Genomic DNA, 72,089 nt, shown 5'->3' with positions numbered 1-72,089 from the left:
TGGTGCAAAAGCATTACTGGCGACGAGCCCTTGAAACTAACACTCATGGCCAATGCCCTGGTGCAGCAAGTACCTCCTTGTTAGGTGTGCAACTGAAGTGCCTCAGAAATTTATGAAGCCATTGTAGGTGACTGAAGGCTGTCATCACTGTAGGTCAATCGCTGCTACAAAATTAAAGTATTTCTTCTATGCCTATAGCCTATCCCTTAGTTTTGATTTTGAATATCTGACCCCTCCCATGTTTTACTTTTTTTTGAGAAATCAAAGCCTAGAAGAGGGGAGCATTTTCCAATCCGAAATTGGATGGATTCTTATAATTAGGTTTTTAATAGCTGAAATGAACACGCATGTTTTAAAGCTTGTCATCGGCACAATGTCTGTCACACTGCAGCAGGGAGATAAGGGAGTGACAGGTTGGACAGGCTAATTAAGTTCCCATAAGCTACTTGCGCAGTATAAAAATCGCATAGCATTACGAGTCACAAACACCTCGGGCCACCATCGCCGGAGGCCTGGACGTCATCAGTCCCCCACCACCCCCTCCCCACCCGGCTACCCAAGTGTAAACCATCCGGTGGGAGCAGCAGCGCGCGGCGGTAATAGCGCACTCCGCATTCCTCTCATAAACACATAATCGGCAAATGTTTAACTTAATAGCTTTGTGATTTAAATCATGTTTCTAGCCTTTGCACCGCCCCTCCCCCTCCCAGGAATATGCAAGCTTCATCTCACTTCATTATGCATGAATTATAGGTAATTTCCCAAAAGCGTGAAGCGGCGGCCGCTGCGGGCAGAAACATTAATAGCGTTCGGATGAATCGATGGGTTTTGCTCCCGAGATGGTCGTTTCTACGCCGTCGGGTCCCCGTGACGTGCACGGTTTAGTGCCCGCGGCTCTCTGTCCTGTGTCGCCTTGTCTGTGAAGTCTCCTGTCTTTATCTGCACCTGAGTCCACGTGCACGTGAAAGTGCCATTAATAGGCAGTGCAGTTTCCTTTTAGTGCTCACAGATGTGCATACTTTGATTAAAATTAAATAAATGAAATATGTGTTTTTTTTAGTACATCACCTCAAAATTTGGGGTGGACAGAACTGGTGCGATTCAGTGTGCTGTAATCAGGAGAAATTACCTACGAATTATGTGAGATTACATTTGAGTTACATGGAAAGCGTAATTTTATGTTTAATGCTTTTTTTAGTGCAAAAATTCCCTGCTTGCTAAATGTGCTGTAGGATTTTACCCCAACTTACTACCAGCATTTATCACTGTTTTTGTTAGTGCAAAATGCACCCTTGTCATCCAAAATGTATGTGGGTGTGCATTTTGTGCACAGAATCAGTAGTAAATTCAACAGAACAAGATCAACGAAAATGAGAAGCTGTTCGCGTTTGCTAATTGTGCTATTGTGGTAGGACTTTTTCCCCCCAAATTACTGTTAATAATGCTTTTAGGAGTAATTGCGTAATTATCAGTTACTCCACTTCAAAGAGTAATGCAGATTTACCAAAATGACTCTGATTTCTCCAGCGTGATCGAAAATCTGTTCAGGCCTACTCAAAATCAGAAAGATTCAAAGGTCACGCGGAAAATGAATGCTTAGCTGTATTTATTTATTTGAGGAGTTTTATATAGCGCTAGCCAGACCCAAGTGTATCGCAGAGCTTCACAACAGTTTTTGAGCAAGATTCATACAATAAAGCAGTATTCTATAATTAGGTTCTGGAGTCCAAGTGTACTGAGGAGTATTGAGGTAGTACGTGAGTGCTGGGATAACCTCATAGAGTGCACTTTGTGTTATGATTGAGCCACTTCGGTACGTTCGGAAGTCCAGGTGTGCTGAGCAGCGTTGAGGTAGTACATGAGTCCTGAGATAACCTCATAGAGTGCACAATGTCTTGGGGTTGATACAAAAAAGCAGTGTTTTATATATAGGTTCGGAAGGCCAAGTGTGCTAAGAAGCATTGAGGTAGTCCGTGAGTCCTGAGATAACCTCATAGAGTGCACGTTGTGTTGGGGTTGAACCCCTTAGATAGGTTCGTAAGTCCAAGTGTGTTGAGCAGCATTGAGGTAGTACGTGAGTCGTGAGATAACCTCGTAGAGTGCACAATGTCTTGGCGTTGATACAAAAAAGCAGTGTTTTATATATAGGTTCGGAAGGCCAAGTGTACTAAGCAGCATTGAGGTAGTCCGTGAGTCCTGAGATAATCTCGTAGAGTGCACAAGGTCTTGGTGTTGATACAAAAAAGCAGTGTTCTATAAATAGGTTCGGAAGGCCAAGTGAGCTGAGCAGCATTGAGGTAGTCCGTGAGTCCTGAGATAACCTCATAGAGTGCACGTTGTGTTGGGGTTGAACCCCTTAGATAGGTTCGTAAGTCCAAGTGTGTTGAGCAGCATTGAGGTAGTACGTGAATCGTGAGATAACCTCGTAGAGTGCACAATGTCTTGGCGTTGATACAAAAAAGCAGTGTTTTATACATAGGTTCGGAAGGCCAAGTGTGCTAAGCAGCATTGAGGTAGTCCGTGAGTCCTGAGATAACCTATAAATAAATATTACCGGATCTATTTTTGACTGGATACAATATAAACAGATAGCTCAATAAATAAGAGTCAAGATTCGAGGTAGCTGAAGTATACAGGCTTTAATCAGGCATAAAGGGCAGGAACAGGACAGCCTGTACGGGAATGGGATGGCAGCTGCCGGGGGCAGGAATAAGGCTGGCAATTGGCAACTTTTAATAACAGTGCACAATATTTATAGTTAAACAAATACATTACATGCAATACAGTAGGCGTAGCAGTAGGCGTGGTTTGTAGCAGTCGCGAAAGATAAGGGCAAAATGATGTAACAAGAAGGCGTGTACAGGGCGTATACATAGACATGTGATGCAAACGTAACAGAATATGTCATAAACGGGGCGGAAACATGGAGGGGGCTACCTGAGCAGCTGGGACCTCTAACCTAGTGGTGCGCGCAAACTGGCAATGACGTGTTACCAGGGAGAACTGGGGGCTATGACTTCTGCGCTAGAAGAGGAGACTAAAGTCTGGTGTGTCAGAGCGACATGTACCTAAAGCCTATCTAGTATCTGGTGTTTAGAGAACATGTTGATAGAATCCAAAAGTTATCAGGGCAAAGGCTAACAGATACTAAGACTGGTGCATGCATAATTCTACATGTAGTTCGTGTGCGAGGAATATTCTATGATTATTAATACAGTATTTCTCTTACATGGAGACATAAAGGCTAGACCATGACGGAAACTATTGATGCGATTCAGTAGCTTAGGAATGCAGAGAAGGAGGGCTGGACTGATAACTAGAAACATAACATACTCTTGGCAGACTGGGAGGCAGAGCCAGGCCGAGCCGGGCACTGCGTGGCATGAAGTAAGTGAAGGGTCAGGGATGCAGGTGGGGGCTGTATCGCTCCTCGGAGAGGGTTCAGGAGACAGGAGCTGAATCTGAGTCCGGGCCCTTTTGAGGCCTAGAAACGGGGACAATTCAATGAATTAACGTGCACACTGTGAAACGTGGCAACGTAGCTTTACATAGGCCTGATATTCGTTGCTTTCACGAAGACTGGAAACTGGCATACTAGAGATGGACACAACTGTAATTGCGTCTTTAATCGATCAGAAGGGAATACATGCATATCGATCATGCACATATAACATAAGATGGGGAACACGTAGGCACATATAACATGGCAAAATTTACTTTTCCACATTCCCTCCTTGTGCCCTATGTTTCCATCAGGAAACATCAATATTCATGATACCATCTATCATTTCATATAGCATCATTTGCTCGTCTCGAATTGTCTTGGAACGGGATTTAGGACTAGGAATACAAGAGGTAGCACAAATGCCGCAAATCGCAGGGCCACATTGTATACAGAGGCAGCAACTGAATATGATCATTACTGCAATACCTAGGAATGACAATACTTTCCATCCCCAGGCAGATATGATACTCCAGAGCCAACCGGACCATGTCCAGGTGCCTGGATTCTGGTGTAACTGATGGGCAATTTTATGAAGTCTGGTTATAGCTGAATAAACAGACGGCGCGTTATTAGGAATGAAAATGCAGCAACTAGATCCGATGACTCTACATGCTCCTCCTCTATCGGCCAGTATGACGTCAAGAACGAGACGATTTTGGAGCACGACAAATCTCATAGCAGATTGCTCTTCGGTTAAGTTACCTAGAGCAGAAGTAGTCTCATTCACTACTGCTTCCAGGGTTCTGGTTAGTCTACGTATTAGCTTACTATTCTGGACAGGGCCTATAAAGAAGAAGAAACCTTTATTGAAGTCTTGATATTGTTCTAGAGTAGTTTCAGTTTGATCGACAATGGGGGACTCGATCTCCCTTCTAGGTCTGACGTGTACTAGATGTGTGTTTCTGTGATAATCAGATGGGGCTAGAAAAACTGGTGGCAGTAGAAAGGCAATATAACATGTTCCATCCCAATCGAGGGGCAGACGAACATATGCGGTCTGACCACAAACAAAATAAGAATGACGTGAAGCTTTGAAAATAGATTTCCCACTGTCACTATACTCGACAGTAGTAGTACAATCACTATGTCCTACATGTGCGGAACCATTCTTTCGGACACATAATTCGCCTTTGACTGGTAGTACTGAAATAGCAGGTAAATCTGGAGTAGTATCAGACTGAACATTCAGGACCATAAAATTCGAGGAATAATTACCCAAATCATATACTTCATTTTCTAGATCTGACCCTGTTCTATGGGGGAGACCTTGCTTGTCTGGAAAACATGTTCTATTCAGACGGGACATATCATTAGAGGATGACGTTAACGTGGACCATGCTCCACACGAACCATTATGTGAAAATGGATAAGGAAAGAGTGGCAGAACTCCCTTCGGTGTCTGGAAAGGGGGTAGTCGACCACACACCCAACAATTAGTGGCATTGCTGGTCTGGTGTGAATAATGTAACATCCTAATAAATGTATTATTTCGCATAGCAAGACGATAGGATAGCTCGTGAGGAGGCAGATCACTAAATGTGTGCTCTACTGTAGCATTAGAAAACTTATTTACATGAGAAATTGGAAAACATAAATGTAATGCATAACTTGTGCAGGTAATCATTAAACTTAAAAACAATAAGAAACTTAGAATGAGGATACATCGTATAGAGTTTTGACTAACTCTCTCACTATGGGGGTCTATCTCATACATGTCAGGGACCTGTCTAACCGTTTCACCCGAGAGGGACTTAGACAATTAAACTGGCTGACTTATTTTACTAGACCTCAACTTTGCTTTATACTCCTGCTGCGGAGTTTTCTCTAACAGAGGAACTTTCAGTTCCGAATCAATTTCAGAGTCTGGTTTCAGGCAGTCTTTAGAAATGTTCTTTGCAAATGTTTTTTCACGAACTCCATGGAACTTCTTTATATGGGACAGATGGACCCACCCCTTGCGGCCTTCCAACTTCACGGCCGTGCGGGTGGTCAGAAGGACAAGTCGCGGCTCCTTCCAATGAGGCTCCAGCGGACTTGAACGATCAAAGTTCCTGACGAGAACTAGGTCGCCTGGAATGACCTCATGCGGTTTCACTTCAGTATTGTCTGGAAATGCAGCGGCAACCTGTGAACGACAAGAGTGTAGGGCAGACATCAAGGAAGCTAGGTAATCTGTCAACATATTACTGGAAACATCTGTAATACTGCGGGGTCTAGGTGTACCCCACATGTTTGGGGGGCGGCCGAATACGACCTCATACGGGGACAGACCTGATCTGGAATGTGCAACCATTCGCATAAAAAATAATGCAACTGGCAGGGCAACTAGCCAGTCTACACCTTTCTCTTTACATGTTTTGGCAATACGGATTTTCAGGGTCTGATTATGTCTCTCTACGAGACCGGCTGCTTCAGGATGGCGCACACAATGGAACTTCCACTGGTACCCTAACAAAAGGGAAACATGTTTCATTAACTCGGATGAGAATGGCTGGCCGTTATCTGAATACACGACCCTAGGGAGTCCATAGCGGGGAAAGAATTCACGAACCAACTGCCTGGCAGTGGTCGCGGCTGTGTAATCTGGAACTGGATATGCTTCTGTCCACCTGGACAAAGCGCATACAACTACGAGGACATACTTGAAACCTCGACATCGCTCCATCTGAATATAATCCATCTGGAGGACTTCAAAAGGGTGGTCAGGAGGTTGGAATCCACCTTGTTCCACCGGGACACTTTTACCTGGATTGAACTGGCAACATATCATACAGGTACGGACTTTCTGCTTGGCTGCAGCTCGTAAATGCTTGTTGAACCAAAGGTTCTGAATACTGTCTAACATAGCTTTTTCTCCTAGATGTGCTGGACTATGTGCGGTATTGATAATGACTTGAACCATAGAGTCGGGGAGAAACCATGTGGCTTTTCCCTTCGTCACCCATCCCTGATCTGTCTGGACCCCTCCTTGTTCGGACCATTTCCTGATTTCTTCGGGAGTAGCGTGCAACTGTATGTCTATGACATCTTGTGTAGGGTCCTTAACTGTCATACAAGTAGTCGGATCTGAAGTGAGTGTCTGTGTCGTGTTAACTGGAATGTCTGGAGTCTGAGCTGTAAGCTTGGCTGTTCGATCTGCTAGATCGTTACCCTGGGAAATGATGTCAGTAACTTTCGTATGTGCCTTGCACTTCATGATAGCGATAGCTGTCGGTAAATGTATTGCATCTAACAGAGCTTGAATGAGGAGACCATGCTGAATCTTGGTTCCATGAGAAGTCATGAAACCTCTCTCCTGCCAGAGCACTCCGAAGTCGTGTACAACTCCGAATGCGTAACGTGAATCTGTATATATGTTTACTTTCAGGTGCTTGGCACGTATGCAGGCTTGGGTCAGAGCAACTAGCTCTGCTGCTTGAGCAGACAGGGTGTCAATACGATGCGTTTCAATAACTTCGGTTTCAGTAGTCACTGCATACGCGGCTACTAGATCTCCTGTACTAGTTCTCATACATGAACCATCCACATAAAGTGTCAGGTCAGGATTAGGTAATGCAATGTCTGTCAGGTCTTGTCTTGGCTTAGTCATAGTGTTAACAACTTCCACACAGGCATGTGTGGCAGGATTTGAAGTAACTGACGGTAACAGTGTAGCAGGATTTAGAATGTTGCAGCGTCTGATTTCTATGTGTGGCTGGAATAGTGTCAGTTCATAACCTGTTAAACGTGCAATTGTCAAGTGCTGAGTCTGTGTTCGGTTTAAAAGAACTTCCACGGAGTGTGGAACTTGTACTGTCAGGGAGTGTCCTAATACTATGGAATCACTTTGTCTGATAGCTAGAGCTGTTGCTGCAACTGACTTGAGGCACGCAGGCAGAGCCTGGGCTACTGGATCTAATGTGCTCGAAAAATAAGCACAGGGCTTGTACTGTCCCGCTTGATCTTGTGTGAGAACAGATAATGCAGTACCATCACGTTCTGTGACAAAAAGTGTAAAAGGCTTACTGTAGTTCGGTGTAGCTAGAACAGGTGCTTGGCATAAGGCTTTCTTTAATTCATTGAAAACAAGTGTATGTTCCTGGGTCCAAGGGAGGACAGTCGATACGGCTGCCTCCTGTGTCGTTAACTGTATCAGTGGCTTGGCTAGAAATGCATACTGAGGAATCCATTGTCTGCAATAAGAAGTGAGGCCAATAAAAGCTCGTACCTCCTTCTGTGTCTTGGGCTGTGGAAGACTCGCTATTAACTGGATACGGTCTGGTGTCAACTGCCTACCCCACTTGGACAGTAAGTGGCCTAAGTAGATCACTTGCTGGACACAGAACTGAAGCTTCGAAGGGGACACCTTGTGCCCCATCTCGGCTAGGAAATACAGGACTGTAAGTGACGCACGCTCGCAATCATGTTCAGAACGGGCTGTGATCAGTAGATCATCGACATACTGGAGCAGGGCAGTGTCAGTTGGCATGTGAATATTGTCTAGTTGTCTTTTAAGTGCTTGACTGTAAATACTAGGGCTTTCTGTGAATCCTTGAGGAGCTCGTGTAAATTTATAGCTCCTTCCATTTAGGCAAAAACCGAAAAGGTACTGGCTGTCTGGATGAATCGGGACACTGAAAAATGCATTCTTGAGGTCGATGACAGTGAAAAATGTAGCTTCAGAATCAATGGCTGTCAAGAGGGATGAAATATCTGGGACTACTGGATACTGGGGTATGATACATTTATTAAGCTCTCGAAGGTCAATCACTAATCGATATACTGGAGGTGCATTTGGATCAGTACGTTTCATGACTGGAATGATAGGAGAATTACATACATTGGAGTCAGTTTCTACAACCACTCCTTGAGCAATGAGCTCGTCAATAATTTTGGATAAGGCTGCTACAGCCTCAGGTGGCAATCTGTACTGTCTAATTCGTGGCAAGACTATACCTTGTTTGAGAGTCACACGATGGGGTGTGATTTGTATAAAACCTACATCAGTTGGACCTTGCGCCCATAAATGCTGCGGTACATTCAGTAGTCTTGGATCAAAATCACGTAATACATAGTGACCTTTGAAGTCTCTCAAAAACAATCGGACTCCTTCTGGGGAACAGCATATAACTGCTCCTAATTCTTTTAACGTCTTGATGCCTAACAAATTTTCGGGACATGATTTCGTAAGTAACAAAGCAGTAGTTCGGGACAATGGACCAACTTCTAGAGAAACTGGTTTTGAAATTTCGTTAACAATAGGCTTTCCTGAAAATCCAAGGGAAACATTTCTAGAGCCTGAGAGCGCAGCCCCTGGAACCTCGTCATGACTGATAGTAGTCCTACTTGCCCCTGTATCAATCAAAAACTTTCTGTCTTTCCCTAATACTTGACTGTGTACATAGGGACCCTCTTGATCTACAGGTATCTCGATGAGAGGCAAGCCTACCTCCCTCTCTAGGCTGTTTCATGAATACTGTTGATACTCAGGATACTCTGACTGAGCATACTGGTACATCTGCTGTGTAACATGCTGTGTTGCAGCGATAGGCTGCGGTGCTGGAACTGTCTGTTGTGCATTCTGTGGTGACTGAGAAGTCTGTAAAACTTGTTCTTGTCTAGGCGGACGTGGTCTTTCTTTAGTCTTACCAGTAGCTATGTTGTGTTTCAGAACTGCACACTCGTTTATAAAATGACCTGGCTGTTTACAATAATTGCAGGTCCTTTTAACGGGTGCTGCAGGATGACTGGCTTGATTCGGACCCCTCTTCTGACTGTCTTGTGGAACAGATTGTGCAACTAATACTTTCATTTTCGCGTCTTTCATACGTCTCCTTTCGTGTTCTTGCTCTTCCCTGATTCTATTCTGGTGATACTGGAGCATTTGAAGCATTTGTGACGGGGTATTAGCTTGCCACGTACTTTCGACTTTCAAAACTCGATTTTTAACTTGTGGACTTGAATTCTCGACTAGTTTAGTAACAAAAAGATGAGGGTATGACTCGCTACTTGTCTTCAAACCACTGTTGATAATAAAACATTTCTCAAATCTAGAATAAAAATCACTAGTGTCTTCATCCTGTTTCTGTTTGCATGCTGAAATTGCATCCCAATCTTCCTTTTTCGTGGCTAGTAACCTTGGCAAGGCCTGTATCAATAACTCAGGCAATTCTTTACATTTGTCCCCAAGACCGGTACCTGGTACTCGTATTTTATCTTCAGCTTCTAGAGCTGTCCAATCAATCTTTTTCTCTCCCACCTCCCATTCTTTTTCCTTGAGTTTCTCATATACCCCTGCGGGTAACAGGACCTTTAGCATTTTAATGATATCTGGATACGTGTATTCTCCCATACGGAGCATGTCTTTTAATTCTCGATGGAACCCTGCCGGATCTTTGTCGTGACAGGGAATTAATTTCTTCATCTCTAAGAGTTCCATCTTTGTGATAGGGGTGTAAATAAATACTCGTTGCATTTCACCACCCGCTGTCCTAACTGGGTGTACTTCTCGTAACGGATGCTGTCTATCCATGTAAAATGGTTTACTTTCTGGAGGTGAGACGTGAACAAAATGCGGATTCAAAAACGTTCAGTATTTGTGGCGCTGTTCTAGAATGACACTAATTAAATCGGTACCTAAACCTCTCCATCTACATTGGAGTAACTCGTTCAGAACATCGTGTAACGGACCTGGGTCAGAATGTTGTCCCTCATACAGTGTGATGAGGTGCTGGATCATATACATACCCACCAGTCGCTGCTCGGCTGGGGGCAATTTCTGAAACATTTGTGCCACTATTTTGTCTGGAAAAGTGGTAGAATCAGTAGTCCATCGAACTGCTGATCGGGCTAGTTCCTGTTCATGCATAGTACTAAGTTCACTATAACCGATTCGTGATTTCAGAATGTGATCGGTAGCTTGAAATACTTGCTCTAGAGAACCTTGTTCTGGTGCTGGAAGAGAGAACACTTTCTTGTGTTCTAGACGTGAATGTCGGTCGGGAAGTCTAGTTCTTCCTACATACGCTATTCTGGTGGGATTCTCGTCGTTTACCTCTTCAGTATCGGAGTCGTCTTCTTTCTCGGACACTTGTGCGGCTTTACGTTTCTCGTGTAACCTTATTATTTCCTTACGAATTTTCTTGTACATACTCTCTATACTACTTAGTGTCTTGTGTCTTCCCTCGGCTATATGATCACTCCATTTTGTCAGAACTCTCATTTCGGTCGGATCTTTAGTCGGATAATCTTGTTCCCTTATTAAACAATTAATTAGAAACTTTAAAAGCATGAGCTGGGTCTCAGCTTTCCTTTGAGACATGGCTTCGCCAATACTTTCTGGGTCTGTTCCTGTACGGATGAAACGATATATTCTGTCTAGATCTTCTTTCATATTCGGTAGGGTGTCCAAATACTCGGTCACCCGTCTTACACGCAATGAATATATGACCATATTATCATCGCCTGGGACTGGATCATAACGGCATTCGGTAAGAGCTCGCTTGATATCTGCAACGGACTGCTGTTTGGGCGTACGCTGTAACGCACTTTCATGTAACTCAAGTAGTGTCACACGTTTGTGTTGGGGCGGGGTACAAGGAGGATCTCCCCCCGCGACTCCTAAACTAGAATCATCAACAGGTACTGTACGGGCTGGCAGAGTGACTGATGTAGCGGGTACTTGTACTGTGGGCTGGACCGGGGGTACCGTAACAGGTGCTGTAACAGGTGCCCCGGTGGCTGGAGGAACAGGAATTACATTATTTACAGGAGCTGGCGGAACAGGATTTGCATATTCTGGGACTGTGTCGTCCAAGTAGGACGAGAGAAAAATATCAGCTGCGGTCGGTTTGTGACGTAGCTTAATCGGAACTAATGGCGGCGGAAAATTACATGGTGCCTCCGGGGTTGCTTTTGGCAAGCCCTCGGCAAGAAGAGGATACATACCCTTAATAAGGGCATTTCTCTGTCTGTCTGACTGTTCGGCTTTAACTCGTTCACCTATTTCGATTAATTCCCTTTCTTGGGCTCTTTCTGAGGATTCTCTACTTAATTCTGACTTTCTGATTTCTTTTTCGGTTCTTTTATGAGATTCTTTGCGCCATAACTCGATGGCATCTTTCTGGGACTGTCTGGCTTTCTTTTTCCATAATGCTTCTTCTACTCGCATGATGCACTCGGCATCCCACGTACCTGATACGGGCCATCTATGTTTCTCTTCTAATTCCTTGGTGTACTCCACCCATAAGTCTAGATATAATATGGCACTTATGCCATGCTTATGATACATAAAATGACCTGGACTGTCCCTAGGCGGGACAGGAACTGCTTCCTCGAGCAGACCTTTTCTAGTTCTTAACTGACGTAATTTCGAAAACAGAGGCATAACTTAAGCTGGAGTCTGGACACAATACAATACACGATAAACACAATAATAACTGAAACAAATCACTCATACCACGACATTGAAAAACACATGGAATAACATTTAAAATAACAGTTCGGACAGAATATTACCTGAAATACTGAAAACAGAACACATGAATTTCTCGAGAACAGAACTTACTAGAATGACTAGATGTACTGCTAAAACAGTACGAAACTTACCGGTCTCATAAAGAGACACGTCAGGACCCGCATCCACCTAGGTGGACACTTCGTGTTGGATCTGTGTACCCAAACCCACGGACCAGAGACAAATCAATTGACCCTGTCTAGATACTACCCCAGCAACGGTACTCACCGGGCAGCAAGAACGGAAGGCCTCGGACTGGACTGGACTGCTACGACGACGGACGGACGAACTTCGGACTTCAGTTACAGGTGGGCCTCCGGATACCTCGGACCTTGGACTCTCGGCTTGGGCTCTGGTCGGGACTCGCCGCGTTCCTCCACCGCCTCGTCTGGACGCTGGACCGCAACCTACGTCTCCTCCGTGGGCCTGAGGGATACTTGAAGCAGAAATATCTGCACGTGCACGGTATGGTTCTGTCACGGCTGCAGAGGATCAGGCGGCCTGCGTGGCTTCTCCGGCGCGTGGGGAAAGGGCAAGTCCCTATTCGGGCGCCATTATGTGGTAAATAAATATATATTACCGGATCTATTTTTGACTGGATACAATATAAACAGATAGCTCAATAAATAAGAGTCAAGATTCGAGGTAGCTGAAGTATACAGGCTTTAATCAGGCATAAAGGGCAGGAACAGGACAGCCTGTACGGGAATGGGATGGCAGCTGCCGGGGGCAGGAATAAGGCTGGCAATTGGCAACTTTTAATAACAGTGCACAATATTTATAGTTAAACAAATACATTACATGCAATACAGTAGGCGTAGCAGTAGGCGTGGTTTGTAGCAGTCGCGAAAGATAAGGGCAAAATGATGTAACAAGAAGGCGTGTACAGGGTGTATACATAGACATGTGATGCAAACGTAACAGAATATGTCATAAACGGGGCGGAAACATGGAGGGGGCTACCTGAGCAGCTGGGACCTCTAACCTAGTGGTGCGCGCAAACTGGCAATGACGTGTTACCAGGGAGAACTGGGGGCTATGACTTCTGCGCTAGAAGAGGAGACTAAAGTCTGGTGTGTCAGAGCGACATGTACCTAAAGCCTATCTAGTATCTGGTGTTTAGAGAACATGTTGATAGAATCCAAAAGTTATCAGGGCAAAGGCTAACAGATACTAAGACTGGTGCATGCATAATTCTACATGTAGTTCGTGTGCGAGGAATATTCTATGAATATTAATACAGTATTTCTCTTACATGGAGACATAAAGGCTAGACCATGACGGAAACTATTGATGCGATTCAGTAGCTTAGGAATGCAGAGAAGGAGGGCTGGACTGATAACTAGAAACATAACATACTCTTGGCAGACTGGGAGGCAGAGCCAGGCCGAGCCGGGCACTGCGTGGCATGAAGTAAGTGAAGGGTCAGGGATGCAGGTGGGGGCTGTATCGCTCCTCGGAGAGGGTTCAGGAGACAGGAGCTGAATCTGAGTCCGGGCCCTTTTGAGGCCTAGAAACGGGGACAATTCAATGAATTAACGTGCACACTGTGAAACGTGGCAACGTAGCTTTACATAGGCCTGATATTCGTTGCTTTCACGAAGACTGGAAACTGGCATACTAGAGATGGACACAACTGTAATTGTGTCTTTAATCGATCAGAAGGGAATACATGCATATCGATCATGCACATATAACATAAGATGGGGAACACGTAGGCACATATAACATGGCAAAATTTACTTTTCCACAGTAGAGTGCACAATGTCTTGGGGTTGATACAAAAAAGCAGTGTTCTATGAATAGGTTCGGAAGGCCAAGTGTGCTGAGCAGCATTGAGGTAGTCCGTGAGTCCTGAGATAAGCTCGTAGAGTGCCCAATGTCTTGGGGTTGATACAAAAAAGCAGTGTTTTATATATAGGTTCGGAAGGCCAAGTGTGCTAAGCAGCATTGAGGTAGTCCGTGAGTCCCAAGCTAACCTCATAGAGTGCACGTTGTCTTGGGGTTGAACCACTTGGAGGGAGGAGCAGTGGGGGGTCAATTAATTGTATATTACTAGGTATAAAAGAGCAGCTTATCGTACATCAATTACTTCGCCTCTTGGCACTGTGTGCTGACGTTGACCTGAAGTTGTGGTTCTTCCAACAGAGATTTCATTCCTGAATCACATTGGTGTGGGAAGGTGGCGTGGAGGATGAGCAGTTAAGTCAAATGAATTGTGTGACCTAACTTAACCTGTGCAAATGTCAAATTTGTAGGGACCCGCACGCTGATATAAGCTACCCTCTGCCTAATCCATGACGGCCAGGGCAGTGTTGTGTTGAGGCAAAGGATCTTGTGTCCTTCAAATTGACCTTGGGGGCTGCATGCTAGAGTGTTTCCAGGGCAATCTTTGTGGACCTTCTGTTTCTAATCTTGGGTAGACATCTAGGGGGAACACTGCAACCTAGGGTTGAAACAGATCTACCCTTCTCCTGCACTGGGTGTAACATCGCTTTTCTGTTTAATCTGATGTTTCCTGACCCAATGTTGCCTAGTTGTGAGAGTCTGGCGCTTTCCATGTCGCTTGTACCTTTGCTCCTGTCCACTCATGTTCCTATTCCAACGAGCGTCATCTCTGAGGACATCTTTCCCAAGTTCTTTTGTTTACTGGTTGTCTGTTGTTTGAGGGTCCTTCAGGGTCTCTTGCATTCTACTGCCAACTCAAGGCTGCATTACAAAAGGTGCAGCACTTGTACAAACAACACATACTGCAGTTTTCAATGCAGGAGATGCTTTTGAAAGCAAATATGGGAAGGGAGCCCTTTATGTCCTCTGTACATAATCCCATGGCAGTACAAGTTGGCGGGGATATGAGGTGGAAGGGAAGCAGACAGCTTCAACGCATGCCATCCGCCATGTTGCATACATTTAGAACTCCCCAGCATGTCTGTTTGGAGCAGGTACGAAGATCCCAAAGACATTGGGGACATGGCCGCTGAGGTGTGTGAGATATGACCCTCTTCTGGAGGATGCACACATATATGCACAGAGGTCCTGAGTGCAGTCAGAACTGCACTTAAAGTATTGTTGAACAGCTTGGGTCTTGTTCGCCTATATAAAACAAAAACAAAAAAATGGTCAATGCACCCCACAGCCCTTGAGGAATGCTGATGACCACATAAGAGCAGTGTGAAGGACATCCACCACCAGTGGGGCCTTCAGACAGCACTCTAAAAGGTCAAATGGGTAGTCACAGGAAGAGGGGATTCCACTGTCACTCATTCTCTGCCTGCTGCATGCTCTCTTGTGCATGCACTAATAGGGCTTGTTATGTCTGACAGAGGCAAAAGCACATTATTAGTGCTCACCTAGAGACAGCTTTAACTTTCTCTTGGCAAATGGACCTATTGTACCCAATATAGATATAGAGCGTGCTTTATGTTTTCCCCTCGCTCCTGATTCTGTGTCTTTCTTGGTTTCTGCTTCCTCAATAGGTTTTCTTTCTACTCAGGTGTTTGTCTCGACTAAGAAACATTTCGATTTGAATGTTTTGAATGGATTATTTGCATCCTTCCACTGCTTGGGTCTAAATTTACATTGTAGTAGACTATTTTCTCTCTCTCCCTCTCTCTCCATTTTTGCTCCCCTATCAAATTCTTTCACATCCCACTCTCTTTATTAAAGAAAATGCCACTCCACCTACCTTATGCTCCCCCAGGCCCTTTGAAATCCTTGTACAACCCACAACTGTATTGGTGGAGGACTTTCTTGAAAGGTTATTTACCATTTCAAGATGGCCACCCGTGAATCAGAATAAGAAAACCTGTACCACAATAGCAGGATGCATGCACGGTGGCCATCTTGGAATGATTTTTCTTTTTCTTGTTGAAAAATATTTCAAGATGGCCACTGCGCCTGCCACGGCACATAGGATGGAGTCGAATGAGTTATGGGATGATGCTGGGGTGGTTCATGGGGTGAATGTTGCATAAGGATTGGAAGTGGATTCAAGCGAGTCATGGTTCGAAGTTGGGCAAGAAAAGATGCTCAACAGAGGGTTTTTGCAGGGCGATAATTGCCCTTATGAGAAATGTTTTGAATGCATCCTCAGTTGAAGGAGTGCTACCAAATAAAGGAACCCACCTTGTAGTTTCCCTCTGAAATGACCCTCCCTTGACGCTTTGGACCAAGGAATTACTTCCCATCTCCAACCTCCCATTTGCATCCAAGTTGTTCAAGGAAGTGGCCATCAGTAGAAATCAGAGATAACTTAGAAACAATTAACGAGCTAGTCCCCCTTCGCGTGGGCCTGTGCTCTTCTAGCGGGATTTAGGGATTATCAAACAGCAGTCTGGGTGGGTTGACCTCCGGGTCAATGGGTCTATGTTTGTGGCAGTCCCTCATTGTGTGTGACGTCACTTGGAAGCTGGTATTGAGTGCCGCTCATCTAGAATTTTTAATATTGCTTCCACTGAACCTGCCCCAGCCTCACCTGCATTGAGTTAATGCTACCTCAAGAATGGATCGACTACCCGCCAGGCCTACATCTCGTCATCGACAAAGCACTGACCATGTTCCTTAACAGGCAATTTCCCTTGACGGCCTCCATTTTAAGCCGCGCGCGCGCGTGCCAGAACCCGCTTCACGCCACGCTGAGACGCAATCTCTGCTGTCACTTACAAATAGCAAATCTATGGGCATTACTGTTTGGGCTGCGTCCTGGTCGCTCGCGGAGGCATTACGCCGCTGACCTCAGCAGTAACGAGCGGCGCCTGGCGGCTTTAAGTGAAAGCAATATCCGCCTCTGGCTCCCAGTAATTGCCCCCATCACTCCTCGCGGCCAGGGAGGGGATGCACAGAGCTTTAGGGGGGTTGATAAAGGTAAGCAAATTGGCAGGAAAGGGCTCTTTGCTCGCCTAATCTGTGCACCTCACGTGCCGGTGAGTGGGTCTTGTCACTTAATCAGGTTTATTCTGACAGCTTCCACGCCTCATTTCTTTACCAGTCTGCCTCCCCTGACACCTGCCATTCAGATTTCCTCTCAGCCTTGGTTTCAGCTGATTAAATTGTCTTTTTACTGACAGCTCTTTTCTGTGGATTTAGCTGGTTTTATTTTACCTGTTGGGGGTGTTAAGGGAAGTGAGGCAGTGGTTTTTCTCTGGGTTCACAGATGTGCATTTACCCATGAGGGTGACTTTGACCCAGGACTAGGTTTTCAGCTAACAACACTAAGCATGCGTTAGTAGGATCAGATTGTCTAAAACAACCATTGGCAAAGCCAATAAGGCTTGCCTTTGGAACTTGTTGGCTTTGCCAATGCCTTTTGGTAAAACTGTATAGAAGTGGAAGGAAGCATTTTTGCAAAAGCTGTGCAGCATCTGTCAAAGAAAAAAAATGGCAGACGGAGCAACCACTGCTGGAAGCCACGTCGTTTTGCAGGTGCACACAGATGTTGCCACATATTCTTGTGCCAATGAAAGGACGCATGCGCTGTACTTTTTTTAATTTACTGTTCCAAGATGGATAGGTAAATTAGAAAAAATAAATTAAATTTATGTAGCGCAAAATAACTTCTTTATAAGGTAGAAGGGGTGACTGCAATTTTCAGGAGAGAGTCATGGTAAGCAACAGGGAGTGAGTGGGCTGCAGGAGAGTAGCTACCATTGTGCAGCAGGTGCAGTGGCATCGGGGCACACTGAGCACTGATAATTGTTGTATTTCACTACCCCCCACTTGCAGTAAAAGTGCCCTTTTCCTTGCTTGCACCCTGGCCAATAGCATGCTTGCTATGTCACTGTTGGGCTGGGGTAATAGAAAAATAAAGCCAGGTTGGGGGGGCGAAGGGGAGCAGTAGCATATGAGAGAGAGAAGCACACAAGTGAGAGCTAGCAGCATGCAAGAGAGTGAGAGAGCAACACATATCGCAGGGGCGAGTATTTGTTGAGGAGGGAGAAGCACACCAGGGAGAGAGCTGGAAAACACATGCACTCTCAGTGCTTACCGAAAAAGAAAAAGCGTAGTTCCCTAAAAGTGATCGCTGGAAGACTACAAGTCTGCCAATTAAAATGATGGCAAAGAGGGCATGCTTCAGGGGAGGGGCAAACACAAGATGGACAAGGAAAACATTGAACAAGAAGCCAGCAAATAAGACTGACAGTAAAGCCAGCCAATGGAAGGAGTGGGTGTTCTGTAAGTCATGTTCCCATTCACAAGTATGGACCTCAGCATGTAAAACTTTGTCCGAAAAAAACAGGATAACTGAACATAATGTTAATGACGTGAGACCTTCTCAAGCCCTTCAAGATGGATGAGCAGTTCATAGCAGCAGACGCAGGGGCCTAGACTCACCAAAGGATTGTGTTGCCTTTTGCCACGCCGGGTGTCGCAAGGGCAACACAATCCTATAGTGAGATAAAGTAAGCCACGGAAGGCCACCTTGCAGGGCTCTGCACTGCTTGGTAAACCTGGAGTGACACAAGGCAGTGCAATCCTCTAGTGATTGTTTTTATGTAGGAAGATGTCCCTTCCAGCACAAGAACAATCCTTCCTGCACCCCGGGTACCCTTGCACCATGGCGCAAGCGGACCTGCATTGGCGCTAGTAGTCACTGGTGCGGCAGAGCAAGGAGAAAGCAGGAATGTGCCTTACCTTAACTCTTTCCGTGCTCTTGACGAGCTGAAGAGGCACTGTTGAGCTTGTCATGACCGTTGGAACGTTCACACGCGGGGATAATTTCCCCGCTGTGCTGAGCGTTCCAAAACGGGTGTGCTCATGACGAGCAGAGCTCGTCATGAGCACAGCGCCGATGTGCAGCGTGACGAGCTGAGATCGTCACAAGCACGGCGGTGCCCTGCGTGGCCCTTCCCCCCGCACAGTGGGGGGAATCGCCCCGCAGCGAAGGGGTTAATAGATACAGCGCATTCCTGCCCTCTCCTTTTTACATGACGCAGCGCAGTGTTTTCTTTCTGCGTTGCGCTGCATCAAATGTTTATAAACCTGGCCCACGTTATTGAGTTAGAAGTCTCAGCTACATTTACACTGCTGCCCCCTCTTCTACGGCAGCGTGGGCACTTACTACCTACTGACAGGCTGTCAGCACTGTGTACAAACACGAAGAAAAACATCTGTTCGCTTGTCTCTGACGCCTGTGTACAGTTGTTTTGCTGCCACTTCATGGTTTTTTTCCCCTGTGATTTGTGATCTGTTTATTTGTTTTCTTTGCTGTCAAGCGTCTAGACGCGATTTGGTTTATTAGCAGCGCTGTACTCATACATTATGATATAATACACCAGCCTCCTTCAGTCTCCTCGCAGCCCCCAGATTCTGCCACTGCCTCTCAGTGCCTCTCTTAGAAACATGTTTCTGGCTTCTCAAGGTTTCCAGGAACTCGGCTAATTTTAGTGTTTCCTCGGCACACTGTCAACACATCATCGCCACCCTACCCTGCCGCCCACTCCCCCTCCTCCCACACCTGTGCGTGTTCATTTCGAGTCCTCCTGCGCGGTTTATCTTCCAGATGTGTGTCTGGGACGGGAGGTCGGCTATGTGTACATACTCGGCCGAGTCTGGCGAGACAGCAGAGCTATCCCTCACACGTGCACTTCAATACATGACTGACACTTTCCCAGCCCAGCCCGCCCCTCACAAGCATCAATCTGACTGGACATTCTGGGGCAGATTTAAAGGCCCTTGCACCACTTTTGCGTCACTTTTCCCATGTTAAAAATGACGCAAAAGTGGCACAAGGGCTTGTGAATCTGCCCCTCTTTTTATGGAACAGCCCAGGTATGACCTTGGTGGGAGGTCTCCCGCCCTGCTCCACACCTCCCATAAGCCCCCAGTAGCCTTTCCTGGTGTGCTTTAGCTTCCATCTCCACCATCACCTGTTCTTTTGAAGTTTTTTTTGTTGAGTCCTCACCCCCTCCTTGAGTCAAATGTTTTAGGTTGTCCTCTTGTTAAATGATTATTCTATTTTTTCAGATATCCTTTATCTGTCTCTAATCTTGTACCCCTATGAACACACACCCCCTTCACTGCCCAGGGGCGTCCGGCCTCCCAGGGTGAAGACCACTGAATCAGAACATTTTGGGCCTGATTCGTAATGGTAAATTTATACACCTGTATATTTACTCATGTGTGCATCTACTCCTGCACCTAGGTGTAAGATTTACACCCCGTCACTCCCTCTAATGAGGGGGTAGAGGCTCCTACAACAGAATCTCTGAAAGTAAAGTTACTACTAGAAACTGTTCCACTGTAGAGGTTAAAGTAGAAATTTAATACAGTATAACATTGTAAACATATATCCATTTTTCAATGTATAATATAAACATAAAATAATTTAAATATTTACTAGTAACCTAAAACTACTAAAATAAAATGTTACAATACATTAACTGCTAAAATTAAATGTGTTTTAAATAATAACATATCAATATTTTTTTTAAATAATAACAAAAGTTAAATATATTAATTTAATTTATAAATATGCCTTTTTAAATAATAATAAAACATGCTCACTTACACAAACTTTAATTTTAATTTTATTTATAGCAGACTTGGTTAAAAGCTATGTATTTAATACATTTGAATATGTTTCAACTTTTTTTAAACGGTTTAAAAGTTTAGTTTTTTTAAATTTTGTTTTTTAAACATAAAAAACAATACTTGCTTTTACTTTTATAATATGTATCTGTATAATTTAAGTGTTGAATTATTTTATTAATTTAACATCCGGTCATTTTTGAATGTACGACGTCCCTCCCAAACACCTTCTTAAACTTCCCTTAACTTAATTTTGAAATGTTGGAGTAATTATTCCACATTTTCCCATGACTCCCCCATGTCCGTACCAACATTTACTATAATGTGGTATACATATGTGTGAGGAGAAGTCCACTAGCAAGGCAGAGTGCTCTGCATAACAAAGATAAGAGAGGAGGATATGGAGATCTCTGGCCTTAATTTTGTGAATTGCATTTTGTAGTATGTGAATAGTACTACAGAAGCCCTTATTTAAGTAATATAAAATGCAGTTTGTAAACCAGGGCCGAGGAATTAAGGTCAGAGTTGGAACTTACGGCAACACTTACTAACCACAGAGGGGCATATTTACAAGCCCCTTGCACCGCTTTTGCGCCGCCATTTCGTCACTTTTGCGACGCAGCAGCGGCGCAAAAGATGCGCCAAGGTGCGAGGTATTTACAAAGTGACGCATCTGGGAGATGCGTCACGTTATAAAGCTCTGCGCCAGAAAGAGGCGCTCCGGTGCAGGAGCGCCTCCTGAAATTGGCCGAGTGAAATCTACAAGATTTCACTTAGTCATTTTGGTGCCCATGCTGCGTCAAAACCCTGCGCCTGCTTGAAGCAGGCGTAAGGATTGACGCAGCATTGGAAGAATAGGGCCCCCGAGCATTGCTGGAGCTGCGTCGTGCTTTCGACGCAACTCCAGCAATGCGACACTTTTACGGCACAGATGCGTGACGCATCTGTGCCGATTTTGCCCCATGGTGCGCCGCATTGTAAATGCAGCGCAACCATGTTGGCGTAGGCATAGCGCACAATAAGTGGCGCATCCCTGCTGATATGCAGGGATGCGCCACTTATTGTAAATATGCCCCAACGTATCTGCTGTTGGATTCTCCAACAACATCATGAGCCTGTTTAAAATAGGTGAGAGGGAACAGAGACAAAGTAAGCCAAAAAGAAAGGGTACCACATTAACCTGCAAGGATGTTTACCTCCCAGGAATCTGTGTGATGCACCAGAGGGCCCATGCAAATATGCAGGGACCTAGGATGTGAAACATGCTGCATTCCAGAAGTGCTGTACAAGGTATAGGGCAATCCTGTCAGTCTATGAGACTAGACAAAGAAGGTTTATTGGGCTACATACATACATACATACATATATTTTGATAATGTGGTAGGGTGTAAAATAAGCAGTTGAATCAATAAATGGTCATATGTTCTCTGTTTGTTGATCCAACACCATGTTTAATTAATAAACAAAAAGAACAAAAAGAGTCAAAGACATTCTGCAATATGCAGAACAAGTGTTGTACAGCTGCTTATCTTTCCACAGCGTACATACATGGATTGAGGAGTAAAAGCAACTTAGGTACAACAGCTAGACAGGATCCATTTTAGAAAAAGCATAACAAGTTAATGTCATTCATATTCTAGGAAGTGTGAAATGATTGAACTTTGATATTTTTGATTTTCTCTCCATGCACCTGGATCGACACCCCAGTCATATATATATATATATTTTTTTTTTATTTAAAAAAAAATTACAAAGTAATATGAATTTCTATGGAAAATATGCAAACATATAGCAAAACAATGAACTATAAGTTAAGAAGCGTTTTTCCATTCCGGGCTAAATCGAGTAATATTATATTGTACATTAAAACATGAGAGATATTTTTGTTCAGTTCAATTAATTTGATATTGAAATATATATAATCCTATTAAGGTCATAGGAAAACTAAAATATCATGGAAAGAAATCAGATTGATAAGCCTCTTTGTATATATTGTATAGTGTAATCTATTGAAAAGATACCATGATAAAATGGCTGACAACAAAATCCCTTCTGCAATCTGAAAGAAAACCTTTTTTTCTATGCTTACCAATAGAATGAAGTGTCTCCTTTGTCTATGTTGATGATTAAGTTTATTAAGTTGTTTATTGACAAAGCCACGCCGATATTGAAGGCGTTAAGCCGAAAAGCGTCTGTTCGGTGCTGTGGTCGTGTTGCTGACTTAAAATGTAAAAATCGAGACATCTCCTTTGTGCGCCTCGTTGTTTTGATCAGGACGAGATCGATGTTTGGGGAATACATACATATATATATGATCAAGGCCTTTCTGGGGCCGAAACGCGTCATGGCGGTGCGTGATACATCTATGGATTAAATAAATACCTTGCACATAGCAGATTGGGTCCGTTTGGTCTTTCTAGCACTTTGGAGGTTGCCACGAAGTTCCTGACACATATATATATATATATATATATATATATATATATATATATATATATATATATATATATATATATATATATGTGTATATATATCTACATGTTCAAAACTACAGAGTGTTAAAAACTTGCCACAAGTCCCTCACTGAGCTGGTGTCTCTCCTCCCACAGAAGCTTCACCACGACTGCCAAAGCATAGACAAACTAGGACCTTGTTTGGCACTGCTAATAATGGAACAATTCATGGAAATTGAAGACCGGTTGATATATCACCCACATCTGTTGAGGATCTTAGAGACTTTAGGTGTAAGAGTGAGTGTGTGGGTCTGTGAGTGGCTTTATGGGTTCACACACCCACTCAAAGACCCCCTCAGCAACTCACACACATGACCAAACAAAACTCAATGTACCATCAATATATGAATTACAAAAATACATGTATGTCATCTTCCATATTTTGGCCATTGAGTATTTTTGTTTACAGTTGAATGAGTGCTCAATCTGTGCATCATCTTTATATGCACAATTTAAGGGTCTGTAGATCCTGGCCTCTAGAGACACATAGATATTGAAGATAATCCCCGAAAGTGCCTATCCATGTGGCACCACACATATGTCGGTGGTGGTCTCCTACTCGAAAGAAGGTTGCCTGACTTAACCCCCTGGACGCTCATGATGAGCTCAGCTCGTCATGAGCTACGGTGCTTGTGTGCTCATGACGAGCTCAGCTCGCCATGACCGTTAGAACGCTCACACGCGGGGCTAATTCCCCTGCTGTGCGAGCGTTCTAAAGTAATGGGTGTGGTCATGACGAGCTCAGCTCATCATGAGCACACGACCACCGTGGCTCATGATGAGCTGAGCTCGTCATGAGCACCAGGGCGCTGACCGCGCCCTCCCTCCCCCCAGCACAGCGGGGAAATGAGCCCCGCATGCAAGGGGTTAATGTTTGTAGTATATGGGGAGGGACAATAACCATTTGAGTTGTTTGCCCTCATCTTCTATTTTTCCCCTATAGTGTACCAGAGGAACCACAAGGCCCACAGTTTCAAAACCTGTTAAGAGATTGAGTAGTAAGTGTAAGGCCTTTCTGTCAATAAATATGTTGCATGATACCCTTCCTGCAAACAGGCTCAACTTACAAAATAGGAATTCTTAATTCCAATTGGATGCTGAAATTTTCTGGGCCTGCCAAGGAGTGCACCTGGTGAATGCAAAACTCTTGAAGAATTCAATAAATACACTGGCTGGCGTTGAAGGGACCGCGAGCCAGGCATGCTTGTCGCCGGCTCAACAGTAGACACTCTAGTGTTACAGAAAAGGGGGGCTTGGCAGATAATGTCAGCTTCTATCTGCAGCTGAAGCAGGAGCTGCTGATCCCTGTCGTCAAAGAAGGTCCCGCTGCCCCCCCACCCCCATGGTTGGCTAGAAATTGAACTAATATCGCAGGAAGGACCTAGTCAGGAAGATGAAGGTAGAGCCCCGAAGCTGGAGGCCAGACATGGAATCTAAGAAAGACAACTTTGGGTTGATATTGCAAGCTGGTTTCTTCCTCTCTAGAATTGGAGATGTGAGTTGGTTCATTGAGGCAACACTGGCTACCAGGAGAGAGCACCCACAGGGACATGTTCACAACAGGCAGTATCAGACCCCCTGTTTCTCTCCAGACCCCTAATATCCGAGTGCCATATTGTACGCTGCTGACCTATTAGTCCAGGTAGGTCTTGTTGTCCAAGGACATTTTAAGAATGGAGCGGTGTGATCTTGAAAACATATGTAAAAGCACTAAGTTTTGTCCCAAAAACATATCCTAACTTAGAGCAAATGTAATTAACATAACACAACTGGTGTGTTTGTAGAGCACACTGTGGAGCACAGTTTCAGATCAAGGAATGCCTTGCCATTGACAGATGGCATATTTATATTGATATCCAATGCAATGTTAATCATTGTATCGACTAGCGAGGAAGACCAGAGGAGTGGACACAACTGGGTTCCTTCCTGTCGGTTTAAACAGAAATCCCAGAAGTGGATCCATTATTTCACTGAGCCGCTAAAAGATTCCGCGACTGCATCATCTACACAACATTGCGTGGTCTTTTCATTGCCTTGAAGATGGTATGGAACATTTTATCATTAAAGGTACATAATGAAATAGTTAAAGGTCCAGGTTAGTTAATTAAAAATAGAGAAAGGGTAACTTAATGAAATAGCTGAGAAAAGACTTGGGTATGAATGAGTTCCTGAGACACTGTAATGTCTCACAATGTAAGGGAAGTGATGTACTGACACATGATAAAGGACTATGCAACCCATCTGAAATGGCAATATATTCCCAGGGTCTTTCCTTCCTGCCCTACCATTGTAAAGATTTCATATCATTCTCTGCTGTGCCTGACAGAGGTGCTCATTAAAGCCTCCACCTTAAAAAACAAGAGAGCGAGAATTTGTGACCCGTTCGTCTTCCCAGTCAAAATACAAAGAAACAAAGTGAGAACGGATCATATATGTAATTATCATTCCATTACTTCCAGTCTTCTTCCTTCCGTCCTTTCTGTTATAGTCGAAGGGATTGGAACCCACAGTGTGTTTTAAAAGAACTCTCACTCACCTACCTAGTAGGTGAAATGTTTCATCATCGGGTTTTCCACCCTGGTTGCCGAGAGCCCCCAGGGTGTGCTGTGATGCCAGATTACTGTGGAGCTGTTTTTTTTCCGGTGTGATTCCATGACTGTGACGAAGTGATTCAATTGGCTTGGGGATCCCTGAGATCCTTAGTATCTTGCGGCATTCGACAGTTAACCAGCAATTACTGATTGTGAGACTCAAAGAGGCTGGAGTGTCCGGGACCACGCTTAAGTGGCTTGAGTCCTTCTTAGATAATAGATCATTTCAAGTATTTGAGGAGAATTCTATATCTGAGAGTATGCCTTTGAGATGCGGGGTGCCTCAGGGTTTTTCCCTGAGCCCCACGCTCTTTAATGTCTACATGTCCTCCCTCGCCGAAGTGGTTAAGCCCTTCGGCATTCAGATTGTCACCTATGTGGATGACACCCAGCTGATTGTATCCCTTAATCAATTTGACAAAGCAGGGACCAATCTGGCTAACTGTCTGGTCAAGGTTTCCACATGGATGGAGGGATCCTTTCTAAAACTCAATGGAGCAAAAACTGAGTGGATGTTTCTGGGCAAACTTATCATCCTGGATGCCAATGTTTTCTAGCCTAACTGTCTAGGGTAAATGCCTCCCCCGAAAGATCAGATAAAAAGTCTTGTTGTCTGGCTAGACCAGAGCCTCAACTTTAAAGAGCAAGCACGAAGGGTGGCAAGCACCTGTTACGGTATCCTGAAGATGCTCAGGAAAATAATCCCTCTGCTACTGTTTAGGGCAAGGAGACTGATGGTTCAAGCCCTGATTCTTTTTAGACTTGATTACGCTAATGTGCTGTTCCTAGGTGCTCCATGCGCAACTATCAAAAGATTACAAACTGTACAAAACTGTGCGGGACGCCTCCTTATGCAGGTCCACAGCCGGGAATCTGCGGGGCCGTTTATTGCCTCTCTCCACTGGATCCCAGTGGCTGAACGTATCCAGTTTAAGGCAATGTGCATGGTCCATAGATCCCTCTCAGCTACGTGCCTACCGATCCTGCGATCCATCATTCCCCCTTATCTTCCTAACAGATCCCTGCATTTGGAAAATAAGCGTCTGGCAGTTGTCCCCAGGATAAACAAAGCTCGGAGTGGGGGTCGCCGGTTCACATATATTGCCGCAAAATGCTGGAACCGGCTTCCCATTAACATTTGTCTGGAAGTCAACTATATGTCCTCTGGAAGCGCCCGAAGACCTCTCTGTTTCCATGGCTCCTGTTCTTAGTTCGGTGATGACTCTGTCTCTAGCCCTGATAGGCCTTCTGGTAGCCATGTGCTCTAGAAAAGCTTTTTCAATTCAATTCAATTTTCAATTCAATATTTTCTATAAATGTTTTTTTAAGGGTTCCCCAGTCAACATTATAAACAGTGATGGATATGTCTGGGATAGTTAGTTGGTCCCATATATCCTTATTATGTGGTCTTCATATGTGGTCTAGATGTTTCAGCCACTTTGGAAGCCCAAGAGAAGACCCTAGTTGCCACTTTGGTATTCTCCAAGACGGATTATGGAAATGCCCTTTTTCTCAATTCTCAGAAACTTGTGCTGTCTAAGCTACAGTCAGTACAGAACGCGGCTGCCAGAATTCTCTTACACATTCCTCGCCGCCAGTCTACCACTCTCGCCATTCGCCAGCTTCATTGGCTCAGAGTGGAGAGCCGAATTAAATTTAAGGCCCTCTGCATTGCCTATAAAGCAGTACATGGTGTTGGACCCAAGTTTCTGACCGAGGCTTTTTAGCTCTACATTCCCATAAGGTCACTGAGATCCGCCAACACTTGCCTCCTACCAGTACCGCGCACAAGGACGGTAACTTGGGGAGACAGACGTTTTCTGGTTGCCGCACCAAAACTCTGGAACCTTCTGCCATTAGGTATTAAAAACGCCCCTAACCTGATGAGTTTCCGGAGGCTCTTAAAGACTTGGCTGTTTAACCAGTGAATCCTGCAGTTGAGGTCCTGTTAGCTCACACCTGCGCCGAGACACCTTCGGGTATTTGTTTGCGCAGTAAAAATCTCATAAATAAATAAATAAATAAAGAGGGTCAACGTGACTTTCATCAGGACCAGGTATCTTGTGTTGAATTTGCACGCGTACTAAAGCATGCAAAGCAAGGATGTATGCAGTCAATACTTAAAAACTACCCACCTTTTCTCTATTGCAATACGTCTTGTATGGTTTACTGTGAAGAAAGAAGTTGAAAGAAAGAGAGGCAAGTATGTATTTAATAGGTAGACGTACTGATTCAGGGCTGCGATATGAGTTCTCTTGAAGCCCCTTTTAAACCGTCTTTCATTCAGAGAACAGCATTGAGACATTTTTAGTGGCAAAATGAAAGACTCTCAAAATTATCTTTAAAGCCCCATTTTCAAGGGTGATGCACACTTTCTTAAGGAGTTATTTGATTCACTCGCAATCATCACACTCACACATAGGGCCCAATTATGATGCGGTTAGGAAAGCATTCCCACTAGCGCCCGATTACGATGCGGTTAGGCTGGTCTCCTAACAGCATTTGCTCCTTCTGAAGGGTATCGGGAACGTGTCTTCCAGACCGAGGGCCAGGTTACGATGCGGTTGGGAACATAGGTTTCAATAGAAGTCAATGGGAGTCCAACCAAATCTTATCTGGAAGTATCCGGATGCATCATACTAGGTCGGTCGGACTCTCCCGATCAAGTCGGTCAGAAACCATTTCCAAACCGATTTGATTGGTAAGATTTCCTAACCGCATCGTAATCGTGCGCTAAACAGTTATTGATGGGGTTGATTTTTCAATTTTTAATTCCAAATTGTCAATATTGTGGCATTCTGGATCCCACTCTCACAACACTCAGTTTGTTCCACGGTTGATAGGTGGATGAATGTAAGGTGTGTTGCTTTGTTGTGTTTTATATTGGAAAACTAGCAAATGGTGGGCTGACCATGTGACTAGAGTAATCCTTTGAAAGGTAACTAGCTCTGGAATAGCAAAAATAACATCTAGAATATGTTGAGCACTGTGTGTGGGTTTGTGGACGCTCTGATGTAGGTTCAGTGTGTCTAGGACAGTGATGATTGTTTTTGGATGGGGCATATTGGGTTTGTCAAACCAAATGTTTAGGTCACCCGGAATGTATAGGTTGGAGTGTAGTGTTATCAGGTTTGAAACTGTGTCAAAATGTGTGTCTGGGAATGTTGCATTGCTAGATGGAGGTCTGTATAGGAGCAGGAAGTTACAGGAGGAAGATGGTGTAGAGTTGCATCTGGTGAAGAGGGCCTCACAACCTTGATGGAGACATTGTCAGCTTTAGTGATATTTAATGTTTGCTTGAATACAACGGCCAGGCCACCTCCTCTTTTGCTTATACGATTTTGTTTTATAGTTTGATAGCCTAGAGGAATGGCTTCAGTTGTGCTTTTCATACCTGTGTACATCATGCATCACATGGCAGACACAGGCAGGGAAAATGTGTGACTGCTGCTGTGCCAACAATAGGACATGGTGACCGTCACTGTGACCAGTGGCTCTCCTGGCAGACAGGTCAACAGGTCATAGATTTTTGGGGGGCAGGAGCACAGCCAGTGTAAACCTGGGACAACAGAATGGGCAAACAGCGAGTTTGGTGGGGGCGCTGAACTATGAACAAGGTCCAAGATCCCCTGGCTTCATGCTATGGATATACCATTAGAACATTGGAATGCTGGAATGCATTGAAAACAATGGAGTGCTCCGGGCTTATAATAGCTGGTATAAGCCCAGAGCTCCAACATTCCAATGACTTCAGGGAGCCTGAGGGGATTTGAATCCCCTTGCGCTCCCTGAAGGCTTTGTTTTATTTGTTAGAACATTCTACCCTCTAGTGGCAGAATGTTCTAATAGCTTTATAGCCCTTTGTAGCAGGGCTATACTGGCTATTAAAGTCCCGCTGCCTTGTTAAAGTCCCTCGCCTTCAGCTCGGGCCTTTAACGCTGAAGCAGGCCTTTAATAGCCAGTATAGCCTGCTACGGTGGGCTATAACGCTATAGTACATACCTGTACACATACAAAGCCAGTCTGTAAGATCATCCAGCCTACATGGGATGTGGAAGGAACGCCAGTGCACGACACTGCATGACCTTAATGCTTTGATGTCATCGCCTCTTACCGCACGTTGCTGGCCATGCCCTCAGGACCATGCCAGCCTGTGTGGCTGTGACTTCCATATTCCTAAACCCCTGAAGATGGAGTCTTTATACCCCTTGTGCTGTGCAGGCGCCGTGATTAAATTGCATGCATTATGCATACTGCTGCTAACACGTGATTATCAATAATAACTCTGCCATCCTGTGTTATTCTGATAGAAAATGCCTGCTCGAGCAGACGCATCATTGGTCCATTCACACGCTGTTTTCTTACATCCCCGAAGATTACCATTTTAAGAGCTTTCGGCAGGATGTCATCAGCCGGCTCCGTTTAACAGTGCATAAATCTAATTCCTTCCATGTACTCAATTTCCTCAGGATGCAGAATCAATTTGAATCTGCCAGGATTTTATTTCTGAGGTCTATTAATGTCTCCTGCCTGTTTTTTTCCCCCTTGTCCTCTCTCAACAATCTTGCATTTTTTTCATACCACTTCCAGCAACAAAGAAAATGATCATCTTCGAGCAGAAATAGTCAATTCTCTCTTTCCCCGGATCTAATTAGTCGTGAAGGAAGTTCAGCCCCTTCTAGCTAGAGGTGCTGGCATCTGGGAAACTCTTGAAACAGACATGAGCTAAAGTGTATTGCTGTTATTGACCGCCTGTGGCTGGGTCATGTTTCCGTTCTCACAAAACAGACTCCTTGTGCAATAAATCCTCTTCCTATTGACAAGGATTTGTTTTAAATTTCATACATAGGGCCATATGTATCAAGGCCAAATGGGTTGCCATTTTCGCAAAATGGTATGTATGAAAGAGTTTGGGTGCAAAATAAGGAATCGCAAAATTTGCCATTCCTTATTTTGCGATTGAATTTAAGGAATCCCAAATTTTGCGTTTCCTTAAATGCAATGTATTAAGCAAAAAAAATTCCAAAATGCCCTTAAGGAATCGCAAATTACCACCAACTTCTAGTTGGTGGTAAGTTGCGATTTCCTTGAAAAATGCACATTTCAGCATTTTTCAAAGTGCCATGTGACGCACATACATGCCCTTAGGGCATGTATGTGCACCACATGTGCACCCATGCTTATTTCAGGGGTGCAACAGGGTGTCCTTTGGACACCCTTGCACCCTTGAAATTATTCTCAATTTGCGATTAGCAAATTGCTAATCGCAAATTGAGAAAAAATTCCCATTCCTTCCTATGGGCCTCCTGGCCCATAGAAATGAATGGGAAAGTATTCCTTAATTACAAATTCGCAATTTGCGAATTCGCAATTAAGGAATATCAAGAAATCGCAAAAAATTAGCGTTTTTCTTGATACATACCATTTTGCGATTCTGAAATAGCGATTTCTTAAAAATCGCTATTACAGAATCGCAAATTGGTTCCTTGATACATATGGCCCATAGTCCTTAATACTGCTTTAGCCTGCTTCTACACGCATCTTTTTGCATAAACAAGACTCAACGCACAGCAGTATCAATTGATTTGCTGAAGATTAAATGGTTTGGTTAAATGGGAATGTACATCTAGAATTCTGGTCTTCCCAAGTGACAATCTCACCACTGGATTGGGATTTCTCTGACTTGCCATTGACATGACCGCATTTTCTGTTTTTAACTCTAGTTAGGCAGTGATCGAAGTATGGAAATAAATATATAGGAATTGTGATCTTAAGGTTTTAGCGGTACAGGGTGAGAGGATGTGGGGATGAATGTAAATGTAGTGCTTTTATATAGTGCACGAATCACCCCTGAAGGGGTCTCAAGGCGCTGTGCACATACCGCTGTGGAACCCTTCCTGGCCTTTCCCTGTGAAGTGCCCACTCCTGGCCACCCCCAAGGTGAAGCCAGGCATCCTAGCGCTGTTGGGGCGATTAAGCAAGCTATTGCCCAGAGTTGCAGGGTGGGACCCATGATTAGAATAGGCACCGAGGTGAGAATTATCAGGTCCGGGGAAATTGAGCCAAAGACCCGCTGAGGCGGGAATTGAACCCTGATCCGGGCCAGACCTCTGCATCAGGGTCTGCTGCTCTAACCATTGAGCCACACTTCTCCACTGGTCAGTGGCTTTCGTAGACCACTCTCTCAGCCTGCATACACCAATCCATGTCTCTCTTCCAGTCATTCGGGTGTGGTGCTAATCCAGCCCTCCACAGTCGTGCAATATTACGTTTAGCCACTATCAACCCCGGTGTCAGCCGGAGGCGGTCCATGGGGGTGAGATCGGTTTCGTCCCAGATATTTAGCAGGCATCATTCCGCTGATGGTACCATGTCACTCCCACAAACACTGTTGAGACAAGCAACCATAGCCTCACAATATCGCCGGAGTGCTGGCAGCCCCATGGCATTTGAAAAGATGCACCCTCCTGACCTCATTTCTTGGGGCACAGTGCTGTGTGTGCTTTACCAATTTTAACCGATGTTATACATGCACAGTAACATCTATGGAGGATTTTGAGCTGCACAAGGTGAGATCTTGAGCTTATAGCGATTAAAAGAGTTTGATTAAACTGGGTAATATTTAACACTCTTTATCCTAGAGAACATACATGCCGTAGCAGGTGTTATATAAGTGTAGTCCTTACTATTCTTATTAATTAATTGTGGTGTTGTGTAAGTAATATGAGCAACCCAGATGTTGCACACAGACTAGGGGTTGTGTTAACCCACACACCCATGTACAGATGAAAAGGCCCCAATATGAACAGATTTGAGACACCTGAAGCATGCACGAACCAGTAATGTTTTACATTTACCCTCCCTTGAAAGCTGAAACATGGAACCAGGCCTAAAAAACAAGGTGACATCTAATCAATATAGACAATACTAGGTGATGTCAGTGAGCCATAGATTGATGTCACAACCATTTGACACCCAGGGATGTAGCATAGGCCCCTGCAGCCACTGGGGTTCTGGGGACCCTCAACCCATCAATGGGCCCCAGCCCTTTAGGGAGCCCCCCCAACAGGCCAATGTCAATTAATATCTAAGATGTATAGAGACCCAGTGGCCCCCTGATCACATTCTGCAGGGGGGGGGGGGGCATCATTTTGCGTTTTGCCGCTGTGGACATCCTGCTCTATAACATTAATGGGTATATTTTCGGTATATTTTTCAGGCGAAGGTGAGGTACAAACTGTGATATGTATGTTAGATATGCACCTGGAGGTCTATACAATGATGTACATGGGTGCATAAGAGTAACATTTATAACAATGTACTTGTTTATCACTGCTAAGTAGTGAATGTTTGAAGTGCCACCGTTTAAATGAATAGTGTATTATAAGACTCCAATAACACCTGCAATTCAATACAACAAAATGTAAGGAATGGGATTATTGCTTTAAGAAGCTTTAAGCTTCCAAGCTATTAGCTGTTTGGAATATGAGTGTTGAGGAACCACATCCTATGCACTTGTTTGTTATACTTTATATATAAAGAGTATCATAGTCAGTGGTGGCTATTCCTAATGGGCTCAGGGGCTATGACCCCCTTGTTTTCTGGCCCATTTGTAATATTATACCAAGAATGAATAATAATATGTTATTCACTCAATATAATTAAAATGGTGACCTTCTTTGGTCCAGCAACAGTCTCTGTCCATGGCTGGTGCAGGGATGCGAAGGCGCTTGCATCAGTCTTCAGAGAGAGATCACCAGGGCTGGAGACGTTCCACCCCTGGCCTTGGGGCCCTGGCACACCTCTCTGCCTCCCAGTCTTCAGAGAGAGATCACCAGGGCTGGAGACGTTCCACCCCTGGCCTTGGGGCCCTGGCACACCTCTGTGCCTCCCAGTCTTCAGAGAGAGATCACCAGGGCTGGAGACGTTCCACCCCTGGCCTTGGGCCCTGGCACACCTCTCTGCCTCCCAGTCTTCAGAGAGAGATCACCAGGGCTGGGGACATTCCACCCCTGGCCTTGGGCCCTGGCACACCTCTGTGCCTCCCAGTCTTCAGAGAGAGATCACCAGGGCTGGGGACATTCCACCCCTGGCCTTGGGCCCTGGCACACCTCTGTGCCTCCCAGTCTTCAGAGAGAGATCACCAGGGCTGGGGACATTCCACCCCTGGCCTTGGGCCCTGGCACACCTCTGTGCCCCCCAGTCATCAGAGAGAGATCACCAGGGCTGGAGACATTCCACCCCTGGCCTTGGGCCCTGGCACACCTCTGTGCCTCCCAGTCTTCAGAGAGAGATCACCAGGGCTGGAGACATTCCACCCCTGGCCTTGGGCCCTGGCACACCTCTCTGCCTCCCAGTCTTCAGAGAGAGATCACCAGGGCTGGGGACATTCCACCCCTGGCCTTGGGCCCTGGCACACCTCTGTGCCTCCCAGTCTTCAGAGAGAGATCACCAGGGCTGGGGACATTCCACCCCTGGCCTTGGGCCCTGGCACACCTCTGTGCCCCCCAGTCTTCAGAGAGAGATCACCAGGGCTGGAGACGTTCCACCCCTGGCCTTGGGCCCTGGCACACCTCTGTGCCTCCCAGTCTTCAGAGAGAGATCACCAGGGCTGGAGACGTTCCACCCCTGGCCTTGGGCCCTGGCACACCTCTGGGCCCCCCAGTCTTCAGAGAGAGATCACCAGGGCTGGAGACGTTCCACCCCTGGCCTTGGGCCCTGGCACACCTCTGTGCCTCCCAGTCTTCAGAGAGAGATCACCAGGGCTGGAGACATTCCACCCCTGGCCTTGGGCCCGGGCACACCTCTGTGCCCCCCAGTCTTCAGAGAGAGATCACCAGGGCTGGAGACATTCCACCCCTGGCCTTGGGCCCTGGCACACCTCTGTGCCTCCCAGTCTTCAGAGAGAGATCACCAGGGCTGGAGACATTCCACCCCTGGCCTTGGGCCCTGGCACACCTCTCTGCCTCCCAGTCTTCAGAGAGAGATCACCAGGGCTGGGGACATTCCACCCCTGGCCTTGGGCCCTGGCACACCTCTGTGCCTCCCAGTCTTCAGAGAGAGATCACCAGGGCTGGGGACATTCCACCCCTGGCCTTGGGCCCTGGCACACCTCTGTGCCTCCCAGTCTTCAGAGAGAGATCACCAGGGCTGGGGACATTCCACCCCTGGCCTTGGGCCCTGGCACACCTCTGTGCCTCCCAGTCTTCAGAGAGAGATCACCAGGGCTGGGGACATTCCACCCCTGGCCTTGGGCCCTGGCACACCTCTGTGCCTCCCAGTCTTCAGAGAGAGATCACCAGGGCTGGGGACATTCCACCCCTGGCCTTTGGCCCTGGCACACCTCTGTGCCTCCCAGTCTTCAGAGAGAGATCACCAGGGCTGGAGACATTCCACCCCTGGCCTTGGGCCCTGGCACACCTCTGTGCCTCCCAGTCTTCAGAGAGAGATCACCAGGGCTGGGGACATTCCACCCCTGGCCTTGGGCCCTGGCACACCTCTGTGCCTCCCAGTCTTCAGAGAGAGATCACCAGGGCTGGAGACATTCCACCCCTGGCCTTGGGCCCTGGCACACCTCTCTGCCTCCCAGTCTTCAGAGAGAGATCACCAGGGCTGGGGACATTCCACCCCTGGCCTTGGGCCCTGGCACACCTCTGGGCCTCCCAGTCTTCAGAGAGAGATCACCAGGGCTGGGGACATTCCACCCCTGGCCTTGGGCCCTGGCACACCTCTGGGCCTCCCAGTCTTCAGAGAGAGATCACCAGGGCTGGGGACATTCCACCCCTGGCCTTGGGCCCTGGCACACCTCTCTGCCTCCCAGTCTTCAGAGAGAGATCACCAGGGCTGGAGACATTCCACCCCTGGCCTTGGGCCCTGGCACACCTCTCTGCCTCCCAGTCTTCAGAGAGAGATCACCAGGGCTGGAGACGTTCCACCCCTGGCCTTGGGGCCCTGGCACACCTCTGTGCCTCCCAGTCTTCAGAGAGAGATCACCAGGGCTGGAGACGTTCCACCCTTGGCCTTGGGCCCTGGCACACCTCTCTGCCTCCCAGTCTTCAGAGAGAGATCACCAGGGCTGGGGACATTCCACCCCTGGCCCTGGGCCCTGGCACACCTCTGTGCCTCCCAGTCTTCAGAGAGAGATCACCAGGGCTGGGGACATTCCACCCCTGGCCTTGGGCCCTGGCACACCTCTGTGCCTCCCAGTCTTCAGAGAGAGATCACCAGGGCTGGGGACATTCCACCCCTGGCCTTGGGCCCTGGCACACCTCTGTGCCCCCCAGTCATCAGAGAGAGATCACCAGGGCTGGAGACATTCCACCCCTGGCCTTGGGCCCTGGCACACCTCTGTGCCTCCCAGTCTTCAGAGAGAGATCACCAGGGCTGGAGACATTCCACCCCTGGCCTTGGGCCCTGGCACACCTCTCTGCCTCCCAGTCTTCAGAGAGAGATCACCAGGGCTGGGGACATTCCACCCCTGGCCTTGGGCCCTGGCACACCTCTGTGCCTCCCAGTCTTCAGAGAGAGATCACCAGGGCTGGGGACATTCCACCCCTGGCCTTGGGCCCTGGCACACCTCTGTGCCCCCCAGTCTTCAGAGAGAGATCACCAGGGCTGGAGACATTCCACCCCTGGCCTTGGGCCCTGGCACACCTCTGTGCCTCCCAGTCTTCAGAGAGAGATCACCAGGGCTGGAGACATTCCACCCCTGGCCTTGGGCCCTGGCACACATCTGGGCCTCCCAGTCTTCAGAGAGAGATCACCAGGGCTGGGGACATTCCACCCCTGGCCTTGGGGCCCTGGCACACCTCTGGGCCTCCCAGTCTTCAGAGAGAGATCACCAGGGCTGGAGACGTTCCACCCCTGGCCTTGGGCCCTGGCACACCTCTGTGCCTCCCAGTCTTCAGAGAGAGATCACCAGGGCTTGAGACGTTCCACCCCTGGCCTTGGGCCCTGGCACACCTCTGGGCCTCCCAGTCTTCAGAGAGAGATCACCAGGGCTGGGGACATTCCACCCCTGGCCTTGGGGCCCTGGCACACCTCTGTGCCTCCCAGTCTTCAGAGAGAGATCACCAGGGCTGGAGACATTCCACCCCTGGCCTTGGGCCCTGGCACACCTCTGTGCCTCCCAGTCTTCAGAGAGAGATCACCAGGGCTGGAGACATTCCACCCCTGGCCTTGGGCCCTGGCACACCTCTGGGCCTCCCAGTCTTCAGAGAGAGATCACCAGGGCTGGGGACATTCCACCCCTGGCCTTGGGCCCTGGCACACCTCTGTGCCTCCCAGTCTTCAGAGAGAGATCACCAGGGCTGGGGACATTCCACCCCTGGCCTTGGGCCCTGGCACACCTCTCTGCCTCCCAGTCTTCAGAGAGAGATCACCAGGGCTGGAGACATTCCACCCCTGGCCTTGCGCCCTGGCACACCTCTGGGCCTCCCAGTCTTCAGAGAGAGATCACCAGGGCTGGGGACATTCCACCCCTGGCCTTGGGCCCTGGCACACCTCTGTGCCCCCCAGTCTTCAGAGAGAGATCACCAGGGCTGGAGACATTCCACCCCTGGCCTTGGGCCCTGGCACACCTCTGTGCCTCCCAGTCTTCAGAGAGAGATCACCAGGGCTGGAGACATTCCACCCCTGGCCTTGGGCCCTGGCACACCTCTGGGCCTCCCATTCTTCAGAGAGAGATCACCAGGGCTGGGGACATTCCCCCCCTGGCCTTGGGGCCCTGGCACACCTCTGTGCCTCCCAGTCTTCAGAGAGAGATCACCAGGGCTGGAGACGTTCCACCCCTGGCCTTGGGCCCTGGCACACCTCTGGGCCTCCCACCTTTGTGACGTGCTAAGCATCACAGCTAAAGGTAGACAAGGGCGCTGCAGGTACGAGGTTTCAGTGTCATACCCCAGTGCCGGAAGCTGGAAGGAACAACAGTCCAAATAGGACCTACATCAATGTAAGTAAAAAATGTAATTAAACAAATAAAATGTTTACATCTTGTCTTGACAGTGAGTGTACCTGTGAGGGAGATTGCCAGTGAGTGTTACCATGAGGGGGAATGACTGAGTGTAACTGTGGAGAATGACAGTGAGTATTGCTGTGAGGGATAATGGCAGTGATTATAACTGTGAAGGAGAATGACACTGATTGTTACTGGTAGGGGGGTTGACAACAAGTGTAACTGTGGGGGAAAATGTCAGTAATTAATACTGTGAGGGTGAATGACTGAGTGTAATGTGAGGGAGAATGACAGTGAGCATTACGGTCAATGAAAAATGACTGTGAGTGTAACTGTGAGGTAGAACGACAGTGAGTGTAACTGTGAGGGAGAATGGTTGTGAGTGTAACTGTGAGGGAGAATGACTGTGAGTTTAACTGTGAGGGAGATTGACTGTGAGTGTAACTGTGAGGGAGAATGGCTATGAGTGTATCTGTGAGGGAGAATGACTGTGAGTTTAACTGTGAGGGTGATTGACTGTGAGTGTAACTGTGAGGGAGAATGACTGTGTGTGGAACTGTGAGGGAGAAAGACTGTGAGTGGAACTGTGAGGGAGAAAGACTGTGAGTGTTACAGAGATGGATAATGACAGTGAGAATAACTGTGAGGGAGAATTACAGTGGGTGTTACTATGAGGGAGAAAGACAGTTTGTGTAACTGGGAGGAGGAATTACAGTACGTATTACTATGAGGGAGGATGTTAGTGTGTGTAACTGTCAGGGAGAATGGCAGTGAGTGTAACTGTGAGGTAGAATGGCAGTGAGTGTACCTGTGAGGGAAAAATACAGGTTGTGTAACTGTGAGGGAGAATGACAGTAAGTGTACTATGGGGTAGAATGGCTGAGTGTATCTGTGAGGCAGAATGGCTGAGTGTAAGACGGAGTGAGTGACAGTCTGAGTGTGTTAGAATGAGACAGAGTGAGAATCTATGAGACTGATTTTGTCAAAGAGCGTCTGAATGAGTGGGACAGAGTAGGAATGAGTGAAAACAAATTAGACTAAGTGAGGCAGTGAAATTGAATGAATCAAAGTAAGAATGAGAATGAGTGAAAATGAGTGGAACTAAGTGGGACTGACAGAATGAGTGAGAGTGGGCGAGTCACAGACTGTGTGAGTCAGAAGATGAGTGAGACTGAGTGAGTCAGAGAAGGAGTGAGATTGAGCAACTCAGAGAATGAGCGACAAAGAGTGAGTAAAAATGAGTGGGACTAAGTGAGATTAGGAGAGTCAGAGTGAGATTGATTGTGTGAGAATGAATGAGCCGCAACTGTCCATTACATTATCAAGCTTTGGAGAGAGTGAGGAGAGATGCTTTATGAAAGGGGTTATAGAATGGATACAGTACAGTCCAGACCTTGGAAGCAAGTCAGGAGGTTTTTTTTGCAGAGTTTTATATAGCGCGAACTAGACCCGTACCGAATCAGGTAGCTTTACATATTTTCCAGTTACGTTACATGAGAACACACTTTCATTTTAGGCACGGGGAGATTAAGTGATTTGCCCAGAATCACAGGAGGTTTTGGTGTCTTTACCGAGACTCAAACCCAGATCCCCAGGTCCGAGGTCGAGCGCCCTAGCCGTTAGGCCAACTCCTCTCCCCGTTAGAATGTGTTAGAATGGTGGTTGGAAAATTTGGAAGCGTGGAATGGGAGAGCAATTTTGGTTGTGAGCCATCAAGACAGATGTGAGTTTGCACGGTTTGGTGCATATCTGAACAATCAAGACACTGATGGATGTTGATCAGGTTTGGAGGGAAACATGTATATGCATTGTTTGGAATTGACAACTGGGCAATATGCATTGAAGAGCTTCAGAAACAATTTGAAAGATGGTGCAGTGCACTGCTTCCTACATAAATCGGTTAGAGGGAATAAGGTCCAGTCGGCTGGTGGATCTAGTAAAGGATTTATTTTTTTGCGTGAATCAGAAAATTTCCTTAAGGGCAGAATATTTCCTGGGGGTTAGGGGTGTTATTTTATAGCAGACTGGAATTTGAGGTAATTGAAGGAGTACAGAAGTTGGAAGTTGGATCAGGCATATTTCACGAAAATAGACAGAAACAAGGGTCCAATGAAATTGGGTCTGTTTTCATGCAGGTTAACTGTTCAAGTGAGGAGTGATTGCAGTTGGTTCTCAGATCCATGGGTGACTGCTGTAGATATTTTTTAACAGAAGTGGTTAGGGTGAGAGATGTATCTGTTCCATCCTTTTGTGATGTTACAGAGGGTCATATTGACTGTGAGACAATAGAGGTAGTTCTAACGACTACTGTTTGGATATTTCAGGTGTGGTTTTCTGCAGTTTTGGAGTTGGTTTGTGAGATTCCCTTTAAGTATGGGCAAATTTTGCGGATCTGCGGTCCGCGAATTCGCGCGAAATTGCAAAAAAGTCCACGAATTCGTGGATTTTCCCGCGAACTCGCTAATTTTTTGGCGATTAACATCTACTCAACTGGAGTACTTTCTACTGGCTAATCAGTAAGTGCTACCTCGTTGGGTAAATGTATTGTGCTTTTCCTACACTGCATCTGCGTAAAGGGTCAGAAGATTTGTCTCCACTGACCATGTGTGCCTGTAACTTTGCCACCGCGCTGTCTATCATAGTTGGGAAAGGGCGGTAAGACGTTTGATACCGCTAGTGTGTGGTGCGGGGCTTCTATGCATGTCAACATGCCTCTTGTGTATAAAGGGTCAGAGAGCGAGCAGGGCAGCAGGTGCGGAGAAAGCAGGCTCCTGGTCACAGGAACTACACGGGGATTGCACTCGCAAAACTCATGGATTCAAAGGCCTCCCTCGAGTATTACAGCTAATTTTCGATGTCAGATATGGGGTTAAAGCACACTTGCCCAGCCTCGACCGTGCTCACTAATGTTTGGGCTGATTAAAACGTTACTGAATTTGAGCTTCATCTCGGGCACCTCGTTTATTTTTATCTGTAAGTACTTCCCGTTGAGGTTTAATTTTTGTGACAGGAGCCTCGTGCCAGAATGAATCCTACCCTGCATAGTTATCCACGAAGATGCCACCATTTTGTGCAATACCTCTACTCAACTGGAGTACTTTCTACTCATAATCAGTAAGTGCTACCTCGTTGGGTAAATGTATAGTGCTTTTCCAACACTGCAGCTGCGTAAAGGGCCAGATGATTTGTCTCCACTGACCATGTGTGCTTGTAACTTTGCCACCAAACCAAAAGGTGCCGAGGTCCCTTGAGTGAGCTGTCCATCATAGTTGGGAAAGGGCGGGAAGACGTTTGATACCGCTAGTGTGTGGTGCGGGGCTTCTATGCATGTCAACATGCCTCTTGTGAATAAAGGGTCAGAGAGCGAGCAGGGCAGCAGGTGAGGAGAAAGCAGCATCCTGGTCACAGGAACGGGGATTGTGCTCGAGAAACTCATGGAGTCAAAGACCTCCCTCGAGTATTACAGCTAATTTTTGATGGCAGATATGGGGTTAAAGCACACTTGCCCAGCCTCGACCGTACTCACTAATGTTTTGGGCTGATTAAAACGTTACTGAATTTGAGCTTCAACTCGGGCACCTGCTTTATTTATATCTGTAAGTGCTTCCTGTTGAGGTTTAATTTTTGTGACAGGAGCCTCGTGCCAGAATAAATCCTGCCCTGCATAGATAGCCACGAAGATGCCACCATTTTGTGCAATACATCAATTCAACTGGAGTACTTTTACTGGCTAATCATTAAGTGCTACCTCGTTGGGTAAATGTATAGTGCTTTTCCTTCACTGCAGCTGCGTAAAGGGCCAGAAGATTTGTCTCCACTGACCATGTGTGCCTGTAACTTTGCCACCGTGCCAAAAGGCGCCGAGGTCCCTTGAGTGAGCTGTCCATCATAGTTGGGCTTTCCCAATCTAGCCCCTGTTCCTGACACTGCTCAGAAAGCCTACTCCAAACAGTCATGTTATGAGTGATCTTGTGAACAGACTTTCTGCTCTGAGACGAGAGGCAATTCCAAGCCTGGGCCGCAAGTTAGGAAAACGATTAGCTTCTCCACTTCTTGCGTTTAACTCTCGGTACGCAGAACAACAATGACTCAGAAGAGCTGAAGGGACTGACCTAATGGAAATGGATTAGCCTGTTAGCAAGATCTATGCTGTAGAAAGCTCTATGTGTCAGGATTAACGTTTTTAAACTAAATCCTATCCCTGATCGGTAGGAAGTGATCCTCCATCAAATGAGAAGAGATCGATGCCTGCATGAGGACCATTAATAGAAAACTAGCAGCCTCATTCTCTACCACCTGCAACCTTTTCAGCAAACAGGTGAGCTATCTGATATATAAAGACTCAGAAAAGGGGGTGGTGATGAACAGAGCATCTGAATTAAGCAGAACACTCCTACCCAGTCAAAAGATCAGGGCTTGATCCATCACCGTTTTTTAGCTCACTGCACCATCCCAGTTCAGAACCTGGCTACATGCAAATTAGTCTGACCCTGGCCCAGTGCATCATGGGAACAGGGCAGACCAAACTACCAAGCCAATTCTTTACTGGAAAGGAAACAAGCTTCCGGGGACCGGTTTCTGGCATTGCAGCCGTCTTCGGTTTTCTGCACCTGCAATGGTAGTTTGTGAAGCATTAGTTCAGCCCAGTTGAGCAGGTTTCCAATGTTGTTTTAACTGACTTTAAACATGCATAATTCTAGACTCTGCTCTTGTAATGAAATGGTGTTTCTCAAAGTGTTATGTATATAGAATAAAGATTTTATTAAAGATATGGAATCTAGTGTTAGGCATTCTTCCTCCCTTTGGAGGTTTATTGAAGAATTAGAGTTAAATGGTGTATTATGAATAGCATGTTTTCTGTTTTATAGGTTAGGTATTTCTGCAAATGGAAAAACATACAATAATACAAATGGATAAGGATATACATCATATATTGCAATGCAGAAGGACAGTAACATGTATACAAATGGAGCAGAGTCGAGAAGAAGATTGTGGAGTGAACAAAAAACTAATTGTAACATTTTACTTTCTTAATATATTTTGCATGGTTTATTTTTATATCTGTGGATGATATAGTCCACTTTTATGTATACGGTCTTTGTCTTTTTTATGGATTTGCATATAAATCTGCATAAATATTTGTATTTTTTATTTTGGAGTGGACGTACAAAGGATTGTCCCATAGCATATTTAAAGAGGCAGAATATTCTAGGCTATGGATTTATATAATCCGTTTAATTCTAATTCGGGAATGGTTTCTATGGTAGTTTGTGTTCTTTAAAGGAACTGTGGTAGGAGTGGCTTTAGAAAATTCAGGCACAATGCTAGCCTTCGTACTTTAATTTAATCTTGATTCTCTTTACATAACACTTTGAGAATCGCCATTTTGAGATAGCGTCACTTAATTTTTAACCCGTTCCGTGCTGCCGTCGGCCAATGGCTGACGGCAGCACTACCTCCCCAGTGCTGCCGTCGGCCAATGCCCGACGCGGCCCCGCCCGTTTTGCGGAAGTGCCGCACTTCTGCAAAATCGCGGCCGCCGTTAAGGCGTTAAAGCATTTTTTTGTTTACATTTTTTCTTTTAGTTTTATTGCTTGCATCTAGTGCTATTGTTAAATAGTTTTAATGCATTGAAGCTGAATAACTGTAAAAGGTAAATAAATAGATTCAATAAACAGGACATAAGTATATATATTTTGATATATATCCATTTAATTAATACATATTAAGACAAAGATTCGATCCAGTTCTGAAATATTGAACAATAGTTTAATGGAGGTTTATAATATGATTTTAAGTACAAAAATATTAGAATTATTTGATTTGTAATTTTTTCATATACTCTGTATATTATGACAGAAAGTAGAATGTAAGAGCAAAATAACTAAGAGATCTGAAAAAAAGATTCCGAGGCATAAAGCCCGGGACTGGAAAAGTGGGGCCCTGGTTATGTGAAGTTGAAAGGAAATTCTAAACTTCTAAGATTATTTATTGGGCTAGAGGAGGGACTTTAGGGGATACAAATGAGATAGGCATAGATATGAATGTGGGAGAACAGCTGAGAAAGATGGGTGAAGAACAATGTGGACAGAAGATGGGTAGTAAGGTGTGAAGGCAAGAGGAATTTCTAATGTGAGCTTCTTTATTTGCAAGTCATTTTTCAGCAATCCATTTCTTAATAAAGTGGAAGGAGCTAATCTTATATGTACCCCTATCCAAGATGGCTGACTCTCCAGTGTTTTTTTGTCTGAAAACTCAAAATCATTATAACTTTTACCTTTCTAACTGCTGTATAATTTCGTGTCTTAAGCATTTATAAGCAGCTTTGTGTTTTGTGCTTGAGAAGAATCACATTCATTCCTGATATTTTTTTTGTTCATTGTACGTTTTCTATTAATTTTTGTCCAATATTTTTCTCACCTTTCTCAACCTTGTTTATCAGTGGAATTGGTGCTTTGCTTATCAGCCTAGTTTTTCCTCGCAACTAATAATAAAAACCATCAAAATAGGCAAGGGGAATTTTCCCCATATGGCTTTTTCCTACTAACTCAGACCCTCATAAGTCGACACTTGACATATTTTACATAAATAATAAAGTGCAGAACCCTGAGTACTAGGAGGAGTCATCCTTTATTTGAATAATTGAAAAGAAAACTAAAGAGACCTTCTTTGCTTCTAATCCTGGACTCACCTCTTTCTCCTTTCAGGGCCCCTGTTCTTCCAGAGTCCCCTCTTGAACTCCTCTGTCTAGATTTTTGTAAGTTGGAAGGATATATTTACAAGTTCAGTGGTGCTACAGATGTGTTTTTCTTATTTCATGAGTCATGATGTCCAACAACCCTGAAGGGTTATACTTGGTATTGGTACAATTTTGAAGGATGATGTTCCTCTCGAGGTTTACAAGCATTTTCCTGTAACTCCACTAAATCTTAGATGTCCTCTGAGATTTATTTCTCTTAGGTCTTGTAGTATCAATAAGAGGACTCAATAAGTTGGAAGCCAGCTTTTTCTTTTACAGTTTTCGAAATTCATTCAATATCTGACATCTCTGCCCATCTCATGTGTAACTTTATTTACAGCCGCTTGTGACAGATTGGCAAGTTCCTCTTTAGATCTTTAGTGGTCCATAGAGAAAAATGTTTCTGAGGATCTAGAGTTTATTTTAGATAAGGCGTTGTTTCTAGTAGCTATCTCTTAGGGGAACCGAATGAACTACTATATACTGTAGCAGTGTCCTTCCACCTGATACTTCTCTCTCCCTAAAATCCCTTTTAGATTTTATTGTTCTCATGATTTGGCGATACCAGACTTTTGACCCTCCTCTTCCACTGCAGTACGTTTTCATAACCTGGATGTTCATAGAGCTCGTTCCATTTATCTGGAAAGTACAGTTACTTTCCACAAAGTTGATTCCTTTGTTGGTACTTATATCAATTCAGGGCGAGGTCATCACCTTTTCAGAGCAACTCACAGTCACTGGTCTAGTTTTGAAATTTCTGTTTCTCATAATATTACAGGTTTTGATCTACAAAGTCCATTTCAGGGGTGTTCCACAATGAGAGTATCAGCTTCCTAGGCAGCCTTCACAGGGTCCCCCTTGAAAGACATAAGCAATGCTGCAACCTGGGCTTCCTGTTATACTTTCATGGTGCATTCTCGGTTGCACAGGGAATGTGTTTCTCAGATTTTGGTTCACTTGTTTTTCCTGCTGTGCCCCATGCATAATCCTCCTCTTCGGCGATGGATACAATGTTCCTCAAAGGCTCAAAAGTTGTAAAAAATCACCAGAAACAAGAACTATAGGTGTTCCTATTCCTTGAATAGATGGTTGGAGCTGAGTGAGCATGGAAGGCCATGCAAGCTTAAGAATAGGAGTCTGTGAATTAACAGGTTTTGGTATTTCTATTAAATTGATCACGCATCCATGTCTGTGCAACAAGGCAGGTCCTTGTGTTGTTTGGTTGCTAAGTGCTCATATTTTCATTGGTCCCTGGTTTCAGTTTCAGTAGTAGGTGATTGGATAGGGTTTGCATGTCTGTGCTGTTTGGAAGATGTTTGTTGTGATGTTTGAGATCTGAAGGCATATTCCAAACATGTATTGCTCATAGAGCATATCATAAGAAAGGCCCTCAAATATGTAAATACACAGATAGAGCAAGAACAAACTTAACTCACAACCACACAGACCAATCCAAGAGTGAACTCCCACCAATACAGAACATGTGCAGCCTGGGCAGCAGAAGTGTAGCATGGCACATGAAACAGATATGCAAGCTTCCACCCCCTGTAAAAAGCTACAGAACAAGCAGCAGCAAAGCAAATATAACTCACACCCACACACAACAGGTCCAGGGTGACCACATAACCAACACAGAACATGTGCAGCACAGCCAGCAGAAGTGCACGCTTCTCTCACCAGCAGAAGAGATACAGCACATGGTACATATATGCAGGCTTCCTTCCCATACAAAGGGTTTAGCCCAAGCAGCAGCACTACAATCATAGCTCTCACACAGATATACCAGGTCCAGCATGCTGCCTGCCCTCTGGTGGCTGGAGGAGGGAGGTATGTGCTCAAGGGGGTTGAAGCAAAGTCTCAGGAATCTTCTGATACTGGGATTGCTTCTTCTGTGTTTCAACCTGGGTTGGAGTAGGCTCAAGGACAGGGAAGTACTTCCAGGACATTTGATCGAAGATTTTTTCTCTTAGGTGCATGGTGCTCATTGTCTCACAAATAATCCAAGCTGGTTTTGCCCCATCCCACCCCCCCCCCACTTGGGATTGATGCAAAGCAGGAAATGAATGAGGCAGAAGGGAGAATGATGGTGAGAAGAATACACACCAAAACGTTGTCTTTTCACAAAGGACCCCCATGAACACAATGCTAACCACAAGCACACTCATCAAGAGTATCCGTGCATCATGCTTACACCTGGCATTAAGACCAGGGCCACTGGAATTATGGGATTGTGAGGTGTTTTTCGCACAATTATAGATTTGCCACATTTACAACATTATCCATTATCTGCTGCATCATCACCACATTTTAACCCAAATTTTTTTTTTAGCTAAAACGGTTCAAAATTTTACTAAAAATGCTGCAACGCATGTGCACAGTGGAAGGCCCTTTTGCAAAGGTTGGCTGGTCAGCTTTTTGTTGTTTAGTGCTATATTTGAGTGTTATTCCGGAACTAATGAGGTGCAACCGATGCCCAGACAGTGTTAACAAGTGTGAACATGACAAAATAATGAAGTCATCCTATGACAAAATGTGCCACATGATGCCACATAATTTGCCTTTTCTTGCCTCATAATTTACTCAACACCGATGCATAATGCCCTCCCCTGCTGGATACTACCAGTGGTCCTGAATAAGAAATTCTCTAGAAATTGTATGTGCTTGCCACTGGCTTTGCCACTGCAACATTTTCTCATATGGGCACTAGAGTCACTACACGTAAACTAAATAACAAGCATTTGCAATGCAATAAGTCTCGCATTTGCGAGTGTTTGAGCTATTGGCATTGTAAATGACAATGCCTTTGATTTAAGTGTTTTAAAAACCTGTAAATTGTGCGTAAACACGCACTTTATACTTCTAATTCTTGCTTACGACAAGCAAGGGTGGCAGTAAAAGACAAAACACATAAATAAAAGGCATTGGGGCATATTATCAAGGGGGTTTATCTCCGCTTTTTTGGCTTTAAAAGCCAAGAAAGCGGAGATAAAATTATCTCCCTATTACCTAGCTGTCGCTAACACCAGGTAGCGACAGCTAGTAGGAGATAGCGACCATCTTGGGGCCCACTTTGCTTGTCAGTGATATTTATCACTAATGACATGCAAAGTGGGCGTGCCAAGATGTTAGCGACTGGAAACAGTCGCTAACATCGCTATCTCCTATTACCAACTTTTGGAGATATTCGCGCTAAGCGCGAATATCTCCAAAAGCTAACACCTGCCCTGAGCAGTTCTTAGCCATGTTTTCCAATGGGAGGTGGATAACATGGCTAAGAGCATTAGCTCGGTAATGCATGAATATCGCTGACTTTTCAGCGATATTCATGCATTGAGGCCGTTTTTTATCGCATTTGCGATAAACCTTGGTAATAGCAAGGTTTATCTGCGATAAATATCGCCTCAGCTCAGCGGTAAAATTTTGTCTCTAACCAAGCAATAGCGATAATATTGCTTGGTAATATGCCCCATTGTTATTTACAATGCCAATAGCTAAAACTCTTGCAAATGTGACACTTATTGCACTTCAAATGCTTGTTGAGCTCTGAGCTCGGAGGCAGCAGTAGCCATAGGAAGGCAGGGACCGTGAAGCCAGGCCGTGCGTTTTAAAAGCAGGAGGGAGGAGGAGGCCAGCTGCAGTCAAAACATGCACAGCAAATGTGGCAAGATAAGAGCAAGATTTACAGCCCAGTTTACATCTGAGCTCTGTAAACCACTAAGCACTTCTGACTGTTGCCATGGAAAGTATGTCTTTTTTTCCAGCTCCAGCTGCAGATCCTCACCTCTGGACCCTGCACTGTTAATTAAGATCAGAGAGCGGCCATGCACTCAGCTGCAAGTTGGCTGACCAGATTTTTAAAACATGCTTTAGCAATACAATAGGTCTCGCATTTATGAGAGTTTTAGCTACTGGCATTGTAAATGACAATGCCTTTTATTTATCTGTTTTGATAATTAACACATAAATAAAAGGCATTGACATTTACAATGACAATAGCGCAAACTCTTGTAAATGTGAGACCTTTTTCATTTCAAAGAAGCTGACACCTTTGTTACATGTTGCAGGAAACCATGTCATGCCTGTAGTAGGAGAAACTCAATAAAGGAAATAGTGCTTATGAACTAAATAAAACGTAGTGTGTAACAACAGAAGTAAATGGGCCAGTCCTCATGGCAGGTTACAAACGAAGACACTGCGGTACTAAGGAGGGACTAACAAGCCTACTAACAAATCAGAAGTCAGCATTTAGAATGGAGAGTGATGCAAGCCAATGAAAAGTATGGAGAGAAAGTGGGCGGAGCGCCAGGTCCATACTCTAATACAGCATGCCTGGCAGAGCAGCATATGCACTGCAATGGCTCGGCCTAAAAACAGAAATCAGAGACACAAACCTTTCATGACCAATAACAAACACATGAAATAAACAAACAGACTGTATGGTAAAAATTATCCTTAATGATTAATGTATGCATGTCGATGAGGCTTTTAATAAAGGATGGTTGTATCTAGGAGTAAAGGTGCACCATTCATTTTATACATTAAACAGCCTTTGAAATGCCTGGAAGGCTCTCAGCGATTTTAAAATTAAATGAAAGGCCAAATTTTAAGCTAAGAGGAATTCGAAGAAGCAATAGATTTCTCAGCAGTCTCTGTTTAATCACAGGAGTTTAGCCATTTTGTATTACAGATAAGGTTATGTGTAGTCATCTTCTTTGGCCACGCTTATTACTAGACTCTCGCCATTCCTGACCCTCCCACCACTTGTTAACTGCCATCTTATTTTAGCAGCAAAATAATAACATTCAATTGTAGTGCCTTCTGCTGTAGCTCATGTTTCTAAGTGGTGTAAATAAAATGCATTGCTAAAACCCTTTTAATTGTACCGATTAAATGGAACCTGAAAGGATGGAAGCCTTGGTTGGCCTCTCTCTGATTGGTACTTGTGACCTGCAGATCAAAGCAGATGTCAGCGGTGAATGTTTACTCACTGTGTCATCCTTTTAACAAATTGGAACACTGGCCCTAGTGGTGCAACGCAAAATGATAGGACCCTCCTGCAGGATTTGAAGAAGGGACCCTTAGTCTACTACATCTCACAGATATTCCTTGGTCTCAATGGGGTATCCTAGAGGTTCGAGGGGCCCCTGAAGCATTGTGCCACCCTCCCCGTTGCACCTCAGAGGGTGCTGGGGGAAAGCTTTACGTCCGTGGCTGGCTCTACTTATCACTGAGCTAGTGTTCAAGAAGAGGCTTGGAGATGGAACAATCCAAGAAAACTGAGGCACAATTAACCATGGGCGTACCTGGCATAGCGGGACTACGCGGAGGTCCATGGAGTGAGGAATAAACTCTGTGGAACTCAGCTCCACCACCCCTATTAACAATTAATTAGACATTAATTAAAACTTAAACAAAAAACACTTACCTGTACTGCGGCATCCCCGGGCTGCCCTCCTCCTCTTCCTGGCTGTCTCTGAGTGAAAACAAATCTTAACTCTGTAACAGTACCACCCTACACTGCCTTTGATGCAACTTTGAAGAGACTCGTTGTAGTTCTTTCTTAGTCTCATCATTTCAGGGAATCTGCCTTTTCAACAAGGTTTTTACCTTGTTTTGCCTTTACTACACAGTTTTTAGCATGCATATTTTTACCACGGGCATGCCTTTACAACGCATGCCTTTATGATGGATTTAAGGTAAGTTGGGGGACCTTACAGCAGAGACAGAGACAGCACAAGTCGTGTGAAGCTCGCACACGAGCAGGCATTCCGTCTCTGGGATCACCCAAGGAGGTCGGTAATCACTGACCAAGAGGTACTTATAGACCTCAAAAAGTCAGGTCAGTGTACCCAGACTTACACACCTACAATATATAGGTCACTTTTCCAATTTTTTCTTTTTTTCTTTTTTCCATTTGGGTCCTGATGAAATCCTTACTGACCCCTCCTGGGCGACAACAGGCAGAAACATGTCGACCTTTTTAACGGACACTTATTAGTGCAGAAGACCCCTAACCTCTCTTCTACTGCACGCCCAAAATTTTATCTAGCCTGAACCCAGATTTAATAAATCTTTGTTTTCTGGCCATTCAAGCTTTTTAAGTAACTTCCTTCTTTTTGGTCACTGATCACTACTGGTTTCACCAGTGGTTAACCCCCGGGTGGAGGAAGCACAACCACTAACCCAATGATGATGCTGCCACGTACCAATAAAGCCTGGGCACGTGATTGAGGGTTTTTTATCGGTACCACCAAACGACGAATCAAAAATCCTGATGATCCAGGACAAGAGATCCGTTCCCCCCATGATTTTTTGCTAAACACAGACAAACAGTAACAGAGCAGGAAACCAAGAAATAAATAGTCCCCCAAAGAACAGATAAAGAACCATGGCGGAATGAGACAGTACTAAGTCCCTGCTCTATGGAAGGAACAGAAGAGAGAATGGAGGGACAATGAGGCAGGACTGACCACTAGCAAGCAAGTATTTTTAAAGGACACTGACATAGACAAATGAAAAGCAATGGCAGGAAAGGGGATGGACTTGAAGCCTACAGACTGATTATAGCAGGTCTTGAAGAGACAGCACATGCGTTGTCTAGCTTGACCTAATAAAACACAGAAGGAAAAAAACAGTCCATCTGGCACCTTACCCAACAATCAACTTCAAATATATAGAATGTTTTTCACATTTTTAGCTTATAAATAGTAACCTCCCCCACAAAGCTAACTAAAGGGTTGGCATTTTCTCCTCTCTGCCTTTTAGCAAGCCACTGCTGATCACCAATAGGAAGATCACAAGTTCTGATGAGGATATTAGCTGGAGAAATGAGAGTTGTAGGCGCAGACCTACATTTTATGTAGATTTATTCCATAATTAGGTTTCACACAATTCTCAAATTGTACACAGGGAACTACAAAACATGCAGATAAGTTTTGGGCCTATTTCAAATAACACCATTCTTGTGGAGAGCCACAGGTGGCCTAGCCACACATTCAGGGTTTCCTGTTTTAAGACTTGCACAAATCCCAAGTTGTACACAAGGAAATCCGTGAGCTGCGCAGATTTTTCAAGCATACTAGGTTTTTCCGATTTTGAATTATATGCATTTTTGCTTATTCTCCCATTTCTTATCTGTTGACTATGCAAAACATTTTATGCAGTAAAAATCTTTCCTCCTCAGCCCCTCCTCAGCCCCCCATAAAATATAGAGGTGCTTGCTCATTCAGAAAGTTTCTGAGTACCCAAAACGTTGTGACTTTGTGGATCTTCTTAACATTCAAAAAGATCACTCACTGACTCCTCCAACGCAATTTTTGCTGAACTCTTCGAAATTCCATATTTGGGATCCATTTCCTAGAATTGAACCCCTGTCTTGTACAACATTCCATAGTAGGCCAGGGAAACTGTAGGTCTCCCATGAGTTCAGTGCTTAATTTGTGCCGGTGCTTTCCGTCGCTTAGCACCGGCACTTACTTATCAGGAAAGGGTCTATGCGTCTGCTGCTTGCATGTCACATTATTCATATTATATTGTTGACTTGATTTAAATGATTATACCATCTCCTCCTCACTGACTCGGCGGCGGAGTGTTGTTCTCGACGTCTCCCATGACCGCCCGAGCCATTCAGATGGAATTGGCACCCTTAGGCGGTGGACGGGAGACCCAGTGGGACACTGATTGGGCGGGATTTGGTTCTTCAGGGGTTGGAGCTGTGGGGCAGCATGCACAGATTTTATTCAGATGATTGCCACGCCCCGTCACACCCGCGCACCCCACGAGTCATCATCAGGAAGCATTAAGGAAGGCAGCCCGATGACATTGAGAGCAGGCAGTACCAGGCCCAGTTTATACTAAGGCAAAGGCAGTGTGCCCCAGTCCAGCCCAGCCCACCACGTAATAGTCGGTCCGTAGTAAGTACTAAGGTCCTCATTTATGAGGCCGTGCGTCACTTTTACGCCACCGGCGCGTCACTTTTTGTGACGCACCAGCAGCGTAAAAAATGTGCCCTGTTGCACCATATTTACAAAGTGACACCCCTGCGCTACATTATACCTACGCCAGGTATAATGTATGCGGGGGGAGTCCTGACACAAGAAAGGGTCATAGAAGTGACGCAGTGAAATCTGTAAGATTTAACTGCGCCACTTCTAGGACTCAAATGTGTCAATTTCTTACGCCTGCCTCACAGCAGGCGTAAGACTGACGCAAGCCCTTTCACATGCGGCTTGCCCCATGTGAAAGGACACATTGCTGGAGTTGCGTCACTTTTGCGACACACTCCAGCAATGCGTCACTTTTGCGCCATACAGATACGTCAGAAATACTGACGTATCTGTAACTCCTTGCGCAATGATGCGTCATACTGTAAATATGACGCATCATTGGTGTCGCAAGGAGGGCACAATGAAAAGTGACGCATCACTGTTTTCACGCAGCAATACGTCACTTTTCATAAATGAGGCCCTAAATACTTACTAGCAGTTTGCATATTAGTAAATTATAGCAGTAGCTATAAACGCAGACTCGTTTCTGTCCGCACCCAGCCTCTGGCGTAGCTTGGGCCGCGGCCACTAAGCGATCCTCTTGGTGTGGACTGCACGCACCAGAGTCTGCATGTGTTTAACTCTAAATTAGGATTTTCTTGCACCAACTTTTATATGTGGGAGTAAATAAATCCATGTTCTGCCTCTAGAAGGCCTTTGTGTTTCACACATGCCCACGGTAATGGCGGCGCTGTTTTGAGAGTCAATGTAAAAGCCCGCACCTGAGTGCCCCGGCCATAGCATAAAAATTGTTGCTTGTTTGTCGGCTCATCATTACTAGTGGAAATATTGGCACCAGCCTGCTTTAATGACGTCTTGTTAAAGGTGCTGAGGGACATCTCTTTGATGTATTTATAGATGCGTTTAAAAATCGTTTTAGCCCGTTGAGCAAATTTAGATTTAAACCCTAGAGCCTCGGATGTCTGTCTGTGTCAGTGTTTTTTCACCTAACAAGTGTCACATCTAAATGCGTGTGTGTGATGGAGTGCGTGACAAACAAAAGTGAGGTGCGAATCAAATGACATTTCTAGAGCGGGAGATCTAGAGTCATAACTAAACCAAAGCAACACCAAAGTGTTAGTTCAGAACAAAAATGTGATTAGAACGAGAAAATAAATGTTAAAAGCACAGAAAAAACTTCATTGCACCATATTTTTTTCACACATTTGTTGAATGCGCGTCCTGTATTGTTTTTGCGGAGTGCAGTCAACCCTTGACCCCCCCAAAATGAATATAAAATAACAGTTACAGCAAAGCACTTAGATTTAATGTGCTTCTTTCCAAAAACTCCAAACGGCAAGATTTGCTGCAACTTTGCATTTGTGCTGAACTGGTTGGTGTAGCGCCAAGTAACTGGTGGGTGGAGCTAGTAAAGGAAGTTGGTGGAGCCAGAGAAAAGTAGATGTGGCCTCTGACAAACATTTGAGCACCTGCACTTTATAGTTTACAAATTAAGCACTGCATGAGTTGGATTAAGGCTCCAGCTTATTTTCACATCCTTTGTGGTTGGGCTGCACTTAGGGGCCGATTAGGATGGCGGACGGACGCAACCAGAGGTGGAGGGACCGTCCGCATGGGCTGCGGCGGTCCCTCCGTGCAAATTAGGATGTGACCGCCACCCTGGCGGTCACATCCTGGATATTTAACATTGCGGCGGGTGCTGCTTCAAGCAGCACCCGCCGCAATGTTAAAAAGTGCATGTTTAACATTTACATGCACAAAGCGGCAGGCACCGCGCGGTGCCTGCCGCTTTGTGCATGTAAATGCTGGGGGGTACCATAGGTACCCCCCATGTGCACCCCCCACCCGCCTACACCCTGGGGGCCCGCAACGGGCCCCCAAAATCAAAAGTACACATGCTTTTCCACGGCGGAAAAACCGCAGCGGAAAAGCATGTTTACAAATGTTTCCTAATTTGGCTGGCGGTGTCTGATAGACACTGCCAGCCAAATGAGAGCTTTTCCGCCGCGGTTGTAATCCGACCGCGGCAGAAAAGCAGCGGACAGAAACCAAGACCCACCAGCCATGGTAATGCGGCGGTAGGTCTTTGGTGACTCCGCAGAGGATTTTCCGCCTCCTCCGGGCCGGAGGAGGCTTCCGCCGGCCCGGAGGAGGCGGAAAATCCTCCATCCTAATCGGCCCCATAGTACTGAAAAATAAAATAATAACAACATTGTGTTATTATCGTTTTATTTTTCCTTTTTGTACTGCTCAGAGAGTAGTGAGGCGCTTCTCCTCCGCCTTGACAGAGAAGCCGCCGCTGCTTCTACCCACAGTTCATTATTTCAAATGCAATTGAAACAATGATTGTGAAAATTAACCTTCATTAAAACAATAAACATAGAGGATGGTAGGTTCCATTTACCAGGGGTTAGTTGACTAAATGTTCTATGGATGCCCTCAGGCACTACCCCAGGGTTCAGTCACTGCTCCCCAGAACTACATAAATGCTGCCACAAGCAAGAGTTTACTAAAGGTAGCCCCTTGAGATAACAAAGTAGGGAGTCCTCTAGGTTCTTATCTGTCCTGGTGCACACAAATGGTGTCCATAGGGAGAACAACCTTTTTAGGTCCAGCCTTGCTGTATTCGAGTACGGACTTGAAGCTCCACCCTCTCTCCGCCCATATTTTTCATTTACTTATGTCATTGTCCTGTGTAAATGCTGGCTTCTGATTCGTTAATAGGCTTGTTAGTCCCTCCTTAGTACCGCCTTGTCTTCAATTGTAACCTCCCATGTGGACTGGCCCTTTTACTTCTGTTGTTGCACAGTATGTCTTATTTAGTCTGTAATCACTATTTTCTTTAATGAGTTTCTCCTACTGCAGTCATGACATGCTTACCTGCGAGATTCAGCGTGCCATGCCTGCTTTTACTTTCCACGCAGCATAGGTCTCGCATTTACAAGAGTTTGAGCTATTGGCATTGTAAATAACAATGGGCCAGATGTAGGTAAGTTCCATTTACCGATTCTAAAATACCGTATTTTCGGTAAATGGTATGTAGGTAAACATTCGGTAAAGTTTACCAAATCGGTAATATTCGGTAATTACCGATTCGGTAATTTACCGATTCGGTAATTCCCATTCATTCCTATCGGCTTGGAGGCCCATAGGAATGAATGGGAATTACCGATTCGGTATTTACCGATTCGGTAATGGGGGACCACATTCAAGGTGGCAGGGTGTCACATTGACACCCTGTTGCACCCCTGAATAGTGCATGGGTGACATGTGGCACACATACATACCCTAAGGGCATGTGAGTCTGCCACATGGCACTTTTGAAAAAGGCACAAATTTGCTTTTTCAAAGGATTTCGATATTTACCACCAACTTGTAGTTGGTGGTAAATAACGAATCCTTACAAGTGAAAAGCAGTCACTTGAGTGCTTCCTACATTAAGGATTCGGTAATTTACCGAACCGGTATTTAAGAATTCGGTAATTTACCGATTCCTTAAATTACCGATTCGTTAAATGACCGAATCCTTAAATTAGGCCCCTACATCTGTTAAAAGCCTAATACCAGTCGGTAACAGCCGAAATTCGGTAATTTCGGCCGTTACCGACCGGTATTAGGCTTCCTACATCTGGCCCAATGCCATTTATTTATGTGTGAATTATCAAAACAGATAAATAAAAGGCATTGCCATTTGCAAATGTGAGACCTATTGCTTTGCAAATGATTGTTATTTTGAGCGGGAGGGGTGGGGTACCTTGAGATGAGGTGCTCATTAAACTGAGCTATAATGCAAAAAATTCCAGTGGATCTTCAGGAACAAAGCAAAAAAAACATGATGGGTCGGCTGGCACAGTCAGTCAGGGACTTTTGTCCTCATAAAAGCCCCAATGGCTTAAATCATGTCATGGCAGGCAATGTCAAGCTAATCAAGTTAGAAGAAAACAAGCCCACGCGCCCTCACAAACCACACGGCTATCGATGTTCAGCGACACCATTATCAAAGTATTGATTGAGAGGGTTATTAGATTTGCTGACATCCCGAAAACACATCACCTATGGCTTCCCCAGCGCATGAAATGTTGCTCTTCTGAGCCCGCGGATGATGGATCCGGTCTCCGGGCGCCAGGCCCAGCGGCGGTCAGGATTAGTGCTTCAATTAGCCGCTGATGGCTTTCCATTAGAAAATTGGTTTCAAAGAGCAATAAAAGCAAATGTTGTTTTGATTTCTGGATTTAATTACTTCCATCAGGGCCCTATACAGGCTCATTAGCTTTCATGGCCTTAAATTCTCGGGATTATGGTGCCCTGGTGCTATCACTATGATCGAACGCAGGTGTAAATTTTGCCCGGGCAGTGCACCCAAGTACTCATACGCTGCTCCGAGACAGGAAGGCTGCGGTGGGCGCCCTGCTGCGATGCAGAAGAGCACTCTAGCTTGGTGGGGGATTTTAACAGCGGTGGCTGGAGAGGCGGGTTGTGTGGTGAAATAGCTGAGGGTTCAAAAGGAACTGAGTAGTGAGACAGCTGCAGGTGGAGAGGGGTTGAGTGGTAGAACAGCTGGGCCTGTAGAGGAGAAGGGTGGTGGAACAGCTGGATCTGGGGACGGGTTGGGTGATGGAACAGCTGAAGTTTGAAGAGGGGTTGGGTGGTAAGACAGAAGGGGATTGCATTGTGAGACAGCTGGGGCTGGAAAGGGGAAAGGTGGTAAAACAACTGGAGTGGGGTTGGGTGAATTAACAGCTGAAGGTTGGAAAGGGGATGGGTGGTAGAACAGCTAAGGCTGGGGACGGGTTGGGTGATGGAACAGCTGAGGGTAGGAGATGGGTTGGGTGGTGTAACAGTTGGGACTGGGGGCGGGTTGGGTGATGGAACAGCTGAAGGTTGGAGAGGGTTTGGGTGGTGGAACAGCCAGCTTGGAAAGGGGATGGGCGGTGGAACAGCTGGGGATGGGTTTGTAATGAATTAGCTGAAGGTTGGAGCAGAGTTGGGTAGTGGAACAGCTGGGGTAGAAAGGGGAAGGGTGGTTAAACAGTTGGAGCTGGGAACTGGTTGGGTGGTGGAACAGTTGAGGGTTGGAGATGGGTTGGTAGGGAAACAGTTGGGGCTGGGGATGGGTTGGGTGGTGAAACAGTTGGGGCTGGGGATGGGTTGGGCGGTGAAACAGTTGGGGCTGGGGATGGGTTGGGTGATGGACTAGCTGAGGGTAGGAGATGGGTTGGATGGTGAAACAGTTGGGGCTGGGGACGGGTTTGGTGAGGGAACAGCTGAAGGTTGGAGAGGGTTTGGGTGGTGGAACAGCTAAGTTGGAAAAGGATAGTGTAGGAAGGTGGCTACCTGACTATGGTTACCCCGGATTTTTTGCCTGTGTTTAGCTGGTTTTTTGACTTAGTTGACCTGGTTCCCTGCTAATCAGGGCCCCAGGCCATCTGCTCTCTCTGTAAAATGGATTCCATGTACCCTAGGTACATACCACAATTGGGAATGGACTCCTTGTCAGCCCCTGTATAATGCACTATAGGTGCCCAGGGCATAGGAGCCACCAAGGCCTACCAGGGGCTGCAGCATATCTTTTGCCACCCCTGGCTGGTTCTTAAATTGACACAACTGGCTGATCACTCAGCTGGGGTAAGGTGGTGTAATCACCCCTTGCTTAGGTATAGTATACCTATATCTAAACCTATATCTGGACACATATTAACCTGTGAGCCACTCCTATGGAAGGCCTCATCAATCCTGGAGGCAGAGTGTGTGGTTTCATGTGAGATGGAGCTCTAGCATGAGCTGAGCCTGTCTGCAGCTGTCGGGAACAACTCCCTAAGCTGTTTCAGAATAATGCCATACCATATACTCTTAAGTGCCTTATAATCCTCGCGGTTATATAGCAACTTTGGTTTGGCTTTATCAAAACATGTCGTGTAAGGTGTCATACGATTTGGAATACTATCCCCTCGCCAGTTCTGGCGACGGGGATAGCATTCCACCCCTCTAGAGGGGTAAGACATGTTACTTTGCTTAAATGCGGTTAATTTCTACAAAGACCTTAGATCCACAAAATGGATGCCTCTGCCACAGACAAGAGTCTGGACCCCTGCAGCTGACTGAAACTCAGCCAAATGGGGCCTGGACAAAGGGTTTCCTGTCACAGGAGGGTGTCACCGCCCTCCAGACAGGAGATAGTGGATTGTAGCAGGGAGGTTTGAAAGAAACCAGACACTGCATGGGGAGCACAAGGCTGCCCCTTGCATAATCCGGCCAAACCGGTTCTGGGGCACTCCAGCCCTCGTGCCAGGGCGGCCTGGATCAAAGGAAGGGGGTGTATCCACCCACTTCCTGGGTCCCACCCATAGGAGGGGACCTAGCAGGTAATCACGCCCCCCAGATTCGAATAAGACTGGGAGCAGTGCCAATGCACTTTAGATCATCCTGAAATCACCTTTAAACTAAGAAGACGACTGGACTTCGACATTCTGATGAACAGAAGACTGAAGAGCATCTCCCTTGTGGCCTAGGAGGGGCCACCCTGTGAACACAGGCACCACCCAGCACCTCGATGTCTGCTTTGCCGCCGCCTCCCGCCGGAGCCGAGTGCAGAGCCTGACAAGACCCAGCTTCCCAGACTTCTCCCAGCCCGATCCACAGTCCCTGCAAAGAAGGGACCCGTGGAGGCACCGAGAGACGTGGGAGCGGACATCTTGAAAGACCCCCGAGACGCTGACTGCGCAGCACCCAAGGCACCCTCGACTCTGTGCTTTGGGGTTTGAGAAGCCCCACAATCGAGCAGCATTTGCACCAAAGATCAGCCCTCCAGCATCTCCACGATCTGCGTGGGGCCCTTTTGCTTTGTGCCACTCGACTCGCCATCCCGGCCGCTTGTCACGTGGTCAGCGGCCATCTTGGCGACGAAACCTACAATTTACACTGTGGGTCTGATTGCTCCAGACCTGCTCTCGCTCCTGTAGAAAGGAGTACCTGCTCTGACCTTGCTGGTCCGAGTAATAAGCCTTTTTCACTTTCCCCGTGGCTTGCATTAGCCAAGGCTTGTTTGCTTCAATCGAGTTGCCGACACCGCCATCAGCTAGAGCCTTTGAGGGACAGCTCGTGATCGACTCCTGGACGTCCTTGACCTCTTCGTGTCCACGTAGCTGCAGAGAGAAGCAACACCTCATCACCTGTTTGCACCCGACTTTGCCTGGTTCCAATCTGGTTCCACGGTGGTCACTGGTCAGTGACTTTGAACACTGTCCCCTCTGCTTTCAGGTCTTCACCACTTCAGATCCTCCCTTGGATCCACCGGACACTTCTCCTTCACATCGCCTGCAGCATCTTCAGCTTCAAGCGCCAAGAACCTGCGTGTCAAAACCCGACGCCACTTCGACCCTGTGCACCCACTTCCTGTGGGTGAGGTAACTTTGCTCCGCCGGTGTTCCCACACTGGTGCACATCTCTAGGGTCTGTGTGTTAAGTTTTGTTCCTCTAGGTTCAGCGGAAGTGTCCTTAAACTCTAACTTTACAACTTTTACGCACCATTGGTTAACATTGGTGTATGCGTGCGCTTTCCGCACTTCTCCCGAATCCCGAGGGCCATTCCCGACTTCAGCATTGCTTGTCCTGACTGCTCCCAGCGATTCCCTAGGCCCTAGGCCTAACCACTGTTCGAGTGGCATCTCTTATACCACTTGTTTAGTATATGGTTAGAGTGGCCCCCTGCCCTCATCCATAATTGTGCAACTTTGTATGTTTAAACAGTGCTTTTGATTTAACGCTTGTGCCCCTTTATTCATAAAGAATACTGGGGATTGTTTTTAGTAATAAATACATATATTTTTATAATATATACTTGTGTGGTGTCCTTTCATTTGGTACTACAGGATTGTATGTGTTAAAACAGCTCGCTTAACACGACCTCTTAAGTTAAGCCTTTAGGCTGCTTAGTCCATGCTACCCCTAGGATAGCTTGTCTAATAAGGTTGACTTACAACCAGACACCATAAGGGATTGTTTGGTCTGATAACAGGTGGTTCCAGAATTGGAAACATCACCTATCAGGCCAACTTCTCACATTGGTGAGCAGCGGTGCGGATTTGAGCTTGCTGTTGTTTTACCATTGCAATCTTTATATCAAATTGAAAGATCACATCAAGTACCTCTAGGTACATATAAATCAAAAGCTTAGCATATTAAGTTCTACTGAACTTAGTAGTTGTAGGTTGAAGGGATTAGCACACCCTGACTACAACTCACTAGCAAGGTACAGTAGGAAAACACTTAGTGTAGGTAAGTGCACCACTTACACCTCACTAGTAACCATGTCTGACACAGGAAAAGCCTCAGGGTCTACTCCTGTGACAGTTGACCCTACCCAGGCAACTTTTGGATATGACAAGCTAACCCGTAGAGACTTGATTGCCTTGTGCAAAGCAAGAGGGTTAAAAAGGGGCAGAAGCCCCACCTGCCAAATCCTGGTAGAAATCCTAGAACAGGATGACTTAGAGAAGGCAAAGGAAGCTTCCCTAGAAACAGGAAATGGAGGGAACCCCCCTGAAACTGATCCCCCTCAGGAGGAGGAGGATGATGATGACTTAGATGAGGACTCAGATGTTGAGGACTTAGAAGTTCAGGATCAGGGTAGCCAGGTTCCAGTTGCCAGGCTTAGCCAGGCCAACTTGGACCTACTGGGGAATGGGGAGGGCCAGCACCTCCCCAGAACCCAACATGTGATTCTCCCAGGCAACAGAAGAGTGAGATCTCCCTCAGGGGACTCTCATATTTCTAGTGCCTCCAGAGAATCAGAGAGAGGCATGACTGCTTCTCAGAAAGCTGAGCATAGGGCTAGGATGAGGGCTGTCAAACTCCAGATAGAGAGAGAGGAGGTAGCCCTGAGTCAAGCTAGACTTACCTTAGCTCAAGCTAAACTTGCCTTGGCAAGAGAGCAGAGATTGTGTGGCTTAGATGCCACTGGTGGCAGCAATATTCCTAAAGAGAAACCCAGGTCCTATGATAGTAGAAACCTGACAAAGATTGTGCCCCCCTACAAGGAAGGGGATGACATCCACAAGTGGATAACTGCTCTTGAGAGGGCCTGCATGGTACAGCAGGTTCCTGAGGAACAGTGGGCAGCAATCTTATGGTACTCCTTTTCAGAGAAAGGGAGAGATAAGCTCCTCACTGTCAGACATGAGGATGCAAACAATTACAAAGTCCTGAAGAGTGTCCTAATAGATGGGTTTGGCTTAACCACTGAACAGTACAGGTTGAAGTTCAGAGACACCCAGAAGACACAGACTCAGGACTGGACTGATTTTGTTGATTGTGCAACTAAGGCTCTGGAGGGTTGGCTACATGGCAGCAAAGTACATGACTTTACAGAATTGTATAATTTGATTATGAGGGAGCAGATCCTAAGTAATTGTCAGAACCAGCTCTTACACCAGCACCTGGTGGACTCTGATCTGACCTCTCCCCAAGAATTGGGAAAGAAGGCAGACAAGTGGGTCAGAACCAGGATTAGGCCTAAGAATCAGGACAGTAACCAGAAGAAGGAGTCTACCAAGCCTCAAGATAAGGGTGGGGATAAAAATAAAGAAAAGACTTCCCCAGGGCCCCAAAACTCCAAGAATGGAGGTGGGTCCCAAGACACTTCTTCAACTGAGAAAAAGCCTTATTGTTATCCCTGTAAACAGGTTGGGCATTACAAAACAGACAACTGTTGTCCCAAGAATAACAATAAAGAAAATATACCTCCAAAGCCAGCTTCAACACCTCCTGTTACTGTCAGCAGTAATCCCCCAGGAAGTGGAAGCACACCCAGGAATCTGGGTGGGTTTACTGTTGGAGCTCAGGTGGACCCTGGCCTATCCAGGTCCCCATCACCCAATGATCTTGTTTATGAGACTGGCATGGGGTTTGCCAACTTCTCTGCTTGTCCAAATACTCTGAGCAAGTATAGACAAGAACCCATCATCAATGGTTTGAAAGTTGAAGCTTTTAGAGACACAGGGGCTAGCATCACCATGGTGGCTGATGGCATAGTCCCCTCTAAGCAACTTTTACCTGGTGCCACATACCAGGTTACAAACATTGATGGAATCCAAACAAATCATCCCATGGCAGTAGTAAGTCTCAGCTGGGGAGGTGTCATTGGCCCAAAGAGAGTGTCAGTGTCACCAAACTTGCCTGTAGACTGCCTACTTGGTAATGATTTGGAGATCTCAGCCTGGGCTGAGGTTGAACAGGAAACCCATTCTAGAATGGTGAATTCCAATGGAAAGGTTAGTGGGGCTGTAATGGCTACAGCCCCAATTCAAGATGTCCTTCCTGAAAAGGTTGGTAGGGCTGAGAAACTCTCTGCCCCATCTTTAGCAAAAGCTCTTCCTGAACAGAATAGCAAAGCTGTTATGATAACAGCAGAAACCCAAACTGAGTCTCCTCCTGAAAAGGTTGGTGGGGCTGTGATGGCCACAGCCCAAACTCAAACTGACATGTGTGTTGTGAAACTTGAAATGATGGATAACTCCACACAAACTGAGAGCATGGAGGAGGAAGAGAAATCTCCCCCTCACCAGACTTTAGGACAGGATCAGCCTCCTCAGGGAACTGATCTTACCCCTGATGAAGGAACTGCCCCAGAGGTTGTTAGGCCTGGCCTGACAGAGCCTCTGATGGCGGTGGACCCTTCTCAGGTGGGACCCAGTCTGGAGCAGGTAACCTGCCCCTCTCTCCCTTGCCTTAGCCAGCCCAGGGCTGCAGAGGACAAGAAGGACAGTGAGACCCAGAGGGCCCCCTGTCAAATAAAGCACCCCCATCAACAGATTAGGGGCACCAAAACTAGTAGCCCTAGTGAGGTGAAAACTTTAAAAACTCCTGAGGGAGCCCCCTTAAAAACAGTTAGGGACCTCCCACAGATGGATTCTGTTGGGCACAGCCAAACCTGGGACCCAAAGCGCCCAAACCTGAACTGTCCCTCCAGCAAGCCAAACAGAGGGACCCAGCCTCCAGCTTTAGGTAGCCAGAGGTTGACCCTGAGAGCACAGTGCAACTCAGTTAAAGAAAGAAAGGCACACATGGTGGAAGATAATTGGAGGAAACCAAGCCCTAACTTAGTAGAGCCTCACTTCAAAACTCCATATCCAAACCAGCCTTTAACTTTGCATAAACACACCCAAGGTAGTGATTCCCTATGGTGGAGACCCTCTAATACCCAAAGGGTGAGGGACTGCTTAGTGGACCATGAGACAGGGGGTACCCATGCTAGTGCAGGTACTTCCTTATATGGCCACTCAGGCAATATAGGCTTACCTGGCCAAGGATAGCCTTATCTCCTTTCGTTTGGGGGGGGGGTTATGTAGGAAGGTGGCTACCTGACTATGGTTACCCCGGATTTTTTGCCTGTGTTTAGCTGGTTTTTTGACTTAGTTGACCTGGTTCCCTGCTAATCAGGGCCCCAGGCCATCTGCTCTCTCTGTAAAATGGATTCCATGTACCCTAGGTACATACCACAATTGGGAATGGACTCCTTGTCAGCCCCTGTATAATGCACTATAGGTGCCCAGGGCATAGGAGCCACCAAGGCCTACCAGGGGCTGCAGCATATCTTTTGCCACCCCTGGCTGGTTCTTAAATTGACACAACTGGCTGATCACTCAGCTGGGGTAAGGTGGTGTAATCACCCCTTGCTTAGGTATAGTATACCTATATCTAAACCTATATCTGGACACATATTAACCTGTGAGCCACTCCTATGGAAGGCCTCATCAATCCTGGAGGCAGAGTGCGTGGTTTCATGTGAGATGGAGCTCTAGCATGAGCTGAGCCTGTCTGAAGCTGTCGGGAACAACTCCCTAAGCTGTTTCAGAATAATGCCATACCATATACTCTTAAGTGCCTTATAATCCTCGCGGTTATATAGCAACTTTGGTTTGGCTTTATCAAAACATGTCGTGTAAGGTGTCATACGATTTGGAATACTATCCCCTCGCCAGTTCTGGCGACGGGGATAGCATTCCACCCCTCTAGAGGGGTAAGACATGTTACTTTGCTTAAATGCGGTTAATTTCTACAAAGACCTTAGATCCACAAAATGGATGCCTCTGCCACAGACAAGAGTCTGGACCCCTGCAGCTGACTGAAACTCAGCCAAATGGGGCCTGGACAAAGGGTTTCCTGTCACAGGAGGGTGTCACCGCCCTCCAGACAGGAGATAGTGGATTGTAGCAGGGAGGTTTGAAAGAAACCAGACACTGCATGGGCAGCACAAGGCTGCCCCTTGCATAATCCGGCCAAACCGGTTCTGGGGCACTCCAGCCCTCGTGCCAGGGCGGCCTGGATCAAAGGAAGGGGGTGAATCCACCCACTTCCTGGGTCCCACCCATAGGAGGGGACCTAGCAGGTAATCACGCCCCCCAGATTCGAATAAGACTGGGAGCAGTGCCAATGCACTTTAGATCATCCTGAAATCACCTTTAAACTAAGAAGACGACTGGACTTCGACATTCTGATGAACAGAAGACTGAAGAGCATCTCCCTTGTGGCCTAGGAGGGGCCACCCTGTGAACACAGGCACCACCCAGCACCTCGATGTCTGCTTTGCCGCCGCCTCCCGCCGGAGCCGAGTGCAGAGCCTGACAAGACCCAGCTTCCCAGACTTCTCCCAGCCCGATCCACAGTCCCTGCAAAGAAGGGACCCGTGGAGGCACCGAGAGACGTGGGAGCGGACATCTTGAAAGACCCCCGAGACGCTGACTGCGCAGCACCCAAGGCACCCTCGACTCTGTGCTTTGGGGTTTGAGAAGCCCCACAATCGAGCAGCATTTGCACCAAAGATCAGCCCTCCAGCATCTCCACGATCTGCGTGGGGCCCTTTTGCTTTGTGCCACTCGACTCGCCATCCCGGCCGCTTGTCACGTGGTCAGCGGCCATCTTGGCGACGAAACCTACAATTTACACTGTGGGTCTGATTGCTCCAGACCTGCCCTCGCTCCTGTAGAAAGGAGTACCCGCTCTGACCTTGCTGGTCCGAGTAATAAGCCTTTTTCACTTTCCCCGTGGCTTGCATTAGCCAAGGCTTGTTTGCTTCAATCGAGTTGCCGAGACCGCCATCAGCTAGAGCCTTCGAGGGACAGCTCGTGATCGACTCCTGGACGTCCTTGACCTCTTCGTGTCCACGTAGCTGCAGAGAGAAGCAACACCTCATCACCTGTTTGCACCCGACTTTGCCTGGTTCCAATCTGGTTCCACGGTGGTCACTGGTCAGTGACTTTGAACACTGTCCCCTCTGCTTTCAGGTCTTCACCACTTCAGATCCTCCCTTGGATCCACCGGACACTTCTCCTTCACATCGCCTGCAGCATCTTCAGCTTCAAGCGCCAAGAACCTGCGTGTCAAAACCCGACGCCACTTCGACCCTGTGCACCCACTTCCTGTGGGTGAGGTAACTTTGCTCCGCCGGTGTTCCCACACTGGTGCACATCTCTAGGGTCTGTGTGTTAAGTTTTGTTCCTCTAGGTTCAGCGGAAGTGTCCTTAAACTCTAACTTTACAACTTTTACGCACCATTGGTTAACATTGGTGTATGCGTGCGCTTTCCGCACTTCTCCCGAATCCCGAGGGCCATTCCCGACTTCAGCATTGCTTGTCCTGCCTGCTCCCAGCGATTCCCTAGGCCCTAGGCCTAACCACTGTTCGAGTGGCATCTCTTATACCACTTGTTTAGTATATGGTTATAGTGGCCCCCTGCCCTCATCCATAATTGTGCAACTTTGTATGTTTAAACAGTGCTTTTGATTTAACGCTTGTGCCCCTTTATTCATAAAGAATACTGGGGATTGTTTTTAGTAATAAATACATATATTTTTATAATATATACTTGTGTGGTGTCCTTTCATTTGGTACTACAGGATTGTATGTGTTAAAACAGCTCGCTTAACACGACCTCTTAAGTTAAGCCTTTAGGCTGCTTAGTCCATGCTACCCCTAGGATAGCTTGTCTAATAAGGTTGACTTACAACCAGACACCATAAGGGATTGTTTGGTCTGATAACAGGTGGTTCCAGAATTGGAAACATCACCTATCAGGCCAACTTCTCACAGATAGGTGTTGGAACAGCTGGGGATGGGTTGGGTGGTGGAATAGCTGAGGGTTGGAGAGGGTTGTAAGTGTAACAGCAGTGGTTGCAGGAGTTGAGTGGTGAAACACCTTAGGATGGGAAGGGGATTGGGTGGTGAGACAGCTGGGGCTAGAGAGGGGATGAGTGGTGAAACAGCTGGGGCTGGTGAGTGGTTTGGTGGTGAAACAGCTATGGGCTGGAGAGCAGTTGGGTGTTGCAACAGCTGTTGCTGTGGACAAGTTTGTTGGAACATTGTAATCAATCAATTAATCAATGAGCATTGATTGATTGATCACTGTCACCCCTAGGGGTATCTGGGTGTTGTAGGTGTGACATCAGAATAAAGGTCAGAAATGAGCTGACAAAAGCCAAAATAAAGGTCAGAAATGAGCAGAAAGTGGTAAAATAAAGGTCAGAAACTAGCAGAAAGTGCAGAATAAAGGTAAACAACTAGCAGAAACAGTTGAGGTTTGGAGATGGGTTGGATTGTTGAACAGCTGAGGGATGGAGAGAGGTTGGGTGGTAGAACAGCTAGGGTGGAGAGGGGACGGGTAGTGGAACAGATGGGTTTGGGACAGGTTGGGTGGTGCAACAGCTGAGGGTTGGAGAGTGGTTGGGTGGTGGATCAGCTGAGGGTTGGAGAATGGTTGAGTGGTGGGTCAGCTGAAGGTTGGAAATTAGGTGGGTGGTAAATCAGCTGAAGGTTGGAGAGAGATTGGGTTTTGGTACATCTTGGGCTGGAGAGGGGTTGGGTGATGGAACAGCTGGGGCTCGAGAGCAGGTTGGTTATGGAACAGCTGTGATTGGATAGAGGTTGGGTTGTGGGACAGATGAATCCTGGAAAAGGGTTGGGCGGTGAAACAGCTGAAGGTTGAAGAGGTGTTGGGTGTTGACACAGCAGAGGGTTGGAGCGGATTTGAGTGTTGTTACATCTGGGGTTAGAGAGAGGTTGGGTAGTGGAACTGCTGGTGTTGGAGAGGGGCTAAGTGGTGGAACAGCATAGTGTTGGCGAGAAATTGGGTGTTGGATATATTCTGTTCCGCCCGTGGCATCGGTGGAATTTTGGTGACTCCATGTTACTCTTGTAGCACAAAGCTCTAGCCAAATTCTTTGAAATGTCTTCTTGCGCCCTCCTGCAGGAGGACAGTAAGTAGATGAGCGTGAGCAAGATTTGGCATCCCTACTGTGATTTGCAGTCACCAGAAGGACATCTATTAAGATTTTTCTAAAGTTGGCAGTCGCTGACTGTCCCGACCATTCACGGTCAGAAAGCTGCCGCACGAATAGAAAATCTACTTGATTGGCAGCAAAATCAACTTGACTAACTGGGCCCTCAGGTGCACCGTGTGGTGCCATTCACACTGATTTTTTTTTTTTAATGCAGCACGCGTTACCACTGCTAAATCACAGTTCGAATAGCGCGACATTCCTATGTCCGCCCTTTGGCGGAACTCCATGGACTCTCGCGGAGTTTTATGTAACTCCGCGGAATTCCACTGAATCAAATTCTGCAAGTTTTTCCCACCCCTAGTGTTGGTACAGCTGGGGATGCAGAAGGGGTGGGTGGTGAGACAGCTGGGTCTGTAGAGAGGGAGGGTGGGGAGGCTTCTGAAGCTGGAGAGAAGGAAAGGAGCACTCCAGGTGGTGGCATAAGAATGCTCCCTCCTGCTTGGAAATGGTAACTTTTCCACAATTTTCTTGTAAGGGTGAAGGAGAGGTACCTGATTGCCCATGCACACTCTCACATATGATTGGTGATGCAAGAATGGCTAGATATAGAGGGAAGAATAATGCAAGAAAACCAGCATCTCCCCCTGGGACCACGCCTGGTCAGGATTGTCCCTTTCTGTGATTCAGCACATTCTATAATAGATTAAGTAGTCCCATTCACTGTCTAGAAATAAAAGAACGTCTGATAATAATAAATAGCCAATTGATATTCAAAGTGTCAATATCTGGCCGTTTAGCGCATCATGGTATAACCCTGAAAGCAATATACAAGTTTATTCCCCTGACTTTGGTTCATGCAAACACTGCCACTGTTATAGTTCTCTCTGAAAATAGTGCAGTCTTACAGGGCTTGGCCTCACCCTCCTTTTTATTCTGAAAGCTCGGTCTTTCTTTTGACTTAAGCAAAAAATGCAACATAATTTGGTGGCAGAATAAAGCAATACATTTCAGAAATGAGACAACGTTGTGAGTTCAGGAATAAAACCCTCCAAAACCTCCGAATAGAAATAACGTGATGCAATTGCAAAACACTTTCAGAGGAAATTAGATTTTTGGAACATTTGCTAACATATTACACCCGTCAAGATCAGAGAAAATGAAATACTGAAAATATGTGCACCAGATTCAGGTGCCTCACTGGAGGATTTACTGGGACCTGGACATTTTCAGAACTCAATTTGTCTTCACTGTTTACAAGAGAACTTTATGCAGTTACTGCTCCACTTGAAAAAGCAGTCAGTGAAACTGATATGTAATATATTTTGAAAAGCAGACATTCTTTGAAAAACCTTTTTGTCCAATTTGCATGGATCACACATAGTTAGTCCACTCATGATTCATAATTATCTTTATATGATTGCAAAGAAAAACACTACTTCTTTTTGTTTACATGGGCCCACCTACTAAGGCTCTCATTATGAGTCTGGAGCTCCAATGACCACCAGACTTGCGGGGCGTGGAGAAGGCAGTCCAACCACTGCCACACCGGCAGTCGAACCGCCCCATTAAAAGTTGGGCGGTCAGACTGCCATTGCACCGCCACAGCCGCCAGTGAACCACCATTCTCTGGCGGTGGCGCGGCGGTCACGGCCTAAGTAATAGGCTCGTGGTGTCGCTGCGGCACTGCCATCCCTATTTGGGATTCAGGACCGCCAGCGGTGTCATGGAGGTCTTTACTCGATGAAAAGGCTGGCGGTCCTGAAACAAAGAGGGCCCTACAGGGCCCATTGTTGCTCATTTGCATGGGGATGCATGCAGGGGGGCACAGCATGTGCCCCCTGTGTGCATGCACCCCAGTTCGTGAACAGCATGGACATTGCGGTGCCCATTTTCAGAGGCACCACTATGTGACCGCCAAAAAAAGCCTGTCAGACACAAGGTAACCCATAATCTGGTGGGCACACAGGTTTACCGGTGCGGGAGTGGGTTGCTGGCATGGCAATCCGCTCCCTCACCGCCAAACTTGTAATCAGTCACTTAGTATGCTTACCATTAAATGTCTTGCCATTTTGCAATTTTACATTAATTCTCAAAAGAAAGCTCAGGTTTATGGATTGACCTAGGTTCTAGGGCGATGAAAAATTTGAGCTTTAGCAAGAATTTTCATTTCTTACTATACACACTTCTTCCTTTTACTAATCCACTTCAATTAATCTATCCCTTTCAAAACAATTACTGTAAATGCATGAAATCTCAACCACACTAACGTTTCACACTTACAGCAACTAATCCGCAAGAAAATAAAAAAACATGTTTTACTAATCTGCTACCTTCCAACTCCTGACCTTGGGTTCTAGAGGAGCATGCTACTCGCCACAAAGCACGTTGTCTCATCTGGAGTAGTAGCATTATATAAATTCACTTTACAATTACAACTATAAGTTTATGTGCAGATCCCGAGATGGGGAAGATGACAGCCTGGAGTCCAGAAACAGCACATTGTCATAATTAATCAATCAATCAATCTGGGAGTTTTAATCGCGCTACTAACCCGTGAGGGCCTCAAGGAGCTGGGGGGGGGGGGGGGGGGGGGGGTGGAGGGGCAGCTTAGTTCAGTTGAAGAGCCAGGTCTTGATGGTCTACCTGAAGATGTGCAGCAAAGGGGCGCATATGATTTCGATTGGGAGCTTGTTCCAGGTCTTGGCTGCGACATAGCAGAAGGTTCTTCCACCCGTTTGTGCTCTGCGGAAGCGTGGGGGTTCGGCGAGGGCAAGAACGGTGGATCGGAGGTTCCTCTTGGGTACATGAAAGGAGATTCTGTCATTGAAATATTAGGGTCCGGGTTTGTGGAGGCATTTGTGGGCGTGAGTGAGTATCTTGAAAGTTACTCTCTTCTCAACGGGGAGCCAGTGGAGGTTCCGCAGGTGTTTTTAAAAAAGCTCCTGTCCTTACCAACTTCTGCCCCAACCGAGTTAATTCACCGGGAATTGGATATCAATTTTCTAACGGATCTGTTATCCCTGAGACCACTTATGATTTGGCGGTCAATTTGGCTTCAGGAAGAAAAAACTTTTAACAGATCGATTATTGAGGATTGTATCTCATTGGATAAACATTTAAACATATCCTGGTTAAAATATGTCATTGTTTGTTTTTCTGAGATATTCGATTTAAATGTCCTGACTGACCCCAGTGCAGCTTCTAAGATCCCTAAAACAGAGTTTAAAGCTAAATTTCTGGCTTATAATTCAAAGAAACGAGCTCTAGCCTATGGATCTCTAACAACTGTTATGTTCTATAACCGTTATATCACAGTTGGAGGTTTTCCCAATTATTTTGTAGGGGTGACAAGACCATCCCACAAGTTTGTGCTGACTAGACTGAGGTTCGGAAAAGCACACCATTTAGTGGCCCTGCCGAATCTCAAGAGACATCCACTAGGGCCATGTATGTGTGATGGCGTATCTAAACAGAGCACTATGCACTTTCTACTGTTTTGTAAACTGTACACGAACCTGCGTACTGCCTATCTGAAACCCATGTTTGTTAAATATGGCGTACGCACAGTTAATCAGGCAATGAGTCTACTTTTTAACTTACAAACTGTCGATATCTGTTTTTATACTGCAATGTTTTTAATTAAGTGTACTAATATTAGGAAAAGTATGCATTTTTAAACAATCATGTCTGTATTTTTTTGGTTGTTCACTGCCCTGAAATCTGATGTATATTTTTATACTATGTGTGACCTTTTTTTCTTGTATGTGCTTTTATGGTCATTTTATATGTGCCGAATAAAGCTTCATGAATTGAATTGGTTCCGCAGGTGTTGGGTGATGTGTTTGTGTCGAGGGATGCAGAGGACAAGTTTGGCTGTGGTGTTCTGTATGGTCTGGAGTTTCCGGAGCAGAGACTTGTTGATCCCGGTGTAGAGGGCGTTTCCATTATCCAGTCTGCTGGTTATGAGTGCGTGGGTGATGGTCTTCCTTGATTCGAGGGGAGATCCATTTGAAGGTCTTTTGGAGGATGTGGAGCATGTTGAAGCAGGGTGGAGGTGAAGGCGTTGACCGGTCAGGTCATGAAGAGGGAGGAGTCGAGTACGATGCCAAGGTTTTGGGTGTGGTCCATGGGGTTGGAAGGAGTGCCTAGGGCGGTGGGCCACCAGGTGTTGTCCCATGCAGCGAGGAAGGGTCCAAGGACAAGGACCTCAGTCTTCTCTGAGTTGAGCTTCAGGGAGGTGTTGCTCTTCCAGGATGCAACGTCCTTCATTCCTTCCTGGAAGTTGAGTCTGCTGGTAATGTGTTCCTTGGTGAGGGAGAGGATGTGCTGTGTGTCGTCTGCATAGGATACTATGCTGAGTCCGTGCTGTCTGGCGTTGTGAGCGAGGGAGGCCATGTGGATGATGAAGAGCGTGAGGCTGAGCAACGATCCTTGTGGTACTCCGCAGTTGATTCGAGACTATAAAAAACATATACAGGAATCTAAAGCGAC

This window comes from Lissotriton helveticus, chromosome 11 (genome assembly GCF_964261635.1).
Source record: "Lissotriton helveticus chromosome 11, aLisHel1.1, whole genome shotgun sequence".
In the NCBI taxonomy this organism is placed as follows: Eukaryota; Metazoa; Chordata; class Amphibia; order Caudata; family Salamandridae; genus Lissotriton; species Lissotriton helveticus.
This window is presented reverse-complemented; position numbering follows the sequence as displayed.